The sequence below is a fragment of the Amblyomma maculatum genome, chromosome 6 (genome assembly GCF_055883805.1).
Source record: "Amblyomma maculatum isolate TAMU_Amacu chromosome 6, ASM5588380v1, whole genome shotgun sequence".
Lineage (NCBI taxonomy): Eukaryota > Metazoa > Arthropoda > Arachnida > Ixodida > Ixodidae > Amblyomma > Amblyomma maculatum.
The window spans coordinates 32310539-32382627 of record NC_139349.1 but is presented as its reverse complement, the minus strand read 5'-3'; positions in this window follow the sequence as shown (position 1 = coordinate 32382627).

Here is a 72089-nt window from a genome sequence, read left to right as displayed (position 1 = left end):
GGTAGATTGTATACGCGTCAAACATGCAGATACGTGCACCTAAACAGGTGAACTAGAACACTGCACGGGCCTGATTTTGCAGCCGGTGCCCGGTCCGGGCCCATCACTTAAAGCTCGAGCCCAGTCCTTGCCCGTGACTCTAAGCCCGGGCATGGCCCGGGCCCTACCTGACATAAAACAGGCCCGAACTGGGCCCGCGCTACGAAAACTCGGCCCGACCTAGGTCTGGCAGTCAGTCCGTGCGGACTCCTTAAAAATGCACAGCTAAGGCGAAAAAAAAAACAAAAACGCGTAACGATTTTTATTCAATCATAAATCACCTAGTCCTGATTGACATGCAATGCTATATAACAGAGTCCACATCCGGAATAACGCGAAACAAAAATTTTAAGCACATAGAAAAAAGATTTTCAAAAGACTGCATGAAGTACTTCACGAGTATAGAAAACTGGGCGAGTTGGATTGGACTCAGCTTAAAGCAGCGCGAAACACAAGACAAAAGCACTTGTGTCTTCTCCTGTTCTTTTGTTTTGTGTTTCGCGCTGCTTTAAGATGAAGTACTTTACCGAAAGAGCGCTAGACTGCACTAACAAGGCTTTTATTTGGGCATTTTATTTGCTAGGATTGGACGTAGGGGCTATCGCATGAGGAGGTGTCCAACTACCTTCCATATGTGTCTTCAACGTGTGCTAGCCACTATGTCCGAAAAGAGATTATAACAAATTTACCAATAATATTTTATATGCTAAGAGCCGTGATTAAATCTCTCTGATGTCTCAATTGCTGCATTAGCGATGGTAGGTACGCGTTTCACATCTTGTTTCCTTTGATCATGACTGCATTTCATGTGCCATGTGTTTTTAATTTTGCACTATGAGTGTACTTTTGATCTAAGCAAAGCATTCCTATCTTAGTCCTGCATAGGACTTATAGTACAGATGGGTAAATAAATATCACTGCTTAAATGGTACATAACAACAAATCAAGATGGGAGAAAAATGTGAAATTATTCTTCTGAGTAGTACCCCAGAAGCAAGTACTTGATCAAGAAATTTCTGGCATGCCACTTTAGTTAAACTGTTGTGCTCATGCACGTTTAGAGCTATGGAATACAGGGATTTTAAATATGCCTCATTATTTATTAATTAGCTCTTGAGGAAAGTTTTTTGATTATTCATGGACAAAGAGACTGTCTCTGGCAACTATGCCACAGGAACCTGTGTAATCAAGGGCAGGAAAAAAAATCTACGGAGTCTTGTGCAGCAATATTCTATTGAAAAGCTCTATTGAAAGCTATTGAAGCTGCTCTCCGCATCTTTATGGAGACGAAAAGAAACGTCCGTTTATTTTGCATAAATATCATCATCATCATCATCACCATCATCATCATCATCATCATCATAAGCCTGATTATATCCACTGCAGGGCGAAGGCCTCTCCCATATTTCTCCATTTCACCCGGTTCTGTCTTAGCTGCACCCACTTGACCCCTGCGAAACATATGTTTTGAGTAACTGAAGATTCCTAAGCAATACGCTCTTACTCAATGGCGTTTGTCATAGCGTAGATAGCTTTTTTTTTTTTTTCGAAATGGGGGAGAGGGGGGGGGAGGGGGGCTATGTGAAGACGGCCGACTGCTGAGAAGTCGATTAAGGGTCCTTCTCGAGTGGAGCTTATGAGGCTTGTTGGCGGTAAAACGAAATGATAAAAGAGTGCTTTCTGCTAGATACGACGAAGTGTGCTCACTGATGGCTGAACAATCCCAAGATAGCCGTGTTGTGTACTTCAGTAGAGGCGTTCTCATGGAAACGCAAGGCACGCTGCGAGATTTTGCGTGTTTTCTTTCTAACGTATTCGTTTGTGTTGTTGAATGCGGAGAGGCGTGCGCAGTCAGTTACTTGGACAAACCACCGAGTGCAGCTGATTAAACTCGGCATACAAATAAGCTTTCTGTCATTCGCCATTAACAAATGTGCTATTAAGGGTTTATTCATAAACCACTTCAATGATTTTAGGGCCGGAATTCCTTCATTTCCGAAAGAAGCAGTGCACAGTTTGCCAAGGCCCGGCCTGGACCCGCACATTCAAGCCCGTACCCGGCCCAGGCCTACAATTTCAAGCCCGAGCCCGGCACGGGCCTAGCAAAGCAGCAAATTTTAGGCCCGGCCCGGCGTGCGTACTGGGCCGGGACCGGGCTTTCGGGCCGGCCCGGACCCGTGCAGTGCTCTAACGTGAACTCACTGAAAAATGCGTCAGACTAAAATAAGCTCCTTCGTCACTGCAGAGGATGCGAAAACCGTGTTCCTGATTTCGACAATATTTCTGTTATCGGAAAAGGAAAATAGCAGACGGAAAGGGAGATTGTGGAGGTCTAACAACATTAGGATGCAAGACAGGGACAAGTGCATTAGTGCACCGTCACTATTAATCACCAATAAATAAGTTAGATTATTAAGCAACAGTGTGCGCACGTAGTTAGTAAGCGACATAAGTGAGGCTTTGCGTGTCTATGATTGCCAGCATCTTCGCAATACTGTGTTGACTCGACAATTACTGGTCTTCTTGTGAGCGTTTGATACGTATGTGTCATTTGGTTACTTAGCCGACCATTTCTTCGAGTAAATCCAGTTGTTAGTTCAACGTTGTCCCGTGTACTTCTTTTCTTGTGTTTCTATGTCTTTCGCTGGTTCTATATGCTAGATTCGCACCAACCAGCCCAAATGGTCACCATGTTAAATAACATAGAGATTGGGCTCAGAATCAGCAGAAAAGGTCAGAAGCATCCTGCCCCATGTCATGCCAAGTTTTTGCTAAGGTCGAGTAAATGTGCCTTTTTTTTTTTTTTTTTTCACTTGCTCGATGTGAGCAGGAGCGACACTGAACTGAATGAAAAAGAGCTGTTCGCAGAACATGAACAAAATTGAGTTCTTTTAACCACTATAGCAGGTGAAGAATGCCTGCCTCTGAAACAGGAAGAACACCCCTAGAAGGAAAGTAAGAAGCTAAGCGCTCAGAGAAGACACGAGCAAACTCAGCCGCGCATCCGATTCCGCGTTTAAAAAGGATAAAAAGTCGTCTGAGAAAGTAATTATGCCTCTAAGACTGCAGTCTTTTTTGTTCATTTTGCAGCAATATGTCAAGTACGCTTAGCATTTCAGCTGCCTTTATTCGCGAAAAAAAGAGACTTGCCAGATAGCTTTTTCGAAACGATGAGATCGACAGAGAGCAGCAAGACGAGGGCGTACCTCTTTCGATGAAGCTTTCAGCTCAGGAAAGAGCGAAAGAGAGGGGCAAAAATCTGAGGCGCATGGTAATGGGAGTGAGACAGGAACAGCGCGCGTTCGGTTGCCAGTGAGAAAGCCACAGATGTCGCCGAGCTGTTTCTCCGGCCGCGCCCGTGCTCTCGCCTTCTTTCTACGCCACTGGATTTCTTTCTGTCTCCCTCTTTCCTGTTCGTTTTTGCTTTTGCATCGTCGTCTTTCGTTGCTGTTTAGGTCCCGTTTCTCTCCCGTCCGCATGAGATTGCGGGCTTGCTGAATTGGGAAAGGAGTGGGCGAGGCGAGAGGGGGTGCGATAGAGACGCACCTCTCCAACTCAACTCCCCTGTAAGAGCTCCCTCACGTGCCCTCCGCCTCTCCTTCCGAACCTCCAAGCCGCGCCGGGTGCAATCACATGGAGCGAGTGACTGGCTCACGCGAGAATCCACCGCCCGACGGCATGTTGGGGACGCAGGATGGGGAGGAAAGGTAGAGCGGCGCGGTGCTGCTCCCGCGCAACGTGCGCCGCGACGTCGCGCGAAACAAAACCAGGCCAGAGCGGGGATGAAAAGAAGGAAAAGAGAAAAGCCTATCGCCCTTGTTCTCTCTCTCTCTCTCCCGTCTTCCTTTTCCCCCAGCAGTTTTCAAAGCACATGCAGGGGCATGGAACACGCGGCGCACCGGGGCGATCGTTTTGATTCAGAAGCTCCCTTCTTTTCCTCTAATGCCCTTTTGTCTCGCTTTGATCGCGTGCGGATCGGGATGCGATGAAGATAGAGGGAAAGAGGGAGAAAGAAATATATGGCAGAGATTGAGCCGGAGTGAGAACGGAAGAAAGCAAACTGCGTGGGTAACGGAGGGAATAATGTCGATGGAGAAGCGAGTGCCGTGGCATGTTGTGCAAGAAGGAGCCGGTGGATGAATTTATTTACTTTTTTTTTTTATTTCTCCATTCGTGTTCTGTACTACCCGCCGTCTTGTACGAGCGCCACTCAGTCGGTTCGCGGCGTGTCACGAAACTCTCGCTGCTGCCTAGTGGCGGCGACCGCTTGCTGTGCCTTTAGTTCAACGCAACGACTGTGACGAGTGCTGCTGCTGCTGTTGCTGCTGCTGTTACTGGTTCCGCGACCGTGTGTGCCGACCTCTGTTTCCTTTTTTTTTTCTTCCTCCTATTTACGCGACACCTCGCATTGCTGCCGCTCTAACTTGTACGGTTTTGTTTCGGTTTACCTACCGAATCTACTCCCCTTCTTCTCCCTCGCATACTGCGTGACGATTCATTCGAGCCGTGATGATTCTTCGAAAAGCTCATCTCGGATTTCTTCCAGTGCTTTCTTCCATTGAAAACGTAGCTCAGTGTTTCGCTTACGCCGCCTCTATTGTCAGCGCTTTTGCTGTTTTCTGTACTTCGGGCTAAGTGTTTTGTCCTCAGTTTTGTGCCGGTCGGTTTTATTGAAAGTTAATAAAGAAAGAAGAACCACACGAAATCCGCTTTTGTTTCTAAGGCTGCTCTCTGAATGGAGAAATTATTGCTGCGGCTGCTTGTCTCCCCTTCTACCCGACTTTGTTCCTTTGGAACACGAATCTCTTTCGCCGCCGAAACAATGGAAACCATGCGGCATTCTCTCTTCCTTCGTGCTCTCTCTCTCTCTCTCTCTCTCTCTCTCTCCCCCCCCCCCCCCCTTTCTCTCTCTGAGAGTATCGCTTGAGTTTGTCTTCCATCGGTTAAGTTTTCTTTTCATTTAGGTTTGCGCAGCATCGAAGCAAGGATATCTCTTCCGCGCGATTTTGTTCGCATCCCCGAGCTGTGGAATGCGTTTAGGCGCCTCTTACGCTGAAAGCAGAGGATAATTAATGCCCGACATTTAGGCGGTTTGTTCGGAGCGCTATCGCGGCGAGGAGCCGGTTACCATTACGGATGTAAAGCATCGACAGATGTCGCCTTTGAAATTACCCCCTATTCCGTCCTGTTAAGCACTTTCTCCGCCTCCTGAGTGAGCTTGTTTTGGTGCGCGTCTGAAGGAAATTTGTGGTGTCGCTGGGCGTGTTTTCCGGAGAAAACATTTACGAGTCTGCTTAAATGGAAGAGGAAATTGAAAAGCCGGGAAACATTTGCTTCTTGAACATTTTTTTAAAAACAGGAAGGGCTTTTTCAAATTAAATGGCGGAACGACTGTAGCACTGGTTATTCTCGCAAAAACCTTTTACTTTGCAACAAATTATAAGGCAATATGACGCGGAAAGCCTGTAGCGCATCGAAGCGAGTTTTAAATCATTGGAGGTCCAAAAAGAAGAAAGATTTTGGATGCAAGGGGGAAAATGTTTATGAAAAAAAAAATGCACTAGGGATGTCTCATTATTTAAACGAAGGAAGTTTAGGAAGCCCATTGTGGAAGCAGCCCCACGCGTAAGATTTGTTGAGAAATCTGTTGCTGTGTTGAGAGGGTGGTTCGGGATCATTCAGTACAAAATTGGGGGCAAAGAAAACATTCGTTGCCTTATTTTTCTTCGCTGAGCTCAACTTGTTTATATTGGGTACTTCTCTGAAGTTGTTAACAGTTGCTTTAGAAGTCTGTCTGTCTCAAAAAGCTGCACGACTATACATAGCGAAAATGGTAGAACTTCCGGTGGAGATATCTGACAAGGCACGAACAATTTCTGCCAAATTTAATCGTGATATCAGGCCGTATTTGTTTTACTCTTTGTAGTAAGGAAATCTGGAAGCGCTTTATGGCGTAAGCGGCAGTGATGTCACATGCAACGTGTGGTTTTTTTTGAAAAAGTGTAAGGGCTGCATACTTTATCGGAATGCACCACACAGAAACTATGGAAATGCGTGAAATGGCAATCGCACTTTTCTGACATGTATGTTTTGCAAAAAGAAAATAAATTCGCTTTATAAAGCGGCTGAGTGAGTAGAAAACTATTTTGACAAAAAAAAAAAAAAAAAAAAAATTCTCCCAGGTGGGTGGTGCCCTCAGTCCTGGGCTACAGTGGCCCTTGCCGTCTTAATCAGCTTGAGCTGGTCATCAGACGTCAAACAAGACAACATAGCACATGAGAACACAATTCTTTTATTGAGGAAGTCTTTAACGTAGTTGCACATTCTCTGCCCGCAATCTAGGTTGTTGAGCCCTTCTAACACTGCCCTACTCCTCCTTGATCTGCAGGAGTCTCCTTTGTATTTTTAACTGTGCAGGTGTTATTCCTTTCACGAACGCTAAGCCAGGACAAGAATCTCGGTTGATGCTCATCCCTACTCTCGTCGGCTGAGTGTTGTCTGTGATGACGCTGAGCCTTCGGCGACCGGCTTCACTCTCTAGGTCCTTACTTTTGTGGTGTCTGTAACACAGCCCCAGCTTTTGTGCCAAGCATTGAAGTCCGCGAAGATGACAAGACCCTTCTTGCCGGCTGATTCTACTGCCTTGTGTGTCAAATGCTTATGTGGCAAATATGCCATCCTTTTGTAACCTTCTGCAGTCAACAGAACCTCAGCACTCATCCCTACAAACAACGAGAGCCGCAGCGAACTTGAATTATGTCAGTCGCGCACGATCAGATGCCCTTAATGAAAGCTATCTAAGTGCGCGTCGAGCTACAATTCGATCTCAACTTGGATTAAGAAGTAGCCATTGCCGCAGCAATAAGTACAGAAGTAAATCAATACAATTTGACATTCACCCAGCACGACGTTATCCTGTAACCGCGGCGGCCTGTATAGCGTTTTGATAACTTGGGGGAACTGCAGCTTGGTTCTGCTAATGCCCGCGAAGAAACACCGCCCCATGATCTTTAGGCGAATATTAATCTCGCATTCGTGAATTGAACCTAGACGTAGCAAATATATGCATATGAATGCGGAAATAAAAGAAAATATGTAATAAAATGTCTGTCATGGTTTCATTCCATTCAATACGCACGTATATGAGATCGCAATCAAGAAGGTGCACCTTAAATATAATAAAAAAATTTCACCTCGTATCTTCTCGTGTTGTAATGAAGTTTATCGCAGGGAGGGTTCTTTGCTGCTCGTGCCGCTCTTACCGTGCCTTACAGTGCATGCGCAGAAGTTTAGAAGTGTGTGTGCAATATCAGGCCGACGCCATGTACAGTATTTCGTTATTGATTGGAGGTTGCCAATGTACACCTTTACAGTAAGATATTGATGTTAATTCCCCCGGCTTTCTGGATACAACAAGGCTACTAAAATAGCCGTTCTGCAAACTTCCCATGGCCATATATCGCTATTTTGGTTTGGTTTGTGGGGTTTAACGTCCCAAAGAGACTCAGCTTATGCGGACCGGACGCCGTAGTGGAGGGCTCCGGAAAATGCGACCACCCGGGTTTCTTGAACGTACATTGACATCGCACAGTACATGGCGCCTTGCTTTTCATCCCCATCGAAAAGCGGCAGCCGCTGCCGGGATTCATCCCACATCCTTGGACACAGCAGCCGAGCCCCTTAACCACTGAACCACCGCGGCGGGAGCCATCTATAATTGGTGATTTGAATAATACCATAGCTCTCTATTTGTATTATAGGCAATAAGACGATGACATTGCCTGGAGGAATAATGCCACTGAGTCTTCCGTTAAACCGTCACTTCAACTACGCAGACTAGTCCTGCTGCTGGTACTTTGTCTTTGCTACTTGGTATTTTGCTGCTGATACCTTTGTCTTGCAATTACTACTTCCTTTATAACGACTATGATGACTGCATGACTTCAGGAAATCGTGCCTTGTACAACCTTCACGGTAAAGTTAATCAATAGGAGAGTAACGAGCGGGACATTCGATCGCGTAACCGGGTGATGTATGCCGTGCGCGAGTTGTCTTCCTTGGGCCGGGAAACAATTTCCTACCCTGCGCGCTTGACAAGCTGTTCCCCATCTCACATCCCGAGTGCTTTTTGCATAGTCCCGCGGCTCTTTGAAATAAAATTATTAATTTATTAATTTATTATGTATATTAATTTGCGGTTAATCTTGGAGTTACGCGAGAGCAATCTGCATGGCTACCATCCATACCATCAATCAGGTGGTAGAAAAATGCTCGGAATATAACCAGCCTCTATACATAGCATTCATTGATTACGAAAAAGCATTTGATTCTGTTGAAACTTTGGCGGTGATGCAGGCATCGCGAAATCAGGGAGTAGACGAGCCGTACGTGAAAGTGCTGGAAGATATATATATAGTGGCTGCACAGCAACCATAGTTCTGCATAAAGAAAGTAACAAAATTCCCATAAAGAAAGGTGTTAGGCAAGGAGACACAATCTCCCCAGTACTATTCACAGCTTGCTTAGAGGAAGTATTCAGATACTTGGAATGGGAGCAGTTAGGAATAAGGGTAGATGGAGAATACCTCAGTAATCTTCGATTTGCTGATGACATTGCCTTGCTAAGCAACTCGGGGGATGAACTGCAAATAATGATTGATGACCTAGACAGGAAAAGTAGAAAGGTAGGCTTGAAAATAAATATGCAGAAGACTAAGGTAATGTTCAACAGCCTCGGGAAGGAACAGCAGTTTACATTAGGTAGCGAAGTACTTGAAGTAGTAGGCGAATATGTCTACTTAGGACAGGTAGTATCCGCAGATCCGGACCATGAAAAGGAAATAACAAGAAGAATAAGACTGGGATGGAGCGCATTTGGCAAGCACTGGCAGATTATGACTAGCAGCTTCCCGGTATCGCTCAAGAGGAAAGTATACAACAGTTGCATCTTACCTGTACTCACCTATGGGGCTGAAACGTGGCGGCTAACCAAGGGAGTTCTACTTAAGTTGAGGACAACCCAGAGGGCTATGGAACGAAAAATGGTAGGGGTACGTAACATTAAGAGATAGGAAGCGTGCAGACTGGGTCAGAGAAATAACTCAAGTTACCGACATTCTAGTGGAAATTAAGAAGAAGAAATGGGCATGGGCAGGACATGTAGTGCGAAGAGAGGATAACCGATGGTCGCTTAGGATAACAAACTGGATTCCAAGGGAAGGAAAGCGTAGCAGGGGGCGGCAGAAAGTTAGGTGGGCGGATGAGGTTAATAAGTTCGCAGGGGTCAAGTGGATGCAGCTAGCACAGAACCGGGTTAAGTGGAGAAATATGGGAGAGGCCTTCGCCCTGCAGTGGGTACAGTCAGGCTGATGATGATGATGATGATGATGAATCTGGATGGCTACGATTAGGTTCGGCTTGAAAATAAGGTCATTTGTTTTGTACACAGTAGCTTGATCTATGGTTTCAGCTTTTTTATGTCATCACGTCATGTATGAGCACCCCTTCCCTCACTCATTCGGGTGTAGAAGACTTCTTATGGTATGACATCGTCTCTATGTTGAACTTCGAGGCACACTTCCTTCACAACGTTCGAACGAACCTTCTGTCCTAGCAACTCGCTGTTGTCGTTCGCCTCTACCAACTACCGAGTTATTGGTCTTCTTCTTCTTTTTCTTCTTCTTTCTCTTCTTCTCCTTCTTTTCCTCCTCCTCCTCCTTCTTCTTCTTCTTCTTACGGACAGGCACGCACAGGCATGGGCAGGTACGGTGAAATGGCGAGACTGTGGCCAATGTAGCTCTCGGTAGAAAAAACCAACTTTTTGTGTGGTTTATTTTCTACGAACAACTGGGCCACAAACAGCTATAAATGAGTGCCAAACTCCGATGCCTCTTGCGTAGAGGCACGCAACTGACAGCATGCTCACTGCGGGGCTGATTGTTTTCCATACTTTATTTATTTCTTCAGTTCTGCAGTTCTTTTTCTATCGATTAGATTTTTTGAAATTCCAGCAAGAGCCACGTCGAGGTCGTTTGAGAGAGGGATGCTGCTACTTACCTGCTAGGCAGATGTGCTGGACGAAGAAGCCATCCTTGGAGGGTATTATATTACACGTGTGAGGAGCAAAGTTGTTTGCGCAACATTCACAGAAAGAAGCTACAAGCTACAGCGCTACAATTGTTGGAAGAAAGAGTGCTCTCAGATGCCTGTTATGCCCGCTTTAAAGGGCAGCTGAAGGGGTTTCAGATTTTGACAAACTTGCCGATAACGAATGCCAAGCCTTTTTGTACTAGGATTTGAATTGCCGATGTAATCGCCGAATAAAAATAGCGTAGGCGTTCAGACTTTTCCGCAGTGCAGCGCGCCGGTCTGTGGCCGCAGCAATGAAGTTTCAAGCGAAGAAATGGCTGTAAAGCGAGAAAACCAACGCCTCTGAATTGTTAACTCATGAAGAGCATAGGACGACGCACGACAGCACGTGGGCAAAGCGAGGGTAAATCTGAAAATTGGGCAATAATGACGTCATTGCGAGTTTTTCTGCACTACTCCGGTGCATTAAGTAGGACAATTAACTAACAAACATTTAATCTGTGATTACATCATAATTTTAAATGCTGGCGCAAAACCAGTTGACATGCTCTACCTACAAACTTAGTGCACTTTAATTGCTGCATCTCCTGTAGTTGTAAAAAAATCACTGTAGCTTTTTTTTTCTGTAAGCACTATAAGAAGAGTGTGCGTAGAATTAATGTATTATGTGCCTGAGGTGTTCACAGTAAAAATGAAAAAAAAAACACAAAATAAAAAACCCTGAAGTTTTCTTCTCAGCGCGACCTACGATCCTCTCGGCATTCATGCCAAAAGGCAGGTCTACAGTAACGGTGATGAAGGGCGAAAGCGCCCTGCTCTTGTTCGGGAGCACCCGCAACGCGTTTACTCCGTGCGCGCATGGGTCGTACGCGGAAGTGCTGTTGTAATTTTGCCACATGCTATTCTCGCCCGCTGTGACAAAGAGTACGGCATGTGGGAGAAAAAAATGAAGTTTATTTATAGTGGCCAAGTGGAAGTAAAGAAGGATGGTTATGATGTGATGGCGGGACTTTCCATACAACTCTGCATACAAGATCTACAGCATTGTACTTGGGAACACTGTCTCACACACGGTTTCAGGATATTTTATACTTACATTTGTATGGCTATATTTTGTTTACTTTTCTTGTTTGCGTACTTGAAGTTATCGGTCGCACTCATCTGTGGGGAAGCGCTAAGCGCTTGTGTTTCTGCTTTCGCTGAGAAATGAGGCAATTGTAGTCATTGCTGTTACAATCACCAATGTTATTTTCGCCTTGCACTTACAACTATATTCTTACTATAGCAGCCAAAAATGTATAACCAGGAACATGACGCTTGTATTTTTCATTTTTGTTCTTTAACCTCTGTTCTATTATTTTTGTAACCACTCCCCTCTGAAATGCCCCTGGTCTTGAGGGTAATAAATAAATAAATAAATAAATAAATAAATAAATAAATAAATAAATAAATAAATAAATAAATAAATAAATAAATAAATAAATAAATAAATAAATAAATAAATAAATAAATAAATAAATAAATAAATAAATAAATAAATAAATAAATAAATAAATAAATAAATAAATAAATAAATAAGTAAATAAATAAATAAATAAATAAGTAAATAAATAAATAAATAAATAAATAAATAAATAAATAAATAAATAAATAAATAAATAAATAAATAAATAAATAAATAAATAAATAAATAAATAAATAAATAAATAAATAAATAAACAAATAAATAAATAAATAAATAAATAAAATGAGGAAATGAGGAAAGGAACACGAGCTGCAGCAAAGCGGCGGCGCACGCGCACTCCACGCGATATTCTTTTTTTTTTTTTTGTTTCCGGTCAGCCCCATGTAGACCACAGCAGCTATTGTTACCAGAATCAGTACAGCTACAGAACCGCTCTACTTGCTTCATCCTTCCAAGCTACTCACAGTACTCCAGCATATCCACCTTAAAGCTTCAACTGTGGACGCGTTTTAAAAAAGCTGTTAGCCTCCTGAAATGATACCCATGGCGCAGCAGATTCCTTTGGAATAAAAGATAAATGAATGAGGGTTTCATTTACTCGCTTCTTGTCACTGATAGTTAAGTATCAGCCTTTACTGCAGGCATTTTCACCGTTCACCCCGTGATCATTCAACCAGCACATCGAATATCTCGCGCAGGCCATTCTAAGAGCGCCATCCCGCATCGCGGCCGCACTGCTACATTCCAGAAGTCGTTTTTTGTGTACATAGCTCACGAATGGAATTACCTTCCCAGCACTTTTGAGCTAATCCCTGATCCTTACTTCATTGCTAATCGCTGTTCAAGCCCCACACCTCATGTAATGCCCCACCCGGGGACACTTGAGGTTCAAATAAATAATAATAAATAAACAAATGGGTGAAACAGTTAGACATTGCGAAGTGCTTTTGTAATAAGAAGTGCGTTGTGATGCCTGCTTTCACTCGAATCTCGATTACGATACGACAATGTTATGCGGGGTCATGGACAAGTGGCACTGACGATCGCCATCAACGGGGCGATTGTTTTAATTTCCTGGCTTGAGTGGCTTCGACGTCGTCATCGGCGCAGCCGGATTCGGTGGGCAGAATTAGGGCGACAGTAGCACCTGGCCGACCTAGGCCGCAAAATTCTACTCGGCCTGGGCTAATCTTCCGTGGTAACACGGAACACTGACGTCTCGCACAATTTGATGAACGGCAGCGTAGGGACCCTGATTCTCTTCTCACGCTACCGTGTGAGAGAAGCTTAAAATTGAAGCTTACGTCAACCCCAAATTTTGTTGCACGTTGAGAAAACTATCCGGTAGGGTCACGAAAATAAAGAGACAAGGAAAAAGCCTGAACGAGCGGAACTGAACTAACGCTTTTCTCATTCGAAAACGTAGTGCTAACATACTGTGCGACACTACAGTCGGGTTAATGCGTTTAACTGCACTCTCATTCGCTTTCATAAAATTCTTCTGATTTACCGCTAGCTGTCTTTTGCATATTCCAGAAGCTGAAGTAATTTCGCTATGATTCGTATTTAGGAAGTTTATCCGACGGCTGCAGGTGATGCTTTGCAGGAAGCACTGCGGCTGGGCTGTTGACAGAACGGATGCACGCTTCTCGCTCACACGTGAGGTTTTCTGCGACATAAAGAGCTAGTTTTAAAATACGCATTACCAACTATTGTAATCGTCTGAGTCAGTTGCTTTTAGTTTTAAAACCAATTCAAAGCTTTGAAGCCACCACCGATTGAAGATACGGACATGCCGTGGCGCCATCTCTGTGCAGCGTCCGCGTGATGATGGAATGGGGATGATGTATCTCGCTCTTCTACTTTCCTGCACGTCACAGGCCGTTAACTTTCAGCGTTTAATGGCTTACTGGTACAGCTTACAGTTAATATAAATCTTGGCTTTATCGCAACAAAACTTCTTACCGAATGAAGTAGCTGCCTCATAATAACAGGAAAAATTTTATCGGCCTCTAAAACGGTGCAGCGAATAAAATACCCCGTAGCTGCTGTTGCGCCATTATGGACAACATTGAAGCTGCTACAGTCAGAGGTGAATGGCTACTAGGTCCCAGAATAAAAAAAAAAAGTAATTTTTACGTTGATGTGTGAACGTATGCAGAGCTCCCGTCATACGAGTGGAGAACAAACTACAAGCGGGCTATTTAGTTTCCGTTTCTGGAAACAGTTTCACTGAACTGTGAGGAAGACGATACCGGGTCTTGGACAATACAGAGCAACATTTAAATTCTTAAACTGTGCAGTTGTGTTTCAGCCAGCTCCTCTGCATCGGCTGCTACTTAATGACCACAACCATAACCAGCTTGTCGAAGGCTGCATGACCGTACTCATGCTCTTTGGAATGCGCGTTGCATATACGACGTTACAGACTCGCTTTTTTTTTATCATTCAGAAGAACACAGTACAAGTGGCTCGCTTTCGATTTGTGCGGCAGCTTTTATAATGCCTGCCTGGGCTTACTATTTCATGTATGAGTTCTGGGTTATCTTTAGGGAAGGTTCATCGGAAGAAGTAAAATATTTTTACGCGCTGAAACCACTATTTGTTACAGGTGGGGAATGTCAGCGCCACATACTGACCTTAAAACGTGTTGTACCGGCGACGACTTAGTTATGATTTGATAAATCTATGTGCAGCAGATAGTTACGTGTTTGATGTGGTAAAATAGAATAAACGATGGCAAATATTGAGCGTTTCATTAAACTAAGCAAATCATACTTTTGCAGGACAACAAAAAATGGGACACGTTGATAATAGTTCATGCCATTAAAAAGAACGCTTCACAATGAGACAGTGAGACAGTGAAGGAGGCAAACAGAACAGGACAAGCCTGTGTCCTGTGTGCCTCCCATATGTGTCTTTCTATTTTTTCTTATCTCCTGTGCCGAACATAAATCATACTGTTATTCATGGCTTTCATAATAATTAGGAAAATCGGTGCGGGATCATCAAAGGCAATGTCTTGCATTGTCATGAGTTAGGGACACACCTATGCATGCTGGTATATTAGGACGTTGTGCTATTGCCCGGAACCATGTTCTATAGCGAGTCAAGATGCTTGCTGCACTCCCTGTGTTGAGTTTAAAACAATGATTTCGAATCATACAGTGCATAACTTTACTGTAAAAGAGATGCACGCAGGTTTAGAACGTATTTCATACATTACTTCGGCAACTGAAACAGCTTCAGTGTGGAAGGACTGCAATAAGAGCTATACCTCAACTTTAAGAATACATCCAGTAATAACATGCGTTGTGGGTCCAGTTAAACCATACTGAGAGTTCTTTTAGTGCAAAGAAGAATGGCTAAGAAACAGACAAGAACAGGGAATCGCACTGTACTGTATTTCTTGTCCGTTCTGTGGCGTCTTTTTTTTTTTACACTAAAGAAAGTGTTTTAGCAAGAGGTAAAATTAAGGTGATAGTAATATCAAATTTGTAAGCCAGCATATTTCTTAAATCCATAAATATAGAAGTAGGTAGCCGGCCGTGTACTATTTATTGTACCATAGACGTCAGAATGTCTAAACGATTGTTGTTGTTTTTTTCTCAAGTTTTTAGTATCCAGTCAATGCCGGAGTTCTACATAAACTCTTTGAAATCTTGGTGAGCTTGAATACATAAACGACTACTGATTCCTTCACAGAGGGACCTCCATACAAAATGTTAGCTTTAGCGGGAATGTCAGAAAAGGTAAAACACAAACAAGAAAGTCTGGCTGCTACAGGAGGGCACCAGGCAATTAGTGGCAGACATTGGGAACTGAGTGGGTCCTCCCATCTAGAAAGCAACATGGAATAGGGGCGAAGTGCACGATACTTCGCTGGCTTATCCCAAAAGCTAAAGAAGCGGAGTTCTAAATCCATAACTTCCTGATTACACGAAAGTGAACTTAGTGAAATAGGGTTTTAGCCGCACGCCACCTAATACACACACCAGGAAGATGCTGCGTATAAGAGTGGGCTGAACAGTAAGCAGTCCCAAACAGCAAAATGCGAAGCCGGGCACCCTTCTCAGGCACACGTCGGACGCCAATGGCATGTTTGGCGACCTCTGTTCCTATGATTGACCGTGCATACTATGGCGAGGCGTGTAACGTTACGCCGCGCCTGTTGACCCTCTCTCTTCGACCCTCGGCCGAGGCCGTTGTACGCGCTTCCAGTAAGGAAGAGCGTATAAGCCATCTGCTTTGTCTCTTCAAGAGGAACGCAATTAGTGTCCTGCTGTGGACAACGACTGGCGTCGGCTGCTGACAATATCGGGCTGGCCAATTGCCCCCATCTGCTCCTGTCTGTCGGCCCACTAGTTCGGCTGCTGAAGAAGAGCCTGCGTTTTGGCGAGGCCCTGAACAGGCTACCTAAGTACGCCGGTATACGATGATATGTTTGTCGGAAGTTGAAAATGGTGATTGAAAAACACAATTACAGATGATCAATGCGATTCACGCGGCTGTGTACGCGTCAGGATTAAAATATCCGCAAAGATTTTTTGCAGTCTCAATTCGCGTTCACTACTGGCCTGTGGTATCGACAGGCTTCTGGACAAGTCTGGGTGGGCGGAGCATAACGGAGGTTGGACGAAGGAGGGTGGTCGTTCTACCTACGGTGTCTTATTTTCTTCTTGGTTTTCATTATTAACCATTCTGTCTTCTTCCGGCATTTTGACTGTAACATGGGTTAAGTATTCGTCTTACTCCTTTGGTTCAACATGCGCTGATTCCATCTTTCATCAAGGTTTTCGCTAAATGTGACTTTTACCTTATATCCGTGTCTTCGGTCTCCTCGCTTCATTAAAGAAGGGTGAATCGGTAGATTTCGACTCTCTCCGTTTGCCCCTGTCAAGCGAGGCAGGTGACTATTCCAAGTGTTAAACCGTGTGTCAAACCGTTTCCGCATGTCAGGTGGGTGGTCACATCTAATAGACGGCGGTCGTTTTCTCTAGAGTCGTCTAATGCTCGCGCATAACAATTAAATCCACTTAGTTAAAAAATGCAGCGGAATTACATGGAGAGGAGGGACGGAGGCTGCAGCGAAAATGAAACTGGCTGTTTCTCTGGCATGTCCCAAATTCATTCTTGATGCATACCGTTGATGGCTGCTCTAGAAGCTGCATCTACAAGAAGGATCTATACCAATACAAAACTATTTTGAATATATATTCTTCCGCGTATGAGTTATAGGAGAAGCTGCATCTACAAGAAGAATCTATACCAATACAAAACTATATTGAATATATATTCTTCCGCATATAAGTTGTAGGAGAAAGGAGAAGCGGAAGACGTGAGGAAGGACTATTGAATACATATTGCGACATGTGAGGAAGGAGGAGGCACCTTTTAATGTTCACTGGGTACGATATCCTGGAAGCGGCTAATATCGTTTGCTATTAAAGCCCACGAATTGTACCGAGCGCCACTTCTTCATTGCCGTTTTTTTCTTCTTCTCTTTTTTTTATCCTTTTCTGCAAGGCTACCCTAAATAAAATTCAGTTCTAATGCGACAGTACTGACTATCAGATAAGTGCCCAGGCTTGCTTTAAAAATAGTTCGGATTTCACATGGGAAGCTTCGACGAGCTTCGTTTTTCTGTATGTTTGCAATACACCTGTATACTGGGTGTTTTGAAATTATTCAGTACAAGCTTACTTCTCGACAGCTGCGAAATATGTGTCTGTATGGCCTCTTTAAGCGGATTGTGCGGCAAGGCGGACATTATACACGTCACAGAGCCTAACGATTAGACTATTGTTTACTAAAATTACCTTTTATTTTTAAAGACACAGTGTTATACTTGGAATCTGAAGGCTGTAAACATCAAATGTGAGTTTTTCATATTTTATTTTTTTTTTCCTGATTGGTCATGTGGCTTCAAATGTCGAACATCAGAAATGCGCATCTGAAAGCGCGTTGAGGTGGCTTTCACGCTTCGCACATTTACAAAACGGAGCCACTGTTCGTAGTATATTGTAGATAAAATGATATAAGCTTCTACATCATCGAATACACAAACAGTGTCTGTCTCATGCTAAAATTGCAAAAGACGCCTTTTTATATGTGCGACCCGTGAAAAAGAGCCGGCTGAATGCATTTTTGAATGCGTACATTTGGCGCACGACATTTTTAGCCACACCGCCAATTAACGGAATATTAAAAAAGAGCTCATCTTTGGTGGACGCACTCTTAAAATCTGCAATTTATTATTATTTTTTTTTGTTTAACAAGCATACAATAGTTGATTAGCTAATTTTGCCAAAAATCGTAGGAAGACGAATAGACTGAAGTGCGTAGAGGATCCTAGGCTGCCTAACTGATTATTACTGCTTCTCTATTTTTAGCCGTGACAATATTAATCAGAGAAATAACTGATTCGACTTATTAAAAGTCTGTTCAGGCTCTATAATGTTCATATTGTCCGCCTTGCTTTAGAACGCGCCTTAGCGGACTGCACTGACTTATCTCGTATAGTTTAGAAGAGACAGATTTGAATTGAATAATTTGAAACATCCATTATTTCAAGCAACCTCACTCTTTCTCCTCAAATATCCTCCCACGGGGCCCTTAAGTAACTGCGAACTGATAAAGATGTAGTCTTTTCCTCTTCTTGAGAATTCGTCAATGAAACATAGCGATCTTTTTTTGTGACTCTCGATTCTGAGAGTGACATTGTCGGATTGACGAGTCGTCAAAATGAAAAAGAAATTTCTTTTCAATTTCATGAGTATTTGCGACAGACTGTCATGTGAAAAGCGCGATAACTGAAATTAAACGTCCCCATGCACTTCCATTTTCACTAGAAAGCTAACCTAAAAACCGAGGTATTATTTAGTCAAGGGTAACTGACTTGTAACTAATGAATGAAAAAAGTAACCCAGACTTACTAGGTGCTGATGTCACAAATATTCCTTCTTTCCCTGAAACTACAGCAGAAAGTAGATTATATTTTGTTCCGAGCTCTGAGCGCTGCTCTTTGAGCTGCCTAGAGTGTATGGGGTACACGTTATCTGTATAACTATCTCTCCATTTCTCAACCCTGGGATGCAGGCTGAAGCAAATAACAAATTTGCACCTTGAGAAGTGCGCGTTCTCATCTCTCCTGCGGCTCTCTTCATAGTGTTTAGCCGTGTTTATTTTCGCTCTTTCTTATAAATGGCCCAGGCCTGATCTTGAGCAGTGAAAAATTGACCCCGGAGCAGGTGGTTCTGAAGTGCGCTTGAAAAAGTGGGTCTTGATGCACGCGCGGCTCCTCATCCTGCTCCTTCGTATTTCTGTTTTTTCCCCTCTGCGTGCGGCGACGCTTCTTGTAGTTTTTTTTTCTTTATTTCTCTGCGGGTTGTACTTTGGGCTTGTTTTAGAAACCGGGGGCGCCTGTGGCTTAGTGGCTGCTATAAAAGTACGCAGACATGGACGAAGCAGTCTCAATATTAGTTCCTTTGGACACTGAAAAAGTGGCGAGCTTGTCGCCCATCGGTCATTAATGCGCCATGACGTCACCCAGTACAATACCCCCGTCAAAAAGGTTATAGTGTCGCGAAAACTTCAAAATTGTATTTTTTTTTTTAAACAGCCGCCGGCGTGCAGCCTTATCACTGTGATTCTGGCACGCGTATCAATTCTGTGTTCTTTGTTTGTTAATGTCTATGGCCTTGTCACCACTACGTGACAATAGATTTTTTTTTTTTTTTCCCGGAAAAGGATCTTCATCGAAGGTCATCAGAGCCAACCGCGATTGGCTGTGTTCAGCGTGAAAGGAAAAGGATTGAATATTTAAAGGGGCTTGAAGACGATGACTTGGTAGGCTCGTTGTTTTCAATTATTAACTAGAAACAAGGGATTAAGTTGATATTTAGCTCTGGTAACTTAAAACGCGGCCAGGTAATGAAGCTTACGCGCACCAAAGAAGGTGAAATTACAATAAATTAATAAATAAATCGTAACGTCGGTACTTAACCGTATAAGAATATATTTTTCTGCTGGTGGCCAAGTACGTTCTGAATTTTTCATTGCTTGAAGGAATTCGCGGGCACGGCGACGCCATAATATAGCACAATTCCAGACATTTTCGTACAATGATAAGTGAAATATCCCTGAGTAGTCAACACATGATTTCCAACTCATTAATAAATCTAAATTCATTTACTAAAGTACATTTTCTGATATCTCATAATTATCATCATTTTCAGCAGTACCCGCTTTTTCTTGTTGTGTTGAGTTTCCAGAGGGCAACTTAGCCTCTGTGATGATGGTAGTTCATTATTTAAAAACGAGAAACTGATTCGTCCTTGCACGCACCAATACGATGCATACTTCTGAGTGACTGCTATCAGCTCCTCTGCAGAGAAAGGATAAAGCGCAACTAGGATCGGCTGACATACGTGTTGTGGCTAATGCGTTTTGAGCGTGAACGAAGTCGCTCGTGGAAGCTTCGGTCCCGTATTGTTCATTTTAGAAGGGCCAACATTACTCCAGTATTGCAGCACCTCTTCAGCATCCTCTCTGGCAGTGTACAACTTCTTTTTGATTTACGGTACGCACTTTGCACCTTTTGGTGCAGGTATCTGGTGCCATACATATGACATCGTGATGCGTGGTTCAGAACGCTGGTCATGGTTTAGGACGTCCGAGGAGGCGAGCCGCAGGGCGATGACAGCGGATGCCGATGGCAGTCAGAGCGAGAGAGTGTGTGTGTGAGAGAGAGAGAGAGAGAGAGAGAGAGAGAGAGAGAGAGAGAGAGAGAGAGAGAGAGAGAGAGAGAGAGAGAGAGAGAGAAAACCTTTTAAATAAAAGCAGAGAATATAACCGGCGTTTAGAACTCGCTGATATGCTACTCTGATTGAAAAGGGAATTAGGGAAAGGGAGGCGGAAATACAGCAGTGGGGAAAATAACAGAAATGATGAAGGGGAAGATAAAATGGGGGCCATTAAATGCGTAATGAGCACTTCGGGGAGTAATGTTATAACATGGAAGGATGAAATGCATAGTCCACAGATGGACTGACGAGGTTCACAGCGTAAAAAAAAGTGCCTAAGGATGATATGCAAGAGAAATTAGACCTTGTCGAGGTGCCCAATGTCATTTAAATGCCCAGATAAAAAGTTGTTTGCATGTCTCTGTTGGCTAGGGCGTGCTAAGCATCCGCTGGCTTGAAAGTTCTGCATTTCTCAACCGAGGCCTCGGAACGCCGCCGCTCGCGGTTCTAGGAGATCGACGACGACAATTTGAATGTGTCATTACCGCTATTATTCCCCCCTCCTCCGTCAGAAGAAATTAAGCACCGTCTTGATGCTTGAAGTAAGAGAACTGGTTGGCAGCACTGAACGGGATTGCCGAAGAACTCTATACCTCTCGTGATAACACTTCAGGCAGACCACACGGGGAACCTCAGAGTGAGAAGATCGCCAGGACTTCTGGAAATATCGGGAATGACCTCGTAGTGAAGTTCGCCCATTGCCTGGTCGCTCGGTTCGGTCCGAAGTAGCGGTGCAAGAGTTTTTCGTTTAGTCTTAGATGCCGAATGGATAAGCGCACCCACACTGGGTCTGCAGGTGCTTAATGTGCGTCATGATGGGGGCGACTTTATAGCGATCGGTTGTTGGTCCTGAATTAGCAAGTTGGCCAGGGGGCGATCCACTTGGCCGTTCCAGGAATACGTAGGCTTCAGGGTGTATAGGGTGGAGTCGTGCAGATGTGGAAACACTGCGCCGAGTGCATGGTCGTCATTTCTTGGCCGTAAACGACCTGGAACAGGGCAATGCTTGTTGTTTCTTGTTCGGCCGTATTGTAGGTGAAGTCGACATGCCGCGTTTTGCGCTGAAAATCGATCCAAATTGAGAGCAAGTCGAAGAAGCGCCCTGTTCAATTTTTTTTTTTTGTCGAACCGTTATTTTGAGGTCTGCGTGATGTTATTCGGCGGTGGTCTGTATGGCTGTGAACTAGGATCTGTTGCAGCAGCTCAGCTGGGAATGCAGTGCACCTGTCGATGTTTAGATTCTGAGCCGCACAAAGGTGGAGCATATTTCCGCGCGCCAAGACCATGACGAGCAGATAGTGTCAAAATTATGTAAATATCATGGCTTGTCGCGTCGGTTTAGTTCTAAAAGATGCTTTTCAGCTTAGCACGTTGCCTAATTCTATGCTTTATTGCACTATACTTTGTCATTATTTCTAAGATAGTAAACTAATTAAAAGTGTAAAAACCTGTATAATTCAATAATTGAGACCGGAGAAAAGGAAAGGCAAATTTTCGGATGCTGTACTTATAATCTGAGGAGCGCATTGCTTTAATTACTGAAGAAATACCTTGACGAAGAAATATATGCAGTCTTGTGACTTCAGATTGAAAATTTTCTTTTACCCAGTATTCAACTTTCCTCTCGTCATTCATGCGAGAATAGTTTTAGGATTCCACGATGGGAGCGAAATATTTTTTCTTGTCTCCAGAATTACCGAGAACATGGCGTGCATCGTTAGTTCGCTTTTAGCAGACATCTGTACTGAGTTCGCGACGTCGGCCTCCCTTTTTGCCACTTTTTCCGGTTGCGTGAAAGACCTCCGAAAGATGTAGACGTCTGTGGCTCAATTTCTTCACAGCGAAGCCGGCTGTCGAAACGTACGAATATGAAAAGGAACACCATCGTTTACAGGCCCTGTAAATAAAACTAAACGGAGGAAAGAAAAGTAAGCAAAATATGCAAAGTGCTAAACCTGCGAGAGAAACCAACGTAACGGAAACGTCATTAAGTCACGTGCCATGGGCGGGGCTTCTTAATGGCTTGGGGGCGGCGTCTACGGTTCAGAACGCGCGTTTTTCTTTCACACACATGGCGTGTGCCGTCGCGAAATGACTGTTGGTCCTCACAAACTCTGTGCTTCAGCGGAAAGGCAGCTGCATCGAACGAGACGCACATACATGAAGCATCAGGCAACGATAGGAATAAAAAAAAAATCGGAAACCAGTAAGAACATTACAAACAGGTGAGTAGATTGCAAGTAAAGGAGTCGTACGTAAAGCAAAGCTTGTTTTACGCGACTTGTACAACTCGTGCGCCGAACAGACGGAGGAAGAAGAGGAGGAACGTCTCTCTCCGCTTCATTTTCCCGTGTGCCGCTCGTGCCGATTTCTCTCCCCGCATACGCACTCTCTTTCCCCTGGTCCCTAAAAAAGTCAACGGGATAAATGTAGCCCAGGCAGCGGAGTAAAGCATACACGGCGGGCTCCCGCCCTCAGGTGTACCGCAATAGGCGCCCTGCGAAGCTGACTCCACCTCAAGGCACTCAGGTGATGTCATCCGGACGGCCAATCAGAGGAGAGGCATCTTTTTTCCCCTCTCCCAAGTCGTTAAAGGTAATGTTTCACGAAACAGCTTACGGCCGCCGCGGCCGGAGGGTTATGCCATATAAATACACCGGGAGCTGGCTCTTGCACGGCTCGCGCGCGCTACACCGCTACACGGACGCGTTCGCCCTGAGGCTGTTGCTGCTGCCGCTCGCGCCGTGAAGGGAGCCGTCTAGCGAACGAGAGCCGAGAAAGAGCGGGTGAGGAGGGTGTAGTGAAGAAAAGGGAGAAAGAAAAAGCGAATGACGGCTGCAAATGCGGGGTTACTGCGCGCAGAGATTGTGCGGTGAGATTTCAAAGCGAGAGCTGGTGCCGACAACAGTTTTTTCAGTCGGCGATGTCGAATTGTGGCCCAACGCCTCTCTTCCGTATCTACCGCCAGATGCTTGTACAGATTATGTTCTTTCTTCTGGCGCGGAGGGGAGAGAAAATTAAAGGAGAAGAGTCGAGGAAATATCGTCACTTCGACAATAATGTCAAGTCGAAGTTCCTTGCAGCTTTATTTTCTTCTTTCGAGCTCCTCAGGTCTTTGTGCCCGTTACGCCGGCAATGATGCTTTACAGCTAGCTTTGGGGGGGAAGGTGCGTTCACTCTTATTTAAAGCACCAGCAGGGTTGAAAATTTAGAAATTTTAACAAACTTGTAGTGACCCAGACATATGTGAACATACAGATTTCAGCAGACTTGGTGTTTATTAGTTTCAAACATGGCTACTTTACAAAAACACCACTCACGGGGATTTATAATGTGAAGGGGACATGCTAGGGCTAATGTTAGCTGCATGATCAGATCTGATTCTGAAACTCGTATAGGCAGCTCAGAAAAATTACTGATTTTCTGGTATTAGTCGAAAAGGTTCCATAGTGAACTTCGGATTTTACACTGAACAGAAAATGGACTTCAGATAACTATAATATTGGCTACTGATGTTATGCAAACTATATTGACGGGATAACGCTGATCGGCTCATGTAAGGAATTTCATTCACGAAAGAAAGTTTAACGGAGACCAGAGAGAAGGAGTTCAAGAAATGGATTCAGAGCAAGAAACTGTGATTTTCTGTGCACTTCTACTCTTGATTGCTACATATATAGTTTCCTGAAATAACCCGCGGTTGTTCGCTACATTTCGTTTACAAACATTGAATCTTTGCCCGAGCAGAAATTTTCTTTTGTGTATGTATGTATGTATGTATGTATGTATGTATGTATGTATGTATGTATGTATGTATGTATGTATGTATGTATGTATGTATGTATGTATGTATGTATGTATGTATGTATGTATGTATGTATGTATGTATGTATGTATGTATGTATGTATGTATGTATGTATGTATGTATGTATGTATGTATGTATGTATGTATGTATGTATGTATGTATGTATGCATGTATGTATGTATGTATGTATGTATGTATGTATGTATGTATGTATGTATGTATGTGATTCAGTCGCAGGAATTGGGAAGAAAGTATGAGGGACCTTAACCTCACTTGATGAGCTTGCGCTTATTTGTGTAGCAGAGGAGAAAAGGGAGAACGGGGAAGAAATTGGAAGTCACAAAGAAAATGAAATATGGGGAGAAACACACAGACCGCGTTAATGAAAAAAAATTGTGCAGAATTGGCACAACGTATTTTGCGCAAGTTGACGACCAGAAGGGACGGAGAGCGTCCAAGAGGCTCTTTAATAAAGAAGGCCACCGGGTCTATCGTTGTAAGAATTCTGCACAGCCACAGAGCAGGGGCTGACAAAAGGAATTGTGCTCGTAAAGTACGCTGCACGTTCTATGTCTTAACTTGGAAACCCGTTCACTATTGTGATCTAATAACCAAATTTCTGCCGGTCGTATGTTTCAGCAGTCTGATCTATTGGCTGTTTTTGTTCATTTTTGACTCTAATTTACATTTAAAGGATGAAATGTTCCGTTAAGAATGACTTTGGTTCGTCATCTAGGTGTAGCATATATATTAAGCATGTGCGCATCCCTATTTTATAATCACTACCAAGCTATTTCTCTATGCCACTTATGGGCCGCACAATTTATTCCTCTTGGGTTGCGTATCTGCGTAGTACACACGGAGTGAACCTTGGTGTTGCACAGCGGCAGCTTGGCCCACTAACAGTATTCATATCACCGCTTCGAACGAGAGTGCGCGTCGACACTCAGCCCAGAGAACCCCTGGGGATAGAGGAGGGGACGTGGCGGACTCATCGGGCCTGCTCGAGCGGCTGAAAGCGATGTAGCTCTCGGCGGCGTGCCGCGTTTAGTCGCGTTCCCGTACCCACTGTCCATGCACGGCTGGCTCGCCGCGGATGGCGTCCGGTCGGCAGTTCTGGAGAGGCGGCAGCGGCGGTCCCCGGCTGGCCGGTGTTAGTTCTCTCGTCGCCACCTCGGACTCGGAACACAATTAGGAGCCTCTGTTGACAAACACCCTTGTTGGACAGCGGAGGCGGGGGTTGCTTGCAGCGGTGGCGCACTTCGCTCAGGTCGTTGGCGGGGAAAACCGGCCCGAGAGCCATTCCGAGTCGTGGCCCCCAATTTATCGGGCAGCGGTGGTGACTGCCCAAGATGCTTCTTCTTGCGAAGGGAACCGGGACGAGTGCAAAGGCACGACAGGAAGGCGAGTGCGAGAGCGGGTTAAACAGGAGGTCGGGGGGAGAGGGGGTTTTTGGGACCACGCAAGGTTAGAAGAGTGCTGGAGGTCGGTGGCGGGTAGTGGCTGGCAGTAAGGGGTGGCAAATTCAATTAAAGTGCCCAAGCCCCGGGCGGCATTACCATAACGCCGCCTCAAACCACGCGCGTCGCGTTCTGTCTTTCGCGCGGATTCTTTCGAGGGGCTGTGTTCCTTTGCTCGAAACGACATCTGCTATCCCATAGTATAGAAAAAGGCAAATGGGAAAAGAGAATGCTTTGGAATTATTATTGCGAAAGCAATACTACGCTAGGTCTATAAGCGCTCGTCGTTGCTTGCCGTGCCCGTGTCTTGATTTAAGAAGAAGAAGAAGAAGAAGAAGAAGAAGAAGGAGAAGAAGAAGAAGAAGAAGAAGAAGAAGAAGAAGAAGAAGAAGAAGAAGAAGAAGAAGAAGAAGAAGAAGAAGAAGGAGAAGAAGAAGAAGAAGAAGAAGAAGAAGAAGAAGAAGAAGAAGAAGAAGAAGAAGAACGCTTGGTCATCAGTCGCTAATGCTTTCGCTCCATATTCGGTTCAGCTGCGTTGAACCCTTCTCATTTTTGTTTCTCGAGACTGGCCGAGTTTTTCTTTCTTTGTAAAAAAACTAAATAAGCAGAAGCGCTATATAGATGCGACGCATTCTTTAGTTCTTTGTAAAGGGGGAGGAAGGCGTTGAGCGATCCGCCCTCTAATTTGCGCGCTTAGGAATTGCAAGAAATGTAAAAGGATTTTTATTACAGATGCGCATACACATGACACATGAACACAATATACAGTCGATTCACTTACATTTATGCGTTCTATGCTATTGGGTAGAGAAGCGCAGACGCGCAACTCAGCTGTCAAAAAATGTTTGCTTTGTAACCTTATCGTCGTGTATTGATTTTCAGTATAGGATGGCTGAAAAATATAAAAGTGGTAATAGAAACGTTCTTTGAGTGCGTGGGATGAGTTGTATAGATACCTCACCAAATAAAAGCGTAATAAAATGCCTGGAATTGAGCGACATGCGCAAGCTGCAGCCGTAGTAAAGGAATGGAGTCAAGGAATCGGCCCTGGTATTCCCTGTTGCGCAGTGGTTTGGACCATATCCTATTCCCCGCAGTACCCTCTTCCCCCAGCACTGATTCAAAAAAAAAAAAAAAAAAAAAAAAAAAAAAAAAAAAAAAGGGGAGTACAGAGGACACAAGCGTACAAGGCTGGACTCGGAGTATTGACGAGATCAGCGGTAGCTCCGTACAGCGACGAACACATTAACTAAAAACGATGCGAAACGCTTCACTTTTTTCTTTTGGTGTTCATCTTCTTTTGGTGTTCGATTGCGGTATAGTAGCTACGCAGAAGTTAATGGTAAATTGCCATTTTAGATCAGATGGTGGAATCTAGTATGTGCACGCAGAATATCAGCGGATATACGCGTGGTAATTCTGCACCAACACCAAACAAAAAGCCTGTGCATTGGACGGCCCGAGTTGCAAAAGATTCTGCGTGTTCCTTCACTCTGAGCACTAGGTAGTACACATCTGTGGGAATATAAAAGTGAACAATTATGGGGGATATTCAAGATTCACTCTTAAGGGTATGCCGCTATCGCGTTAATGTCACCTGTCTGCCCCTTGCGATTTCGCTTTCGCACACGTGTAGTTTGGTTCGGTTAACGGGGTTTAACGTACCAAAGCGATTGACGGCACGCATGCAGTGTCTGCTCGCTTAATTACCAATACTTCAACTTGTGCCTCTGACGTCTCGCGCATTCTTATTAGCATACACTCCTAAGCTACCACTTTATTCAGCTGCCGGTTGTATAGGTTGCTGGACGAGCACCCAGCATAGATATGAAAACCCGTTTTAACTAACTTGACGAACATGCCTGCAAATCCTTGAAATAGCTTGCCTGACTCGGAATCCAAGAGCCCTGACATGAAGATTACCATCCCACCCTCCCACCACAGGTGAGCAACTCAAATTGACCGCTCCTCCTAACATTGTGACGTCATGTTCTATCGTTACGTCACGCAGCCCATCAGCGAATCAGGGCTCGGCCATGTCATCAGCCAACTACCACCTGGTAGAGAGAGCCATGCCCGTGATATTTCGCTCCCAATGTCGACGCCGGAATTTCTGCAGAACGGAGCTTTTAACCTTATCACATTCAAAAAGTTTCTACATGCTGCACATCGTTCTTAAATGTTATTTCACTTAAACTCGTTACGATAAAGTCGTAGGTTAGCGCATATAGTAGATGTACATAATAGACGTAAATGCCCGCTTTAACCAAGCCGTACGAAGATGCCTGCATGACCTACCGGGAGTATAGTCCTAGAGTGTTGGATTCCAATCTCACCGTTCCTTTTCAAAGGCGTAACCCCAGTTAGCAGCGCCTGCCAACTCACCCATGTCATGTGATCTCGTGACGTCACACGACGCGACTGACGGTGTGCGCTCGTCCATGCCACCTGGCAGCTATCGTTTTCCGGAGCCAATTTTGTGATATTTCGCTCACAACACCGCGATATTATTGAACAGGGGTTTATTTAAAGCTGTCACGTTAAAACAAAGGTATTCAGGTTTCGGGGGTGATTTCCTAGTTCATCTCGCGCAGGTGGTTTGAGGCGACGTTATGCGGCTTCTTGCAAAGGTTGACGAATATAAACTTATCCACCTGGGCATAGAACCATCACAGAACGACTCGTAGTTATCGAGCATGAGTGCACGCGATATTTCTAATTTAGGGACATCAAGAGGAAATGCAATTAGTTTTAAGAATAAATTTATGAAGCAGCGTTTGTTTTTAAATTCGGGGCTATTTAAGGGAAAATAGAAAAATGCAGTGCCATGTGGCTGGTAGGAACCGATCCTATGATGACTACGTTATACTTGCAACGCTCCACCGCCTGAGCTGTACTGGGGTTGTGGTCGCGCCATCTACTTTCGAAAGCACCTATGTCAGCGGTTGCGTAGTGCTGAGTGCATTCATCGGCACCATTTCGCGTGGCCGGAAGCTTCACGGCACTCATGCATGCGTTACGTCAACAGCTACCCAGGAGCGCGTCTTAAGTCGACTGGCGGGACAGCTTGAGAGCTCTATGTTCCTAAAATGACGGATCCGCTCAACTTTAATTCCCCTGCTAGCTCATTTTCTTTCTTACTCCGTCGTTACATACTTTCCCATCCTTCCTTCGACTTCCTTCTTTCCTCGGGCCTTCACCAGTCTTCATCGCAGCGTGCTTTTCAGTCCGGTGGCGGAGAACCCGCGACGATTCCTTGCGGCCGCCGTTTCGAGAGTGAGGCACGACATGTCGACGAGTTTGCGCTTACACGTATTCGACGCGGCTAATTAAAACTACCGTCATTAATCATCGGCTCGAGCAGAGCGGCACCGAGGGAAACCGGCGGCTTCCCGAATAGGGCTGAGCTGTCCCCGCCGCCGCCGCGAAGCGCTGCCGCTCGCGTAATCCCGCTTCCCTCGTGGGTTGCTGAGTCCCATCTCGCGGCCGTCCGGAGGGCGTACTTTAAGCTCCCGTGGGGAAAGTCTTCCCCAGCAGCAACCCCTTTCATCCCCTCGTCTCTCCCTACACTCCTCCACTGTGAGGCGACACTCTCGCCTGTGTTCTGGCACGGAATCTTCGCATTTTTACATCTACGGCTTTTTGTCACTTTGAATGCGTTCTCGAAGATGGCTTTCGCCCCTTCTTCGCCGAAGTCGTAACGCTTACTGGCGCGCTTGTGAAAACTATACGTTATAGGAAAAGGATCCTTAGAGGTTGTACTTACCGGATTTCACTTCCGTCTTCCTCCTCCCTCAGTGTGTGGAGTAGCAGGCCTGGCTAACAGCCGGCTGGCCACTCCCCCTTGCGTTTGATTAATTTACTTCCTCACGCTCGCGAGAGAGACGAGATTAGTCTTACATATATGCTATAGACTGAAACTTGTAGTAATTGTTTTGTTGACAGACTTTTAAGTTGCTGTAATTCAACCAACATAAAAACAGTTTTACTGCATTTTTGATGAATTATTCAATACATATAATAGAGAAAGTGTCTACTTGAATTGGAATATGCCTGCTCACACGATGAACTTCAGATTAGGGTGAGGTGGCTCTAAAAGATGTTAACAATCAGTGCAATCGTTTGCATGGGACTTCAGTCAAATATATTACGCGAGAAGGAAGCAAACAAGAGGAATGATCGGCACAATGAAGCAGTAGGAATAGAGAAAAGTAAAGCGCTGGAACACGGTTACTTAGCGCGTCTACACAGAGTAATGCTTGTAATGTTCTTTCCCAAACTTTTTAATGTTGAATGGAATTCGCGAATTTCTCTAATCATTTCCAACTGGAAGAACTTTTCCAAGAAACTCGATCACACTTAGGACAGGGGACCTGACTTCTCCAGCTATCTGAGTATTCCTGCACGAGCGGAAAAAATCTTGAATGCAATTTTCAACTTTGCTCAGATAATACGCGCTTTTTGGATTCTGTGTGCGAAGTTTTTCTCTGACTACACGGGTGGCAGCTCACCTGGTAGCTGAACGTCATCAGGTGCGCTTTGATTAGTCTGCAAAGTGTCCCACGATGATGTCCAACAGCCTAACATCATACTGCAGGCAGATAGCGTCTAACGGGATAAAATTATAGCGGTAAAGATATGGGATTCATTAGGCTTTATGTCCACCAAGTACACTGCCCGGTGCCACGCGTGCAGACGGCCTCCACTGTTTCGGAAGTTTCGTCCACTTTCTTCAGGAGTAAGCGAGTTTCATCCGATTTGAGACGAGGAGGCCGAAAATCAAATGGGGAACGACAGGTTGGGAAGGGAAGCAAGTCTCCACCAAAAATCGTGCAGAGCTCTGTAAATGCCTTCATTTCGCCACTCCCCGACACAACGACGACGTGGCTGCACAAGCGCGGTACCGAAGTTTCGTCAACCGTAGGTGCTAACGCGTTTCTTAATAACCTGCGAGGAGGGATTCGGGCGCAGCGAAAATGCGGTCGGAGCCGATGCTCGGCAGCCCTGCTTATCCCCTTCTTCCTCGCGACTTTTCCTGTTCCCCAGCACGGGAGCACGCTGGCTGTAATTACCGACGCTCTTCCCATCGCTTTCCCTCGACGTCGTCCGGCGGCGACCGCATGTACCGCGACCGCGTTTCTTTATTGAGACTCAGAGTAATGAATCGTGATTAAATTTGATGAAAAAAACTGCTGCCCCATGCAAACATGGCGCGGCTGCCGAAAATTGCCTCTTTCCTGGCGCGGTCGTGTTTAAGAGTGGCCGAGGGAAGAGAAATGAATGGCGGCTGTCGTAGGGCGGCGAAGCGGCTGTTTTGGAGAGCGCCTGAACGTCAACCCCCCCCCCCCCCCCCCTCCCCTCCTTCTCCTCGTTGGTGCTCTCTGGTCTCGGCGCGTGAAGTATTGTAACAATTGCGAAGCGCAAGTGGCCGACCCGGCCGAAAGAGAGGTGCCACCGAGGGAGCGTAGGGATGGGTAATAGCCCGATGCGTCTGAAAGGAAGTATTCCTAAATGAGCGAGCCATTCGTTCGGAGATGTCTGCTGGTGGTGCTGTACCGCAGTCCGCGAAAGGCGAGAAATGCTTGCCAGAATATCCAGGAAAGTGTTTACCGAGATGCTGAATTAAATGATCATTATGCAGAAGCTGTAGCTTCAAGTCTCTTCCTCTTCCTTGTAAACGTACGTTCTCGGGCAGCGTACTTTGTGCACCAGTACCTCATATATGGGCACGATGTACTCAATATTGAGACGCTATATATGAGCACATATTTCCAAAAAAATTCAAAAGTTGCTCCAAGGCTCGGCCCGAGCCAAAGCCAAAGACTATATTATTTTAGGTAGATCGTTAAAACAATAATTCGACATTTTATTGTATTTTATTCACGTTTGTGACGGGTTATCAAGAAGCACGTGTATTAGGCGACTTTGCCTTTTGACCCGCTACCTCTCCTTAACATTTCCTATCAATTAATAATTTATGCTGTCGGGTACTCATTCAAAAGGATGATATACCGCCAAGTACTGTTTAACATCAATGTCACAGCCCTCACGAGACCCACTAAGATTTTGTGCTTTATGGAAACAAAAATTATTGTTTATTTTTGCACACAAAACAACATTGTTTTCTCAAGGTACGGAAAGCTTACCGTCGATTTTTTTCTTTAAATAGGGATGAACGAGAGGGGGGGCTACAGTGTCGTACGAAATAAAAATAGCTGTGGTTTAGCTTGTGGTTAAACCTGGGTTTACGCGAGAGCAATCTGCATGGCTACGCTTAGGTTCGACTTGAAAGTAAAGACATGGCTTTTGTGCATAGTAGTTTACTTTGTGATTCCAGCTTTATTTATGCCAATGGGGGATCACTTGACGTATGAGCACCCCTTGCCTCTCGTCGTTGACCATTCTCATTCGGGTGTAGAAGACTTCTAGTGGTATGACATCGTCCCTACGTCGAACTCTGGGACACACCACCCTCACAACGATCGAACGAACGTTCTGTCCTAGCAACTCGCTGTTGTCGTTCGCCTCTACCAACTAGAGAGTTATCTGTCTTCTTCTTCGCTCTTCGGACAGGCACGGCTAAAATGCGAGATTGCGACCAATGTAGCTCTCGCTGCGAAAATAGAATATTGCTTAATTAGGACTCTTTAATGAAATTATTACCTCTCTCTCTCTCTCTCTCTCTCTCTCTCAGTAATATTGAGTGATTACGGGAGGGTGAATTTGGGCCAACTTCAGCACAAATGTGGGCACAGCTAATAGATGTTGAAACGACAGGGAATGAGAATGACTTTAGTGACTAGGGCCACCAGACTGATTTTAGTGACTAAAACAAGCAGCTTTTCATTTTGGCATAGACGACCTCATGGGCCAATGAAAAAGCTAGGCCAGTAGCGGTGGTGCCCCCACAGCGTCGCTGTAGTTCAATTTCGTAGAAATACAAAATCCATTAAGCGGCTTCTGTGCGCTGTCAACGGACGCAGGTAGCGAACTCAAGTCACCCACAGTGGTACCTTTTTAGCCCAAAAGCCGCTTTGGCACACAAAATTCATTACGCCTGCCCGGTGTTTATTTTGTTTTATTGCATGCATATGCTGTTTGTTTTTTGTTTTTAAAATGGCGTTTGCTTATATATGCTAATACGTAGCGTGTCCTGCCCGCGTGGCAGGCGCTAAGCGTCCAGAAATAAAAATAATTTAACAAGCGGCTAAATTTCTCCTTCCGTTGAACTAATTTTGGACAAAACCAAATTTGATTCTATCAGGCACGTTCTCGCTGTTGCTTATAGCGCGTGAACCGTTTCAGAAAAACGACATGACTTATTGTTTCATTGTAGGTTTATAAAAGCGAGTGTATTCATACCAGATTGATCGACCAAGCTTGGTGCATCAGGAAATCTTCAGCTGCACTCTACCGCTGTATTGACTTCCTTGCATTTCGTGGATTCATATTTAAGTAGAACTAGCGTGCGGGCAAGTTGGTTAGATAAATCTGATTACTTCTGGCGCTGCATTGACCATCACATTTACACATACACAAAAGATTACAAGATGACCACACCGATGATACGCACATTACTAACATGGCTATTTATTTGTGGTATGAAGAAGAAGAAAACATGACAAATAAAAAGAAAAGGAAGTGTACAATAAGAAGAGGAAGAAAACATGGAGAAATTCAGAGGAAAAATGTCGAAGGAAAAATAAAACGAAAGCTATAATTAAACAAAGAAAAAATGTGCCCTCTATCTTCTTGTCCTATTGTCCAGACGAAGCATTAGCAATTCCTTCTTTCTGAGCGCTTCTGACGGTGCACTCACGAATTCCCCACCTGACCCGAAATCATTTTGAAGGCTTCAGTAACCTCTCGCTTCAAAGTATCTTGGGCCTGAGCCAGCACCTTGTTTTCCGTGAACCTGGCCACATAATGTTTCACACTTGGATCATGTTCAGTGCCATCCATTCCATACCGAGAGCAGTGGGTTGCTAAGTTCCCCGCAGCCGACAATGATTCCCACGCATTCCGGTGCTCCATTAAGATCTCACTGAGGCAGCGGCTAGTCTGCCCTACATACGCCTTTCCACATGTCAGATTAAACTTACGTATACCGCTCCTTCGCAGCAATTGACAAAGCGCTCCTTAAGCAGCACGCTGAAGTCTTCCTTGGACTCACTCATTCCGTTCACCTTCCTGCACATACTCTTTAACTTGTTCGGTTCAGATAGCACAACCCTCATATCAAACCGGTTCGCGATCTTCTTAAGACGATGTGAAATGCCGTCTAAATAGGGCAGAGCACCAAACCTGTCTCCTCTACCAGCTCTCTTTACGCTCTCTTGCCCGAGGTCGCATGACCACACAGCTTTCAGCTTCAGATACCAAAATGGCTATTAGGGCATCCACTCCTATTCAACCTCTCCATCAGTAGATTGACAGGGTCTTCCATCAAGTGCGGAAACGGCTTGATCACGCATGCCGTAAACACGAGATAGCAAACCCCCTCTTGGCCAACTTTGCATGGTCTGAGTCGTAAGGAAGAAGGCCTTTTACCCCCTTGTGATCTGTAAAACCAGCACGTATGATCTTCATTAAGCACTGGCCTTATATTTAAATACAGAACGCACACATGCAGTATTTGTGTGTTATGTGTTGGCAGACCTTATTTTGTAAACGAAGTGATTGACGCATAGTGGCCATGAAATTTGCGGTTATATATATGGATTCCATCGATTTATTGCATTAAAAGAGAACACACAATTCAGAAATGCTTTTATATGCATACGATGCGAAAACGTCACAGATGACAGTTCTTAATTATGCGCATCCAGATGGAATGAAGGGGGGGGGGGGGGGGGGGGGGTCGGTATTCCAGTTTGAAGTTACCAGGCAGATGTACCGTACCAGACGTGTGTTGTTCGATTTGCCAGAACCTGTGACCACTGCGGAGGTGGTACGAACAGTAAAAAAGAAATCGGCGCCAAACGACATGCTTCCCATCAATTCGCCGCCCCTTATTGTCTCACAGCTCCTTACTTGCATAGGAGATAACGCTTGGATGGGAGCCACCAAAACGCATCAAAATTTTGTCAATTAAATTTGCAAACTACAAACTAAGTGCTACTAAGGAGGCTAGCAGGAGTAACGTCTTATTAACAACACAAGAACACAAAAAATATAGCTTACAGCTGAAAAAAAAAAAAGATTTCGTTGAACCTTCCGTCAAGTGTGGAACAGTCGTTGCCATTCCGTTTGTCGAAAATGCACCTTTATCAAATATTCGAACCTGGTACACGTACCAAAGGGCAGATAAATTAAAGGAGCTAGGTTCTAGAACGACCACTGATGCCGCGCTTTGGCTGTTTTGGCTTGTTGCACGGAGCTGCCCCGTTTTACACCAGTTATCAAAGTGTTATTGCTCAATGGTCGTGCAGCTTCCATAAAATGGCTTCTCCTTCACATGGCCAGAGACGCGGCTTCAGCCGGCCTCACTTGTTAATTAATCTATCCATTAATTGGCTCGTGACTGAAAGATTCTGCCTTGACCTTTTTAATTCCTTTAAGTTCGAAAGGGGCGTGCCTAAACTTACGCATGACCCTCATGACCCCTTGACAACTGACGCTAAAACTCGTGTTTCAGCACTTCTTCTCTTTCACCTTTGGTTTCTGTAGTAATACCCGCGACAAAAAATAGCCGCGCCTTAGCTCTGCTAAGCCTGGTTATGCGTGCGAAAGCTTTATGATGCTTGGTTATGTTGTCTTACTAAGCACGGCTAGATCCTTTGCATGTGGCGCATGCGTTCGGAACGCAGAGTCTTGGGTACCCACTCGGGGAAATCTGTCTCTAGCGTGGGATACATCGAAGCACTCACCGCCGTCAAGCCATTCTTGTGCCGCAACCGTTTACACACGCTGGACACAAATCCAAACGGTTTGCGCGTAAAGTGAATCTCGAAGCATAGTTTGCCAGCCGAACGTTGTGGCTGTCTGTCATGCGTTCCGCGCTCCGCGTACTTGCCGTTTCATTCACGCTGGATACCTCTTCGTCCGCCGCCGAAGCCGAAGTCGCGATGGAGATATAAGCAGCAGCAGCTGCCTGAAAAGCTCTTCGCTGCCGCCTTTAGGCATCCTTCACCCGCTGTTGAGCCAGTCGACGCTCACGTTCTTCGTCGGTCACTGCCGCTAGCTTCGCACGTTTACCGTCCCTACCTATTGCTAAATATTTAACATGGCTAGCGATGTCAGCCGGAAGGCCAGACTGAGCCTGTCGTCTACGGGGCCATCCCGACGGCTTAGACGGTCCCGATTTACTCGTTTCATCGATAATGAGAAACTACGAAGCGCTAATGTCAACGTGCGCTCTTATATATTGCGTTATGTGAAGTGATTTACTTCAGGCGTTAATACATACTTGAGGGGTGGCGGGGAAGGCTAGTAAGCTTGACGAGGCCTGTCTCCTTGGTACAGAAATATGGCGTATGACAAATGTAGAAAGTGATTTAACATGTGCAAATGGGACATACAAATATTACATTTTCAAATTTCCATATATTCTCCAGGATGTAAAAAAGTTATGCAAAGGTTTATACCGGCTAAACCTAAGTAGCCAAAGTGAAAGCTGGTTTTGCTTAACCCGCCTCTCCGTCTCTGTGCGACAGCCTCTCGGCGAGCTACGTTCACTGGATCGTGACTGCTGCTGTTAACACGGCAACAAAGTCACTTTATACCTATCGGCGAGGCAATGTCGAGAGCTGTTGTAATGTGGCGGCACTTGCGGACAGGAGACGGCTTCGGCAGAGCTGTTACCAGTGATGTCATGGCTATCACGTGAGTAGGCAGAGACGAGCGCGCGGCTCCGGCGGTGAGGGCTGAGTGACGTCATGCCTGTCAAATGTTTCTCCTTGGTTCAAAGTCAACATTACTCGGTCCGCGAAGAAGCAAAGGAAAGCTGTAGTAAAGCTTTCGCTTGCAAAAAACAAAAACAAAACAAACAATTCAACGCCGCTGAACCAAATGTGGACCGAAAGCTTTCGCTGTGTGTGACCGATCGTTACTTCGAATACAACCAGCGTTCCGTCGACGGTAGCAAAGGGCACAGCCATTGTATGCAAAACCAACTTTGATGCACTACGATTGCCTTGCCGGCATACGCTTTTCCGTGCCACTCGCTCAGCTCTCCGAGGCTGCCCGCGCATTTATGCGCAGAGCAGAAGCTACACTCCTTCTTTCGCCGGCGCGTGCATCTGCTGGGATGCCGCTACCTTCCCCCGCCTCTCTAATGCGGAAAGAAGGAAACGGAGTACCCTATTACCTTCAAAAAAATTCACGCGTCGCATAATTTAAACTGGCCCTCATGGCATGTGCGAACTGGTAGCAGAGGCCAGGACCCTTTTGCATGGGCAAAAATTGTTTTCTTATCCCCGGTGCAGGAAGCGGAACATTATTCGAAATTACTTAGCAGCCCTCCACTATGGCTCCTCTTTCCTCTTTCCACTTTTACTCCCACCTTCCTCTCTTCACTTGCGGTGCGGTACAGGTGTGCGCAGAAAAAAGCGTGACAGATACAGCACCTTTACTTTCTTGCAAACCAATTTTGGTTTGTCGGGTTTAATATTCAAAGCGACTCAGACTACAAGAGACGTCGTAGTGGAGGCCTCCATAAATGTCGACCACCTGGGGGGGGGGGGGGGGGGGGGGGTTCCTTAACTTGTACTGACATCACACAGCACACGGGCGCCACAGACACAGCTAAAGCACGCCAATGCAGGTAGGTCTGGCGCAGTTAAACGTTTTTCTATCTAACCAATTCTTCAAGAACAGCCATCCAATGCGGCTGCTCTGTTTGTGATCGATATACCTTTGCAACGTAAGTTACACTTTCAATAAAACTTTCACTGGCAGAACGAGCAACCCTGTCGGCATGTCTCACTGCCATTCTTGTCCTCCGCAGACTGTGGAGGCCCAGGAGCATGAACATATTAATACAGTGTGCCATCTTCGCTCACCGCAGGTAAAAAAATCTGATTCCTGAAGGGGTAATTGGTAGTTACATTTAAAGTCTTCGCTGTAAAATGTCCATTCCATGCTAAGACGGGTGGGGTGTCCCACAGGGGTGGCGTAGTAAAGCCTGATTTCATTGTTACTGCGCCACCCCGGCGGGACACCCTGCCCATCTTGGCATGGAATGTCTAGTTAGGCACTAAGAAGCGGGCGCAATAGACGCCCATGAATGATCATGTTTGGCGGCGTGGTCACATGCGGTTCATACGGAAGCAAAATCAAGAAATTAAAAAACGACAAAAAGAAAATAATGCCCCATGCGGTTAAGCTTGTGCCGCTATGCATCCAACATTTCTTCTCGAGGTGTTCAGCAGCAGTTTTTGGAGGCATTCGGCAAATGACGAAGCTATCTTCTTTTGTGAGATTGGCCTTTAGTCCACTGAAAAAGCTCTTTCATCAGGCGGGACCTTCATGTCAGTCACGGTACTTTGCCAAGCGGTGCCGTAAGCATTCGTCGGCAAAAATCTGACTCAGAATTCGCCAACCTTGTGCACAACTCGAGTGCGCTTCGCCGCTGATTCGACGCGCTTGTTAACTGGTGCGACGGGGAGCAGGGTAAAGGAACCAATAGGCAGCCGAAGTGGCTCCCGCAATGAGCGAAGTATTGGTACTGTTTCTGAGTGCTGTGTCGGTTGCTGCAAATTTCCTCCGAGGTTCAGGCCGAATATTCACCAACTGGCATTCCTCCTCAACGCGAGCTCTGTCGCAGTGCTACAAATCTAAGCTTCAAGCTGCCAGCCACTACAGGATGTTCCGTGAGTAGGAACCGGCGCGCACGTCACTACTTGGATGACTCTGTTACGCTCTTAAGGCCTCGTACATTCCTCGATGATGATGTTGTAAAGTCAAGATTGATGTCTCTTTTTGTGCACTCTACGCCTCTTTGTTCGCGGAGCTAACGCATACTGCGCCCTTTTCAGCGAGGTGACTCGAAGCATGCGTACGTAATTAACCAACACTGAGAAGGTTTCGCGAAACGAAAGAAAGGGCGCCAGGAAGACAGTCAGCCCAATTCGCATTTGTATTTTTGACAGGCAAATTTTTGGTTGAGTGTGCTGACAGAGCAAGAGCTAATAAACATTTGCTTTTTTTGCAGCCTACAGTTAATCAGGGATGTTGCTCCCCTAGGTAAGATCTGCAAAGAGAACTTGGGCTAAGAAAGCCGCTGGGAAATCAAGCACTGTGAACCAGGTTCCCTTTTAGTTTCACATATATTTTTTCTAGCTTGAATATCTGTGTCCACTGTGTCTCTTCCTTTCCAACGTCTTATTATGCTATGCTCACCAGAAGAACTTTGTGCTTGCACGCGTTATTTGAAATTGCAAGCGTACTGAGAACAGTGAATGTACGAGAACGAAAAACAGATTTTATTTGATGCAGCTCAAGGGTTCTTCATGCTGGAGGAACGATGCATCCGTCTAGGGAGCATAGTATCGAAGGGCAAATTTTTTATTCACAATAGAAAAAGGTAAATTGCGCTTTATGATTGAAGTGGGTATGGGAGACAGTGCGGCAAAGTAACCATGTTCACCCTCTAAAACTAGCAGATAATTATAACTTTATTACGAGTGCTACCGCCTACGTCTTTTGTTACCGACATAAGCAATCGTTGATCATAAGTACAGAGGGTGTATTTTTTAACTGGTTTTTTTAACTCGTTATTTTAAAATCGGCGAGAGATACGTCGGTACTGTTTATACACGTGGATTGTATTTTAAGGCGGACATTATGTACAGGGTGGTCCAGTCCACTCTTGAACCGAAAGCGTGAGCAGGTGGTCGTTCTCTTCCAAGGGCTATTGCGTCCGACACTATCGTGGATTGAAGCGATACGGTAGGCCTGGCAAAGCACCACCTGTATGCCTGCGCAACTTTTCATCGAAGCGTGGCCGTGTCGGACGCCGTGGCGCTGTGAAGACAGCGACCACCTGCTCACACGCTCCCTTTATGAGCGCACCACCGTTTACACGATAAACCTCAGTGATGAAACAAATAATTATCTAAAATTAACTTTTTTACCCTGTGGGCGATTCCTCTGCCCGAGGCATGCGCACGACAAACACACAGTGGGCCGTATAGCAAACATCCTTTATCTCACGTTAAGCACGGGCGTCGTCGAAGCTGTCCGGGGTCGTCGTCCGGGTGGCTGCGGGTCGTTTCTGTGGAGAGAGCCAGGAGCGAAGCAGGAGCGACGAGCCAGGGACCCAGAAGGACGAGACGGCGGCACGAGCCTTCCTTTATAGACCCCTCGCGCGGGACCGGTTATCCCCGAACGAGCGGGGAGAGGGAAACCGGCAGCGCGCGAGGAGCCTTGGGATAGTGGCGCGGCCGTTGAAAGCGCGGCGCGTCACGGGCCACGGGCGCTAAAGATATGTGGCGTAGGGCCCCACAACCCTTAGCTTTAATAGTTTTACAAAAAAAAAAAAAACTGAAGAAAAATTGAAATAAACTATAGAAGAAAAAATTGAAAAAAAAAGAATGAACGGAAAAGCCGAGTCCAGGTTTTAAATTTTTTTAAGCCTTAATACACTTCGAAATGACCTAACGTCAAGTCAAGAAATGTGCATTTTATCTCGCAAATTTAAAGTGTCGCTTGAATTCATAATAAATAAAAAATTACAGGAGTAATTTGATTATTTTATGCCATAGAAGAAGTTAACATCCACGACAATACTATGCCCAGCGATGCCATTTTAAAAATCACTGCAGGAAGCCAACTTTTACGGGAGAAAATGCGTATTTTTGTACATTCAGTATTCAGAAATGCATTGCCAATAAAAAAAAAAAATGTTATGAACTCGACGCAGCTTATATGTTGACAACCTTGTTATAATGTTGACAATTGAAACCAAAAGTAAAACGGTGATTAGCTATGTTTTTATAATTGATCATTTTATCACTGATCTCCATCGCATATGTCTACTGACTATCTTTCGCAGGGATTAAAACAACAATGTGCATGCAGTTAAAACAAAACATCAGGTGGTGAACCAATAGACATATTGCTATTAATTTGTCCAGGCTGGCTTCCTTGTTTCAAAAACGGCGCGGATAACTGATTAATTCAAGGATATTTCTTAAATTGAGCATCAGCTATGGACACCTTTTGTGTAAAACTGTACATCCGAGCAGCAATTGCGTCGCTAATAGAGCACTGCAAAAATGTGAGAAAGAATTTCCCTCATTTCATAAAAATAAAGGAAAGTTGGGGCCAACTTGCAACCGAGAGAACGACCTTAAAGTGACGATTTTTGCTTCAGTGGTAGCAAGAGGAGAAAACTAATGCAGCAGTTCCTGCTTTTTTTCTGTCGAATTGCGTTTGTCCGAAAAAGACGATTAAAATTAGAAAAAGAAATGAGGCATAAATATTAAGTGTCTTATTTCATCAGCCAATACATGTTAGTACAATTGAAATACATCTTTCAGTTTTTATTGCTTGAACGGAGCGCATGCTAAAGCAGAAGGCTCATTGTTCTGAGGTCAGGGCCGTGATAAGAATTTGGTTAAGAAAAATTTTCCAGGAATACGTTTTCTTCTTTTTTTTTTTACAGCGTAATAACGGTCGCAGCTAAAGACTCTACGCGATTCCTTTTTATTCAAGTGATTATATAACATTTAGTGCAACCTTACTGCTGAGCATATTAGGCGTCCTACTGAGTAGAGCGGACAAAAGAAGGGTTCATCCGGTTCTCTTCAACACTTTTCGCACTCTTAACGCTCTCATTGCGTTCCATTCTGCAGCATTCAGAATTCAGGTGCCTGGTAAAGTTTTCAGGAGACATTAAATACATTTATTTCATTCCTGCTTGAAGGCTACAGTTTGCAGATGATGCCAGGAGGTCGGAACCCTTCCCTTCGTGGCGACAAGCCTAGATTGCAAGGGAGTTATGATTTTTTGTGGATTCCATCTTTCCAGAGATGTGCGAAAGCTTTAAAACGCTATTCTGAATCTCTCTCTCTCTCTCTCTCCCTCTCTCTATCACACACACACACACACACACACACACACACACACACACACACACACACACACACACACACACACACACACACACACACACACACACACACACACACACACACACACACACACACACACACACACACACACACACACACACACACACACACACACACACACACACACACACACACGCGCGCGCGCGCGCGCGCGCACGCACACGCACGCACACACACAAACACAGGCACACACACACACGCGCACAAACACACAGAAACACACACACACACGCACGCACACACAACACACTAACACACACACGCACATACACAAACACAGGCCCACACACATACGCGCACGCACACGCACACACGCGCACAAACTCACAGAAACACACACGCACACACACACACACACACACACACACACACACACACACACACACACACACACACACACACACACACACACACACACACACACACACACACACACACACACACACACACACACACACACACACACACACACACACACACACACACACACACACACACACACACACACACACACACACACACACATACACACACACACACACACACACACATACACACACACACACGCACGCACACACACACACACTCGCTCGCGCTCGCGCAAATTTAGTAAGAGCAGTAGATGTAAATGGCTTCGCCGCGCTACAGCAGTGCACACAGTGGTGCACCCTTTACAGTGGCTACTTGGAAACCGGAGAGAATGAAAAGGGCTGCTCGAAACTCTCATGTAAATCCAGCGGGAAAAATCTCTTCAAGACCACAAAAAAAGCTTATTTGCCGGAAAAAACTGAAATGATGACATGCTGGAGACAGGCGTTGATATTTCATGTCCGCATACCGTGTTTTATTTCCTTGAAACCCTTGCATTCGGGTTTCTCCTTTTTCTTTCAAAAAACGAGATACGTAGGTAAGAAGGTCTTTTTAGGGTAACCCTACGGTAGAAATATATTAGTAATACAAAAATTGAACTAAAATTATGAACGGTACCAATATCTTTAATCAGCTTTCTAATTCCTGATTTTAGATTTCAAGATTAATTTGCGCAATCAAAGGTCTTTGACATGAAAAGCAAGGCTGGTGTATAAAATTTATGAATCAATATCGTGCTTTCTGAATTCAAATGTGGAAAATATGATTTTAAAAGCTCATTAAGCGATTGCTCCCGCGTTTCGCATAAATAAATTGATGTCCATGCACGTGGTAGCGTGATGACAATAACGAAAGTGTACCCGACATCATAAACGATGTAAATTACCTGCGTGTTTGAATTGGGGATGCCATTTTAACTATGTGCAACAGGAGGAAGCCGACCAACACAAGATTCAAAATAGACTTTTTTCTTCGTTATCTTTTATAGTATAATATGTTTTATAAATGAAATAATGAAATAATTGTAATTAAGTGAATATTGAATGAAAAAAAAAAAGAAATGAAAAAATGAGCACACTGAAAAAAAAAAAGAGCTCTAAAGGTGTCAAATGCTCACAATTCAAAGCCGATTCTTGATTATGCTAATTAAGAAACTGTACAGTGTGTAACAGGTCAATTAATGAATTCAAATAATTAAAATGACAAATGTATTCAAGGGTGTCAAACTGCTCAGAATGGAAAGCCAAAGTTTGCTGATGCTAAATATTGGCGTATGAAAATTGTAGAGAAAAGAAACGAGAAAAGTAGGAAATTAAATAGTGAAAAAGCATCGTCTCTGTTTGGGAAACGCTATCGCGTCATACTCTTTACGGTGGAGCTTAAGTGCCTCCCTAATCTTCTTATTTACCTTCAGATTGGTGGCATTGAAGAAATTTCCGAGAGCACTGTGGAATCTATACAGCAGAAATGCGAAAGCCTGAGCGATGCTGGTGCACATGGTGCGTCACGCTTGCTCTCATCATCATTATCAACTAAATAGACCGTCATTATCATTGCTAATGAAATTGTTGTCGTTATCACTAATTGCAGCTCCATTGTCATCGCTGCTGTCAACCTCACTGTACACAAGGAGAATTATGATGTGTGTTTCAATGATCCCGGGCGCGGCCTAGTTTGTTAAAGTTCTCTGCTGAGGATCCAAGGGATGAAGGTTCAATTCCCGACGGAGACCGGATTTTTATTTTTCTGATGACGTTAGTATCGGTTTCATACGATGACGTCATTTGATTGACACCTATGGTGTTAACGAAAGGACGACAGAACGTTGAGAGTATGAGTCATTAAAGGTTTTCGCCTTAATATGTTGTGGATAGATAGCTGACTGAGAGTAATATTTGTTGACAAGTGGTGTTTTACTGCGTAGCGTTTGCGATACCTGTTAGGGCAGCGTTCACTTCTTTTATTACTTTACGGTTTAGTAACCACGCGGCTGTGCCAGCTATACTTTGTAGTAACAGGTATCACAAAATGTCGCATTTATGTCATTTTGTTTTCTCAATGTCACAAGCTTCAGAAAGTTTCCTTTTGTTCTTTATTTTTGCCACCATGTGCATGAAATTCTAGTAGAGCAAGGACGTTTTAACCTTTCCCCAAAAATGATTTAAATAGGGCAACCCGGTATAATATTTAGTTAGAGCCATTGTTTAGCTTTAATTCAGATACGATCCAGCGTTTACAGATTTAGGGCTTTATATATATATATATATATATATATATATATATATATATATATATATATATATATATATATATATATATATATATATATATATATATATATATATATATATATATATATATATATATATATATATATATATATATATATATATATATATATATATATATATATATATATATATATATATATATATATATATATATATATATATATATATATATATATATATATATATATATATATATATATATATATATATATATATATATATATATATATATATATATATATATATATATATATATATATATATATATATATATATATATATATATATATATATATATATATATATATATATATATATATATATATATATATATATATATATATATATATATATATATATATATATATATATATATATATATATATATATATATATATATATATATATATATATATATATATATATATATATATATATATATATATATATATATATATATATATATATATATATATATATATATATATATATATATATATTTTTTTTTTTCAATTTTTATTTTGAAGTTAGCCTGCAGGCCATGGGAGCCGCCAGAAATACTGGTGCTCGTACACCGATGAGGACTAATTACTTATATAATAATTAGGTTTTAATGATTTACTTTACAATGAGTTTGGAAGTAGTGAAATTGAGGGCACCTTACGAGTGCATTAGATGCGTGGTGAAATGTAGGCAAAAGACTGTAGCTTCTGCAGGCGAAACTGTTTCACCTCTCTGGTTGTCTTCGATTCCAAACTGCTCGAAAAGCGAGCGGAATAAGTGACGCCGATGTTTCTGCCTTCACTAGTGGCGCAGCGTGACGTCACCCGTGATGCAGGCATCATCGCAGGCGCTATCAGCATTTATTTCTCCTCTCTACATTCTTTTTATGTATTTCATCTTTCTTTTTTTTTTTGGCTGGAACTTTCAATCTTGGTGTCTTCATACAGAGCCTCAGTAAAGGGACGTTTCATGCTGATAAACGGTATCATCTAGGGCGCCTTTTTCAAAACGCACAGTTTCATACAAATTCATTGGGAGGACTTAAAGGCTGCTAAAAGCGCATATCAGAAGAGACAATAATTTTCCTGGCCGTTTAAGGAGCACGCCTGGATGGTATCCCGGATTGAGAACAATTCGTCAATGTGATTAAACACTCTGCATGTGCATGTGTGCTTGTGTGCTTGTGTGCGATGAGTGTGTGTGTGCAATTGTGTGCACATTGTTTGCCTGCGTGCGTGTCGCGAGAGCATATAAGGTGTGCCTGCGTGTAAATATGAAGGGTACACGGAAAGATCCGTTTTTTTTTTAGAACGTGCTAGCCGGAGTCCGGCGTCTGACATTTAAGTGACTCACATGTATATCCAGAGCACCGTTGCAGGTCGGGCTAAAGGTGCCACCTTAGAGACGCCCGTTCACACATTACATAACAGGTTTTCACGTGTGCGTGTTGACGCAATTAGCATATATAGGTAAGGTCCACCTGAATGAATTCACACATTTCTCGCTCTCCACCAAAGTGAACAAGGGACGCTGGTACCTGTCCCAACCGGTTTTTCTGCAAGCTTTCAGCAGCCAATTTCGATCAGTGCGACGTCTTAAAATTTGTTGTAAGCATGACGATTCCTTGCGATTGCAAGGGACCTTACTACCAGTCGGATGTCTTCAATGTAAACGTGTCCAAGCTTGCTTCATAAGAGTGTTGTGTGTTATCGTATCTCCACCTGTCATCCCTGCAATAACTAACAACGCTCCTGGGTTTCCATCAAAAAGAGGCCCGCCGCTTTCCTCGCCAGAAATATGTCACGATCGACTGACATTCCTACCACGCCGTTGGGAAAGGAGAGAACTGAGCTGGGAGCCTCCGTAGCATCTGCCGGGCGGGTCGAGATCGGCGCACCTGTTGGCGGCATGCCCCCGGCCTCTCGGAGCTCAGAGTGAAATCTCGCTGCTCCTCCGCCCCCGTCCGAACTCCCGGCAAGCGAGCGGTGCCGATGCCTGTCACCAATACCGCCGTCACCTTCGCCGACGCGAAACGAGATTCTCTCGAGCTAGGTCGGTAGCCGCGCCACTCTGAACGCTTCAATTCTTGCCGGCGCTTGCTCACGGCGGTAGCGGCTCCCCTCCGGCCCGGGGCCGCGATTGACTGCTGGACGTGCATCGACTGCCCAAGGGGTTTTCGGCAGCTGGGACGCATGCAAACTGCTTCCGTCTCTCTTCTCTCTTCGGGCGCGTCGTGGTGTTGTCAGATGCAGGGGTAAACGTTGCTCCAACAACGTGCGAGGCCTCGGTGTCCTAGTTGGTACCTCGCGAGTGCAAAAGGAAAAAGAAAAAGCAGTGATAAAGAGCGTTTGGCGATGAAAAAAAAAAAAAAAATCAACAAAAGGGAACAGTAGATAAACGAATGCAAAAGAGGCCTCTTCAACTATTCGTCCTTTTGCGACTAGAATGCCTCGCCTGACTCGGTAGTGAGGGCAAAGAGAAAGAGTTGGAGCAGGGGAGGGATGTCAGCGTGGAAGTGTACGGGTGGCGGCGAAGGATGGGAGCATATGAACGAACCGATAGATAGAGAGAAACGAGCGGACTGTGCACGGAGGACGACCGCTCAGAGACGAGTTAGATTGTGCTCACAAATGCAGGGAGCGTGCGGCGGCCGCCTCGCTCGAATCGACGGCAGGATGAGGGAGAGGAATAAAATGAAGGCGAGACATGGGCGGCAACGATGACGACGCCGGGTTCTGAGACCCTTGCCGTGGCGTGCGCGCCCTTTAAAGAAACGAGGAGAGGAAATAGCGTTCACTTTGCCCGTTTCGTAAACCGGTGCTTTGGATGGCTTCTCGCGGATGGAATGGAGACGCCTTGCATTCGTGCCCTATTCGTCGGATCGCGTGTTACCGTGAGCCTAGGAACATCATGCGAACGCATGTTTGTCTTTCTGCTCGCGCTTTGAAGGTGACCGTTCTTATGTTTACTTTTTTTGTGTGCGTGTGTGGGCAACATGGGTTTGAAGCGAATCGGATCCGCATCATCGACGGATGCTTCTCCGTGAAGCTTAAAAAAACGAAAAGAAGGAAAACATACGAATAAAATAGGCAGCTGTTCCATTTTCTGGAAAGGACTCTGAGGGAACAAATGAGACGAGAGTTCTTTGCTTGGAAGCGTGAGTAGATGTCTTTAGCAAGCGATGGATTACCTTTCCATGAATGTGGGCCAGTGAGCTTGCATGTGCGCGCTTATCTTTTGGCACGAACTTCGGTGCAAGGTATGCGCTACAGTTCAGTTCCATTGAGTTGCTGATAAATCTTTACGTGCTCGAGGGACACTGCGAGCCGCTACTCATTACTCCGGATTTCAGTAAGCAGGTCTTTAACGTGAGTCAAAATTTCGGAACAAGGGGGTCGCTTTAATCGAATGCAAGTATCGTGCTCTGAAATGAACTGGTAAACTCGGTCTGAAAAGCCGGATACCGTAGCTGCCGGAATCGCATGCTGGATAGAGCGCCGTTAGAATACATATATCGGACCAGAGAGAATGTTTTGCTATGTAGAGAATTTTACAACAAATGGAGTGTTTCCAAAATTTCGTTTCAGCCAGCTAGATTCTTTCTACATTATTTTGATTAGCACTCCAGTTGGGGAATAACTTTGTTATTTATACGTGACGTTATATACATCCGGACTCTCCCTTAAAAACAGCAATGAAAACTTCATCTATTATCTTATGGTAGTGTTCTATCATGTTTTATTGTTCTACTTTCTTGGAAATACTGCCGAAAGGAATAATATTTCTGGCGAATTTATTGCATAGAGTGAATTTCCATGATTTGAAGTAGCTCTACAGCGACATTCTCGGGGAGTCAGATTTGTTTGTCCTCCCTGATTCTTATTAATTTTTATATTTCTTCTTTGTTTATCTGAGTCTTAGCACAAGTTATAACTACTTACGATGGTGTACAGAGAGACCACAGTATTTGCAAATATCTAAAGGATGTGATTGTAAAAATACAGACTAGTGAACTCTATGGCAAAGAAAGGTTTGGCTATTTCAATTTCTGACACTTTTTATTTTCTGTGAAAGTAATTGTTGTGAATACGTCGCTGCTTACCAGTGTTTACAGATTTAAAATTTCCCTAAAGACTATTGGAGGTTAAACAGCTAGCAGGAAAATTGTGATCTCGAGTCCCGATATCTATTTTTTTTTTCTTTTGGAGCGTGGTACCTTGGCAAATAATTACCAGTGGTTCAACCTGGTTATAACAGAAGGTGGACTGCAGTTCTTCGTGCTGGTGCTATAGGTTTTGCTATTGTGACATTGCGAGCTTCACAATCCGACTTGCTCGGATCCTGATCCATGTCTGGCAACAGAGGCTTGGCAGCCTCTTTGTACCAAGGAATCACTCGATCTCTTGACTTCCTGAATCACGTGATTCTTTGACGACGTCGCTTAAAGTCAGAGTCGAAGGCCGAGGTAAAATGTCAAAGTCACAAGTATGGCTCGACACTGAAGGTTTGAGGCCGGCTGGCAGTCGATTTAGCGTACCGAAATAAAACTCGTTTTTTTTTTATTATTAGAGTTATCGTTCTAAAAACTTTCAGTTTATGTTGTCTGGTTTCTCCTTGAGGATTTTCGAGAGAAGTGTGCTCTCCTCTTACTACATCGGCTTACAGCTTGAGGTGTGGCACAAGTGCTCTGCGGCGTTACTGAAGAAAGAAAACGTTGTTACGCAAATATCTATGGGGTCACAACTTTTGTACTCACCTCAGTGTTACAGCGATGTCTTTTTGCTTGTTTATTTCATCGAAACGTAGTAGCACCTGCGACAGCCTGCAGCCATAAACGCAGAACTAGAAGTTTTCAGCCATAACACAAACCACAGTTCACTCCTAATGAAATAGCAAAAGTCGGTGATTAAATTTTGTGAAGTATTGTAATCCACGCAAGAACGGATCTTTCAATGCGTTAGCGTTAGAAGTGTCGTCAAGGCAAAAGCTAAACGCAGTGGCCTGAATCTGTGCTACCTGCAGTCCGGCCACCTACCACGTTTTAAACACCAGAAAGCCATCTGTCATGGCTGCCAAGTTGAAAATCAGAGTTAAAGAGGAAAATCTCTTTTCTTGTGCAGAAGAGAGGCGGGATATCCGATCGAAGCACGAAAACCTCGAATATAATAAATACCTGGCGTATAAGAAAAGCCTTCAATGAGCTCCTCTTCTGCAAACAAGGCGAGTCGAAAAGGCGGGCGCTTTCTAAATTTCTCTTCGTTAACCATATTGATCGAACTGCATTCTTATAAACTTCATTTAGGTTTGACACTACCGCAGCATTTGCGACAGGCGGGATATGCTGTGTGCACACTCACCTGAACGAGGTCCTGCAATGTACGATGTGTTAATGAGTTGTAAGGACTAGCAGGTAGATATTCGAGTGCAACTGTGGTGAATGAATTAATTTGTGTCACATATGACACATGAACGATTTAATTGTCAAACAAGCATGCTTTCATACATGCTTCTGGTGCATCGAAGTAAAAGTTGCTCAACAGCAGCTTGACAAATCTCTCATATCCCCTATATACTTGACATCGCAGGGATAGAGACACAAATTACACAATTTAGTTAATGGATATATACAGTAGGACAAGAAAAGTAATTAATAGCGGTACAGGGCTGTAACAATAATGTAAATACCAAGACAAGAATAGTGGCTATTGAATATAAGTACACCACAAAATGGCACTCACACAAGCAGAACTATAAGTGCACCAGAAAAAGAAAATTATGCTTTTAAAAGAAAAGATGCGGTCACATTTTGTTGCACAACTTGAATTTTATTTAATGTATATGGCAAAGCGTGGTTAATTGCTTAAAATCAATAACTTGTGCGCGGTTGAGGAATGTGCCAGTGTTTTAGGGCGTCGTGTTTTGTAGTTGGTGCGATTTTCATGCAAGTTAGCGATATGTCGAAGCAACATATAATTTTGTCTCACCTGAGCTGTATAGGACTTGAGAATGCGAGATTCGTAAAGTTCGTTGGCTTGAATGATGTGGAATGTTGAAAAGTGGGAGCTAACGTGTGATGCACGACATACACGCAGGAGAGTATGCATCCTCACCGAATCACAACAAGGCGGTCCATTCAGTGGCGCGAGCGCTTACTTTAACGAGAATGACCGTTCCGAGTGGTGGTTCGAAACAAAGGACCGAATGATCAGTTACGAGGAAGTGACTAAGTGTTACCGCTTAGCTCGATGGAAAATGCCGCCTCCTCACCTGGCACTTAGTCGGGAGCAGGCAATCATCCTAAGGCAAATACAAACTGGGTCACTCCTCGACCAGGCAGTGCTACACGTCCTTCACCCAGACATCTACACGAGCGATATGGGCAGTGTATGTCAAGTGGGCCCGGCGGATCTACGGCACATCATGTGGAACTGTGCCAGGTTCCCGACCGAAGCTGCTTCCAAGACATACTCGCCCGAACTTCAAAGTGCTGTGCAAAGCACAGACAAGGACATTCAACTATGGGCCGTCCATCAGGCCCGGGGTTCGCTCGAAAAGCACAAGCTTCACGGCCCCCCACAAACGAGCCAAAATGAGGTAATGCAGAGTAGGGCATAACCAAGGTTCGACGCTTGGCCAGCGTCACGACGCATTAAACCGTCGTTTCCCTGCATCTCATTAAAGTTATACATACATACATACATACATACATACATACATACATACATACATACATACATACATACATACATACATACATACATACATACATACATACATACATACATACATACATACATACATACATACATACATACATACATACATACATACATACATACATACATACATACATACATACATACATACATACATACATACATACATACATACATACATACATACATACATACATACATACATACATACATACATACATACATACATATGGCTCTCATCAAAGCTTTCTTCAATCTTAGAAGTTTATTTATACAAAGAATTGTTGTATTTCCCCACATCAAGCGAGAATAATTGATAAGCGATGGAAAAGGGAAGTGAAATGTAGACACCTTGGTTTTAGTGTGTAAAGTATATTGAAATTATCTTAATACTCTTTCAGCACGAGCTAATTTAGTGGCTATCAGTTCCACAAGTCTGTTCTACAGCATGAATTCGTTAAAGAAGACACCTAAAATGTTTTGCAGTACTCACCATTGCTATGGAGCTTCTACCAAGGGCTAAGTTGAGATCTGAAGGGAGGTGGATATTCTTCGCTCTGAATATCACGGCTTTACATTTCTCATTTATACCAACGCATTTCTTCTGGAGCATGGATGCAGCTTATCCAGCATATTATTCCCTCTTTGGATTAAATAATCTGCATTTGTTGTTGAAATAAATATGCTTATGTCGTCGGCAAAAATGATATAATTCACTGCGTTGTCTATTTGCACGAAATCTTTTATGTACATGTTAAACGGTAGGAGCCCCAGTAAGCTTCCGTGGGGGAACCCGTGACTTACCGATTTACATTTTGAGTGGTAATTTCTTAGATGAACCGACTGCATGGGGTCAGTCAAGTAGTTAGAAAGCAACGTCTAGTGCACATTAGGCACATTATTTCTCATCTTTGAGACAATCAAACCCTCCGCCTTTTAAAAGAGTTGCCTTTTTAACGCGATGAAGATAAAGGCCCCGTTGCGCAGAAAATCCGGCGTTGTTGCGTTGTTGTGAACAATCGCCGGCATGGCTCTGCCAAGTGGTAGTTGGCAGGTGAAATGGCCAAGCACTAGTTCTTGGATGGGTTGTGTGACAAAGAGAGACCACATGATACGAGAAAGTTGGGAAGAGGTGCCAACTTAAGGTGGGAAGGTGGAATGGGGATCAACCTTTCAAGTCTCTTCGGTGTCGAGTCAGGCACGCTAGGCCAACCAAGCACGTTGCTACGGTTTGGTTAAAACAGGGTACTTCTATGTACGGTGGTCGCTTACGAACATTATAGCTGGATAAAGAGGTAGCTTAAGACTTTAGGCTGACAAGAATGCGCGAGATATTAGACGCAGAAATTAAGGAATAGGTAATTGAATGAACAGAGACGACCTGTCCGTGAGCGAGGAATCGCAATGAGATCCGACAGGCGGGAACCATTAGGAGCGCCTTAATTGTCCGTTTATTTTACTATACTGGAGCTAATTTTTATCTTCGTTATGTGTGCTAGGTAGGTTTACCTCAGTGTTTGCCTCTACAATGCAGAGCTCTGCCTCATGCAACAATTTAAATGCTCACTCACTCACTCATTCCCTCACTCACTCACTCACTCACTCACTCACTCACTCACTCACTCACTCACTCACTCACTCACTCACTCACTCACTCACTCACTCACTCACTCACTCACTCACTCACTCACTCACTCACTCACTCACTCACTCACTCACTCACTCACTCACTCACTCACTCACTCACTCACTCACTCACTCACTCACTCAGAGTGACTAGTAATTTACTAGTAACCTCATGCACGCCCTGTATGATTCCTTCAGTTGCGCTCACTGGCTCGCTACTCACCCTATTTAGCGATTCATTACCTGATCCATGTAAGATACCTTTTATAAGCAGCTCTATGTAGACTCGCCATTGGCCATTATCCCTCCTGGAAGCGACCAAAATTTGCAAACTGTCTAGAAGCGTCCGCAGCTTACCAGGCTGTGCGCGACAAGTGTAACCCTTTGTGCCGCCGTTTAGGTGATGAATCGGGTGCAGGAAAGCAACAGCGCGCGCCAAGAGACAAGACGTTAACGAACGAAAGAAGTGAGAGGAAAAAGGAAAGATAGGGAGAGAGTGGAAGATGAGCGGGAGCCATGTCTTTGCGCGCCTTGCTGAGATCGTCCGCCGCTAGACCCCTCAGTTGCGGACGAGCTCAGAAACCCCCGGCTCGTCGCAAATTTGTCACTGTCCTTGCATCGTAATCCTGACAAAGCGCCCTCAAGCGACGCGCCTTTTGCTCCCACTCTTCCAACTCTTGTCGCTTGCTACTTTTTGCCAAGTCGAAGGACGCGGCACTGATCTCTCTCCAGTGCTTACACGGCTTTTTTTTCTTTCTTGCTATCCTCATTCCTCTCATCCTGTTATGGCCAGCGCCCGCTTACCCGCACCCATCTCGCTGGGGCACTAAACGAAGCTAGAAACGCTGGTGGATAAGTAGTCAGGCTCAAAAATGCGAAGGCCATGGGATGTAATTGAGAACATTCTCGGGGAATTTAAAATGAGCACGGTTGCACTTTTTTTTTCCTTCTCAACCGTTTTCATATTATCGCGGTAAAGTAAAAGACCATCTAAGAGCAAGCAATCCACCTTTTTTTTATGGATTTTTTTTTTTGCGGATTTCTGACGGCTACGTCGGCTTAGTACAACGATAATAAGGATGTTCAGAAACTGCTAAATGAAAATTTCCACAGGAGCTCCTTAGTGTATGCATTTAAAACGCTCTGTGAGAATTAAAAAAAAAAAGGAAAAACGAATATTTTGTAGCGTTGGGACAGCACTTATCACGCGGGAAATAAGAAAGCGCGTCAAGAAGCTTGGGAGAGAATGCATCAAGAACACTATTCTAATTCACGTTGCCCTGTGACCGTTTTGGGCAAATAGGCGGAAGCTGGTAATATGCGGCGAGAATTTATGCCGACGAACATTCCGGGGCATGCAGAAAAAGCAACACACACACACACACACACACACACACACACACACACACACACACACACACACACACACACACACACACACACACACACACACACACACACACACACACACACACACACACACACACACACACACACACACACACACACACACACACACACACACACACACACACACACACACACACACACACACGCACACACACACACACACACACACGCACACACACGCACACACACACACACACACGCACGCACACACACACACACACACACACGCACGCACGCACGCACGCACGCACGCACGCACACACACACACACACACACACACACACACACACACACACACGCACGCACGCACACACACACGCACGCACGCACGCAGACACGCACGGAGAGGACTAAATCCTTGCCTTCCAGGACGGGATCTCCTATAAGGCTGACGTCAGAAGCTCCCCATGACCTTTTTTGCAATTATCACAAAGAGCGCCATCTAGTCATTCTCCAGCTCGGTTTGATTCTCTTATGCAAGCCGTGGTTTTCGTATCTGAAAAAGCGGTCATAATAAAAGGGCCATGGAAAGTTGTTTACTAGAGCTAGAAAATGCTCAAGAGCAATAGGTATCCATCAGCCATCTCCGCAATGCAAACATATTTATAGCTACTTTCATTAGCACAAACATATGGGCGATCAAAATGGTGCCCGTTTTCTCCTCCGTCAACTCAGCCCAAGTCTGCGTGTAAGAAAAAAAAAAGAAGAAACAGTTCGCGATGGTGCCCCAGCATTCCCTGTCCCGCCCGCGTGACTTGGTAGAGTCCAATAACCTAGGAAGCCCCAGCGACGCCATAAGGGAGCTTTGCTTATGTAGCACAAAGGAATCTATGTCACCCAAATCGGCTACGAGCGGTCGCCAGGAAAGTGCTCAAAAAAAAAAAAAGTACGCTGTAAATTCTAGGCTCCATGCAAAGGTTTCAAATTTGGCTTGAATGCTTGCAAAGACCACCTCTATAGTTTTTTTTTACAGTAGAATATTACGGAAAACCGCATTTCAAAGGCCCTTTAAAGGAATGAAAAGAACAAAGTCAAAGTAGGATGTTATTCAAATGTTGAAGGCACCGCCCCTGAACGCCTGACAACATTTGGCGAGTTTGCCGACGGTAACGCATGTAGCACTAAGCATTGGTGCTGCGCCGAATGCGAGCCAGATGAAATGAGGTATTACTGATCCTAAATGTTTTTTCTTGGATCCTCACGTTGAGTTTTTATTTCAGTTTTCTTTCCTTGCTTTCAACTTTGAAGAAAAAAAAAATACTTGGAGGAACTTGATGACTCTTAGACACTGATACCTCTCTGTACCCGTTTGCCGCATTTGAACTCATGTAGGTCTGCTTTAAGTATTTAACTAATTCTTTTGAGATCTCACATTGATTCCACGTCTTTTTGTAGGATGGGCTGTCACCATCAAATTTCTTCGTTTTTGACCCAAATGGGCGCCAATTATTGGCCCTCCGGTGATATTAGCTATTAATTATGCTTTATTAGGCGTTTTAATATAATTTGACACAAATTCTTTGTTTTTATCATTTTGTGGAGATTCACACTACGTTTTTCGGCGGGATGTGACGTAATCATCTAAGTTCTTTGTTTGAACCAAACTATAGGTCTTGACGGAATGATTAGGGGAATCCTCCAAGTGTAGTAAATAGGCGGTGGTCCCTGGTTCGCTCCCCGGACCGGGAAGAATTTTGCTTTAATTAACGGAGTTTCTGAGAAAGCTGTATAGCTTTCCTTTGTAGCCGTGTGGCTGAGCTTGGGAGGACGACAATGTGTAGTTACTCCCTTATTACAAATTTTAGGTCCGTCGGCGATCTTAATTTGTAACTACTCTAAATACATGTTCTTAATTTTTTCGGCAGAAATTTGCAGTTTCGAACCCAATTTTGACGTCTACTATTTTGACGCCTGAGCTGTTTTCACGTCCGATCACTATAACGACATCCGGCGCTATTTCGATGCAAATTTGACATTTGTGGCTCTAATTATTTATCTTATACAGTCATCCAACGTGGCTTCTAGGTAAATTTTTTTCTCCTCTATCTCATTCCATTGTTTTTCCTCCTATCTTACTCGTCCAAGCGATAGCAGGGGTAGAAACCTAATTAACTGATCCTAATGTAACGTTATACTATAATCTCTATTGATACAACCCACCCCACTGCGTTAAAAATTTAATCATTGACTTTAGATAATTTTCTAGTAATTATAGTTTTTATTGTGCATTTACACATGGCCATTGATGATAGTTTGCTAAAGTTAATGATTATTTTTATTGAAGATTCCTATTCTGACAAATGCATACACTATGGCGATTAGGCAATATATACAATCAGTATATATTGTATAATCGTCATTTTATCATTTTTCTTCCCTTGATTTTTCTCACCCCAAGGTTTTTTTGGAACTCTCTCATTTTGTTTGTAAATCGGGCTGACGATAGCTTTTTCAGAGCAGACGCAGGGGGCAAGGTTCACGCACTTGCGCTGGAGCTCACGCTCGCCTTGTGGAATTATGGGTAGTTTGCGAACTCAGTTTAAAACCCTGGACCCTGACCTGAAACTTCGGCTTCCACCCGGTCTATCCCGACGTGAACCAACTTTGCTGTGCCGCCTGTCGGTTGGTGTAGCGTTCACAAACTCTTATTAGTTTGTAATAGACATGGCTAATAGGCCTGAATATACAACCTGCGGGTGCGACGAGACTATAGGCCACATTGGTTGTGAGTGCCCCATATTCAGTGCGAAAATACAAGTGTATCTGCCGTGCGTTAGAGCATCTAGATGGACTTCCACTGACTGAAATCAAAATTCGACACTGGCCGCGGCGATCGTCGGAAGTGATGGCCTTCCAGGCACTGCTCCGCTTCATGAAAACCACGGGCCTGATAGATAGGCTGTGATTTACTGTGATGTGATGTCAGAAAAAGGAAAAGTAGAAAGGTAGGCTTGAAAATCATTATGCAGAAGACTAAGGTAATGTTCACCAGCCTCGGGAAGGAACAGCAGTTTACATTAGGTAGCTAAGCACTAGAAGTAGTAGGCGAATATGTCTACTTAGGGCAGGTAGTAACCGCAGATCCGGACCATGAAAAGGAAATAACAAGAAGGATAAGATTGGGATGCAGCGCATTTGGCAAGCACTCGCAGATTACGACTAGCAGCTTACCGGTATCGGCCAAGAGGAAAGATACTTTGTTGGGCGAGTTGGTACTTATTCATTATTGATATAAACAGCGCGAACACGAAAACAAGGGACAAGAAACACGAAAGCCACAGTACATGCGCTGACTCACAACTAAGCCTAAGCCGTTTACTGCAAGGCCCAGAAAAACAAACATGAAGAAAACGAAACAGTCACGTGAAAAACCCCTGGGTTCACCTGCTGCATAAAAATTACTTTAAAAAATCACTTAAAAAATACACTTCTTTCCTTGAAAGAGCAAGAGACGTCTTGCTGATACACTTATTGTCCGTTGAAATAAAATACGCTTCCACTATCTCTCTCGTTATCTTCTCTTTGTGGCGATATAAAATCTTAACACTGTCAAACTTAGGAGTGCATTTCTTCTTCTCCTTCTTCATTATTTCACATGACTGGCAATGGGATACTAGAAACGTTTTGTCCTTTCCAATTTCCAAGTTGTTACAGTGTTCCTGTAGTCTCTTATTTATACACCGTCCGGTTTGTCCTATATAACTGGCTCCACAAGAGAGTGGAAGCCTATACACAACACCTGTCTTGCATCCAACATAGGGGTTTCTATGTTTCACCCCACATTCTTGCTTCTTCTCTTCTCTTTCCCTTTGAACAGCCGGGCAGATCCTCTTCATCTTGAGCGGGGCGGTCAGTGCGACGTCCACATTATACCTCTTGCCTACATTTTTGAGGCCATGCGAAATCCTGTGCACATACGGTACCACGGCAACCTTCCTCTTCCTCTCACCCATGCTAGGCAGGGATTTCAGTCTGTGCGTTTTTTTAAGGTTCTTCAGTACCCGGCAGGTGTTGTGTATAGGCTTCCACTCTCTTGTGGAGCCAGTTATATAGGACAAACCGGACGGTGTATAAATAAGAGACTACAGGAACACTGTAACAACTTGGAAATTGGAAAGGACAAAACGTTTCTAGTATCCCATTGCCAGTCATGTGAAATAATGAAGAAGGAGAAGAAGAAATGCACTCCTAAGTTTGACAGTGTTAAGATTTTATATCGCCACAAAGAGAAGATAACGAGAGAGATAGTGGAAGCGTATTTTATTTCAACGGACAATAAGTGTATCAGCAAGACGTCTCTTGCTCTTTCAAGGAAAGAAGTGTATTTTTTAAGTGATTTTTTAAAGTAATTTTTATGCAGCAGGTGAACCCAGGGGTTTTTCACGTGACTGTTTCGTTTTCTTCATGTTTGTTTTTCTGGGCCTTGCAGTAAACGGCTTAGGCTTAGTTGTGAGTCAGCGCATGTACTGTGGCTTTCGTGTTTCTTGTCCCTTGTTTTCGTGTTCGCGCTGTTTATATCAATAATCAAGAGGAAAGTATACAACAGTTGCATCTTACCTGTACTCACCTATGGAGCTGAAACGTGGAGGCTAACCAAGAGGGTTCTACTTAAGTTGAGGACAACTCAGAGGGCTATGGAACGAAAAATGGTAGGGGTAACATTAGGAGATAGGAAGCGTGTAGAGTGGGCCAGAGAAATAACTCGTTACTGACATTCTAGTGGAAATTAAGAAGAAGAAATGGGCATGGGCAGGACATGTAGTGCGAAGAGAGGATAACCGATGGTTGCTCAGGGTAATAAACTGGATTCCAAGGGAAGGAAAGCGTAGCAGGGGGCGGCAGAAAGTTAGATGGGCGGATGAGGTTAAGAAGTCCGCAGGGGCCAAGTGGATGCAGCTAGCACAGAACAGGGTTAATTAGAGAAATATGGGAGAGGCCTTCGCCCTGCAGTGGGTATAGTCAGGCTGATGATGATGATGTCAGATGAGTGTGAAGTAATTTAATGTGAGGTGATATGGCTGTGATGTGGCTATGCTCACTTCACCCATCCATCCCTTACCCATCACTTTTATTTCCCCTCACCCCATTCCCTCAATGCAGGTTAGCAAACCGGTTCCTTCTTCCGGTTAACCTCCCTACTTTTTCTCTTCCTCCTCTTCTCTTCACCTTTCCTCTGACGATAGCCATTTTGCGACAATGTGGCTGCAGCTTTCTTGCGCGCCCAATCCCACTTTTTTGTACGCTTTTATATTTCAGTGTATATTTTGCTTGCAGCAACTATTTTTGTAGGACCAGCTGAAAAACCAAGCGATTGTTTTTCGATTGCAAAAACAATGACTTGGGCGCGCTAACATGAACTTCCAAAACCAGCATACGATTTGACCGAAGCGAAATAGTTACATAACACTGAATCCTTTGAATGAGAACTGAATAAGAAGAAAACTTTTTTCTTTGAATTCAAATGTTTTTATTGTAAATCCTACAAACAGCTTGTCTTACATACTTTATGAAATGAACTGGGAGGATTAATCAGGGTATTTTAAATAAATAGTGAAACGGAAAATAAATCTTCGCACTGTGTAATTGTTTGCGAGAACAGATACTATACATTCTACGAGACTACAGGGTAGAAAACGTAATGTGTTCGTCCCGTATCCTGTTATGGTGTGTGTTGCTTCGGCGCAACTTTGCAGCATTTGAAGAATAACACCACCAGTTCCTACAAGATATAATAAATAAATAAATAAATAAATAAATAAATAAATAAATAAATAAATAAATAAATAAATAAATAAATAAATAAATAAATAAATAAATAAATAAATAAATAAATAAATAAATAAATAAATAAATAAATAAATAAATAAATAAATAAATAAATAAATAAATAAATAAATAAATAAATAAATAAATAAATAAATAAATAAATAAATAAATAAACAGTTTTATGAAGTAACCAAAAAAAACTTGGAAATTAATATTACGGTAAGCAACCAAATAAATAAAACAGTAAAACAAATGAATATACACAAAATGACAAATGTTTGAAGGACGTGACTGCGTTTATAATATCTACCACAACGTTCTTTCAAAGCATTTTGCTTTCTGTTTTTGCTCGTTGAAACGCCTAGTGTGTGAGAAGCTTCGTGCCTTATCCCGAAATGTATATCACCGACCACAGTGCATTCCTACGTGACCTGTTACATTCAATGATCTTGGGCCAGAGATTTGGTATTCTTCTGCCAGCTTCATTATTTTCATTTTAAACCTCTTAATTTAAAACAAAATAGCTCTCGTCTCTGAGAGTAACTGGACACCACAGAAAGATCAAGGCTTGAGGATACCACGGACGGACGTTCGCTGTTTTAATTTGGTTCGCACGTAATGGAACGGCAAGCGTACCGTGTTCTTTGTCATATTCGGGGTGCCGTTTCGTGCCCTCCCGAGCACCCCCCACTGTGAACGCAGTTCCGGCAACACTGGACAGAAAGCAGCTAGAGAGAAAAGTTGTGGCACGGCGGTAGAAATAGGACACCCTTCACTCGACTGGCGACACATTCGCTCGCCGCTACCACTAATTACCCCATTCATCAAGAAACGAGAAAAGTTCACGATGTGGGCGCGCGAGAATTTGCAAGCCCGGCAGTGCACGCTTCATTTGCCGCCGGATTTCGCCGGCACCCGAAACATTCGTCACATCAGATTCGATCCGAGCTGCGTTTCACCATCGAGCGCCCGCTTTTAAGATTGCGGTGGGCGTGCGCTCATTTCCTGCAGACTTTTCCTGCGCTTGTACAGCTTTTGTTTACATTCTTATTTTTTTTTTCTACAAATAGGTGGAGGATTCGAAACTTCGAAAAATCTTGAAATGACATATTATTAGACATAGTTGAAGTATGGCACAGAAAGACCAAGGATTTCTTCTCGTCGGGAGCTCTGAGGTTGGATCGGGCTGTAAGATAGGTTCGGGCACACAGGTGGCATACGAAAGTACGAAAATTAAAACAAAAATACAAAAAAAAACAATGGCGAAAGATTGGACTACGCATAGCTTTGATGCCGCCTGTTTCTTAGGTTGCTTAACGCTCCTTATATTCTTTATTTATGTTAGGAGGCATTAGTCCTTTTATTTCTTCTTTTAGGAGCTTTTTTCGCGCTCTTGTAGGCAACTGAAAAAAAAAAAGAGCAAAATAAACAAAACGTTCAAATCCCAGGTCTAACAGGGAAGTAAGAATGGAGCCCTTCAGTGGCGGAATTCTGTGAAGTTCGTTTTTGAGGTATTGACGAAGTGCAGAAAAATCTCGTCATATGATTAATTAGGCTTTTCATGCCGCTGCAGTCGTCCGGAACTTACACTGCGAGCTGAAATGATCCGAGGTAATCGGGTATGGTTTAACCATACCGAACGTTTTTACGAGGAGGCAATGTACTCGAAGCTAACATTCAGTTGTCCTTAAGAATTCAAATCAACACCTGTTCTAAAGTAGGTAAGAAGCTTCCTTCCTTCCTTGTAACCATTCTAGCTGAGATGTAAGGCGTTGGTCATTGTCATCCTAATCACTATGACTACAGCCAGTGGAGGGAAAAGACCTCTCCCATAACCTTTCAATTAAGTCGGTCACGTACCAGCGACGGCCAGTTTATCCATGCCAACTTTTTAATCTCACCCGCTCACCTGACTTCCTGCCGCCCCCTGCTACGCTTGTCTTCACTGTTATCATCTGCGATCATTAGTCACCATTCCTTCGCCTTACTGTCTAGGGCCGTACCATCTTGATTTAGCGTAAAATCACAAACTGGATTTCGCTATTTGGCCAACTGTACTATCTTCCTCTCTTTTAACTTTACGCTTACAGTCTTAGAGCGCTGCTCTTTGGCGCCTGTTCCTTGGTTTCGCGGCGTTACCGTTGTCCCTCGTAACCAGCTTCACTTTCACTCCCACCTTCCTTCCTTCCCTTACGGCGCGATTCAGGTGTCCACAGAAACAAGTGCGGCAGATACTGCGCCTTTCTATTATACCCAGCTCCACTTTCACTCCCACCTTCCTCCTTTCCCTTACAGCATGACTAAGGCGTCCACAGAAGCAAGTGTGACAGATACTGCACCTTTCAATTCCTGTGAACTAATTATAAAAGGCACGCTTCAGAGCTCAAGTGGAAGACGTGACCACGCATGGTACACACTGCTAAGATAATAATTCATGAATAATGCGAGCGCCCACACCGACCTGCAGGGGAACATGGGAGTAACCGAGAATTCGCACACTTACCGAGAAACCCATCATACTTTGATATAGTTTGCTTAGATACAGCTAGTTTGATAATCCAGATCTCTAGCCGATCGTTCTTTGGCTTTCGAGGAAGTCTTTGCCCGGATCTAGCCCAGCCTGATTTTCCTTTAAAACATATATTGCTAAAAATTCGATGAGACACTTGCTAGCTTTGGCTACAGCATTTTCAAGTCAGTTTAAGATATTTGCGAAGGTTCTCGTCTGCGGCTTGTGGCATTAGTCTCTTCACCGCGCAACTTTCCTATGGGCCTCAACATTCATCTTGTTTAGCGCAAAAGGAGAGGGCATACAGTACGAAGACACGTACACCACAGGCGCTACACACAACTGATTTATTGAAGCCTAAAATACGCATATATATATATATATATATATATATATATATATATATATATATATACACACTCACTGGCCTGCGCGCACAGCCTTGCAAAGTGATCTGAGTATAGCACGCAGAAAGTGGTTACACGTGGGGCGAAAGAAATTCCATCTCTACTTTGTACAGATCAGCTGCGGTGTCACTAAAACGATCTTGACCCGCTTTTGTGACAAAAAACGCCTCCAAAGTTTTACGGGCGGGTTTTTGCATACTTCGGCCTAAAACCTTATCCCTGCGGAAACAGGGTCTACATTTGGTGCAAGCGAGGCAATGGCCAACAAGATGCGTGGCCTCCCTGTTATTTAGATCTTTTGCATACCCCCTGAGTCGGTCGCTCACGCAACGCCCCGTCTGGCCGATCTACGATTCACCACAGGATAAGGGGTACTCGTACACAATGTTCGTGGCACACCGAACAAAACGCTGTTCATGCTTCTTTTTACAGCCCTGCTTTTTGTCTTCGCAAATAATCTGGCGGCTAAGCTGAGCAAGCTTCTTGGGGGCAGAAAAAAACCATTTGCACGTTGAACCGTTGACCCACCTTCTTAAGGCTGTGGGTGCCTTTATGCATATAAGGTACAACTTCAGGCCTCTGGTTGCCCTCCAAAGTTTTTGCAGCTTTACTGCATGTCCCGGGCTCCATTTTCTTCAACAGCGTTTCAGCCACAGAAACAACAACCGATCCAGGGTAGCCGGCGGCAAAGAAAGAGCCTCTCCAATTGGTAACCAAACTCGCCTGCACCTCATGCAGACACTATCGCCGGAGCGCAGACTCTAGGCAGAGTGAAGCAATGCCTCTCTTTACTACTTTTTAATGAGCTGAGCTGTATGGCAAGATCTCTTTTTGTGCACGAAGGGAGTACGACCAGCACACGTGATTTTCCTTGAACTTCAGGCGAAAATCAAGAAACTGTAGCATGTCTTTCTCAGGAAGTCCTTAAGTATAAGGTTAAGCCTTTTCCATGCAGTTTAAAATCATTCAGAACACTCATTAGTGTAGCCTCATTCGAAATGGAGCAATGCTTGTTAAGAACAATAAAAAGTCGTCCATATACCGAAACACTTTAAGAACTTTGTCACTGTTAAAATGATTAAAACGATCGTGTAAAGAGCGATCTACGTAAGATAAAAATATATTGCACACTACCGGGACAATACATGACCCGACACAAAGTCCTTTCTTTTGCAGAAAAAAAAAAAAAAACTGGTCGTCAAATTTAATAAAAGTACTACGAAGGTAAAATTATAAAATAGCTAAAAGAGTATCTACTGTTGCACCAGCTGCATTTTGGAAAGCGACGCAACCATTTTCGTCTATACAGTCTTTCACGGAAGCAAAAAGCTCAGAAAGAGGCACTGAATAAAAGAGCTCTTCCACATCAACTGAAAATGCGAAATCTATGTCGCAGGTGGCATCAAGGAAACTAACATCAGCTGAACTTTTCGCTAGGAAAGGGTCACTTATCTTGAGGCCATTCTAGACTCTTAGCAGAAACTTGCTGACACAATGTTGCCACGTGCCACCTTCGCTCACAATCGTACGAAACGGAGCATCCGGCTAATGCGTTTTAAGGTTAAAGAAAACATGCAACGCGCCACACTCGCTATTTGTGATTTCTCGTGCTAGTTTCTGCAAATCCAACTGCTTACAAAAAAAAAAAAAAAACTGCTTTGGTCTTGATTCTAGTTTGACCTTTTTTCACCTTTTGCTAATACACGAAAGCTAGTGTTTTGACTCCTTTCACGGACAGGATTTTTTTTTAACTTAATGACTTACAGTAGGATGTGGACATGCTCTGACCACACATCTTGTCCACAGCACTGTCTACAAGTCATGCTGACATGCTCTGATGACCCACCTGTTCTTCTTTGTCACGTAAGAAAGGCAGGACGGCTCCTCTTCTACGTGGGGCCTTATTAATTCAGAACTATGCTAGTCTGTTTACAAGATAAACGCCATGGCACAGAAATACTGGATGATCTTTTTCTTCATTAGTGTGCACGAAAGTCGACTCGGTGACGTAAATTGTAAAGGGCAGTAGGAGACGGGAGCCTTTAACGTGATCAAGACGAAGCTCAAGAAAGGCCAAATTATCCACGGGCGAATATGTGTGTGTGCTTGTACAGAAGAAAAATGCGCTCCCAGGCAGCGCTCGAGGCGAGGCTGTCGAAACGTGGCAGCGACGCTGGCAGGTGTCAATAAAGAGCCTCCTTTATAAAAATCAAGAACTTGGAAAAGATTGTGTAACAGGGGAAGGATGATTTCTGGAAGATAATATAGAGCAGGTTCAAATTGCATGCATATGAAAACGTGTCTCTCAAGTCCCTTACCTCAGCATATTGCAGAGCTAATATACCTGGATGACTGCGGCCAAATTTCGCATTTCTCATTTTCTTAATCTTTGATCAAATTTTAATGTTGTGGAGAATTACATGGCATCCTGATTCGAACTACGGCCCTCTTGCACGCGAGGCGGCGGTTGTATTTGTGCGTCACCGTTGATACCATTACAGTTATTTACGCTCACCTTAGCTGCATTACAATTAATTTGCTAAATTAGATGGTCGTTGAATATTTAAGAACAGTAAAGCAGTTCTCAAAAAATACACTTTTGTGTACTTGAAATAAAGACAAAAATGTAAAGATGCTCCATCACCTACAAATACTGGAATACGACCTTATAGAAGATTTTCTGTTTTGTTGATCGTGTGGACTTTTCCATGAATATATTTTTTAGCTGACTTCCTGCATCTGACATTTTGACCATGAAATGATAAATATTTAGAAAAACACTGTTTACGCGGAAATGTTGGCAATGGGCGCAGTTATGAAATAAAGTAAAAATTAATATTTTTATTGTTTGGAAGTACAGCTTATACGCTAGCTTTACAGATAGAAGCGAGTAACAGCCCACTGACACCCACGCAAGCTTAGCCGCACGGGTGCCAAGGAAATTGCACAACTTTCACAGAAGCTTTGATTCCGAAGAAACATTTTTTGTGGTCCGACAAACATGATTTTGTTAAAGCTGTATTTATTTCTTCCTGTGGCGGTATGATTGAGCAGATGTTAAAGCCAGTGAGTAATTACTCGCCTATTACGAATATACTCTACCTTGTGAGGTTCCCATAAAAAGGAATAAAGTGGTTACGTTTCTTGGGGTTAACTGCTAACTGCCAAACTTTCCTCCCTCCTTTCCTTAATATGGCAAAATATAATGCCAGGTTTACGTTGATGTATTGTTACACTGAAATGTATGCATTCCCTTAAATTTCATGCCAAGAGTTCGCCCAGTAACGCTTCGCGCTATAGCATTCGTCTTAGACAAGGCCGCTTCGGGACGCGACACTAAATAAGCCGAACCAGACCTTTCATCTCATAAGGAAAATCAAAGCGGCGTCAAGGAAGGCCTCCTTGATATTACTCGACGCTGTTAGTACACGAAGGAAAAGCTGACCTTTCCCCCAAATGAGGAATTTGTGTGCCTTTTTTGGATTTTTATTTCTTGCAGCATCTTAACTGGGGATTTGTTGGAGGAAGCGGTAAGGTGAAGTAGCGCTTCAAAGCCCCCCCTCCCTGCTACTGTTGAGCAGAGTTCACATTGTAAAATGTTAATAAGCAACTACAACAGTGTGCCTATTATCATTATCAACTTGTCACAATTACAGGGCAGGCATGCGATTGTTGAGCGCCAGTGAAATATTTCGTAAGGCATACAACAAAATATGTAAAAAAAAAAAAAAAAGAATGCAACACTCTAAAATACTGAACGTTTTTCAGGCTTTTTTTTTTTTTTTTTTTTTTCACACCGACAAATCATATGATGCTGAACAAGAGATGATATGGAGGCTGTATTCCATGAAGAAATTGAGTGTGTATCAGATAATGAAATATTTCCTGATTTTTTTAGGATGCTTCTCCGAGCACGCGTAGAGTTCTTTGGATAGCTGGAAAGGCGAAAATGGAACATGGCATCTGCCGCAGTTGCACTTGCCCGCCGAAGGCACTGGGCGAAGTTACAGATATCCTGCTGTGTCAAGCAGCAATTCCGGCTGCCGGGATGGGTTCTGCCGGGGTTGGCGAACCTCCAGGAGATTTTGCAACGCGCTCTCTGCAGGATTGTGAGCGTGTTGCAGCAAGAAATGCACGTTGCCAAATGAGGGGCCAGGTCTGGAAGGGCAGCCTAGGCACGTGCAACCCGGCTTGGTTTCAGAAGCCGGAATAATATTTTTTTTTTGTCATTATACCTTTGCCTATTCTAAGCAATGTTTTCGTTCAATAAATAATTAACTAATTATTATATATATATATAGAGTTTCATCGTGGTCCAGCCGCAGAAAACAAAAATGTATTTGTGGAGATGAATCTCCACAAATACATTGAATAATTGACTAAATGAGTAATTAACAGTCCCAGTGATTCATAAAATGACTGAGCAATTGTTACGTAACTGTTAAGTTTAAGTGATAATATATTTCAATTATTTGAAACAAACGATTTATGTATGCTAATTACACAATTGTTTAATCACATACTTTAGTAATTACCCATGTAATGAATTATTGGCAGTTTTTGCACACACTCTGATGACGGGCTCTGTCCGCCCACGCTGCCAACACACTCTGGTGATGACACTCATGAGACGACGTTGGTTACGCGAAAGCGGTGCCAATGCTGTCTCATGAGTCGCGCACACGTCACTACACTGCAGCCACTTAGTTTATAAAAATGCAGCTCAAGAAGGGGTAATATTTATGGTTTTACGCACACGTTTGCGTGGAATCATCTAAAGAACATACATACATACATACATACATACATACATACATACATACATACATACATACATACATACATACATACATACATACATACATACATACATACATACATACATACATACATACATACATACATACATACATACATACATACATACATACATACATACATACATACATACATACATACATACATACATACATACATACATACATACATACATACATACATACATACATACATACATACATACATATATACATACATACATACACGCGCACACACAGAAGTGAAGGTCACCTCCGCTTAGTGACAATCAGCGTTGAGAAGGCTGCCTGATTGGAGGCAGCCTTGTACCTCGGTCTACTTAATTTGCACTGCTCTACAAACTAAGCAGGCAGTTGTGTAACCACCCATTCCGCGTGCACAGAGAACAAGCTCAGCAAACCCGCGCAGAGAGCTCTGAACAGGCTTGTACTACCTCGTGTTGGAGCCGCCTCCGCTTTCATTAACGCCTCTTTCCTCCCCTGGGAAAGTCATGGGCTCCAAGCATCTAACATGGGGGCCAGGATTACACGGTGTTTCCAACTTGTAGTAGGGCCTAACGCAGCAGTGCTAAGTTTCGTACGAGGTGGCCTAAAGTTATGAGGACACGTACATAAGCCGAGCCTGCGCTAGCGTCCACACGTCATCGCAAGCGGCTGCAAACCACGGCAAGATTTAGGGGCTGGTTTACATAGCTGGGAAGGGAAGAGGAGGAAGAACAAGAAGGGGAGAAAGTGGTTCCTGCTGTCAAGCAGGTAGGAATAATAACTCTGCTCTAAGCGCGTGGCGAAGGCCTTTCAGTGCGGAGACGCGACGGTCGCCCCCTTCCCCGCAGCCAGCGAGGCCGGCCGCTTTTAATAAGCCCGGAGACGTATGGCCCGAGTCTTTTAATACGCGTCCATGTAATTAGTTGGATCGAGACGACGGGAAAGAAAAACGCGAGTGCGGCGCGACGCGAACCCTAAACGAGCGAACGGCTTTCTGCTTGTGCTCCAGATCTCGACTTGTGTCGACTGGTTTATTCGGCAGCCCCGCCGCAGCAGCCGCCGCCACGCGGAATTAAGAGCGGTAATCAAGTGGCCACGTGGTGTCGACCGAAGGAACAGGGCGTAATGATTTCGCCTGCCGAGGACTGCGGTTCAGCGGTTGGAAGCACGAGTTACCTAGTTTTTTCAATACTGCGACAAGAACTGATTGAACAGATGGGAGCATCCGTACTGAGCAGTTCAAGAGCAGCAAAAAAGCAAAAACAAAAACAAAGTAAAGCAAGTAGTTACGCCTATGATCATGCTGGTGGTCACAGACGTCATAACCAAATCGTATATAGAACTGTTGGAAGGAGATGATAATTATTTGGTTTACCATACGCTAACGCATAAACGGGTCAAAGAGAATACAAAACCACGAGTGGTTGCCCCTTTTTTCTTTTTTCTTTTTCTGATATTTAACATCTGCAATGCTTGCGGGCGGCCTTATGTACGTTCTGCGCAGTTGTTTTAGTACGAATGCTCATAGTAAGCGCAATTTGCTCATTTTAAGCGGATGTACTCAAAACGCGCAGCATAAAAAGCACGATCAAGGTGTGACGAAAATTTGCCGAAGGAATAATCGCGATCCAAGGCGCCTGCAAACGCATCCTCACAGACACATGGCCGATGCATTATGTTGCGCGTTTAGGAACGCGAAATTTCGCACAGTCATGAATACGCTGCAAGATATTAAAAAAAAAGAGGTTAAACTGTTGGTTACCTGGACATCTGCGTCAATACGGGCTCGGCAGTAGTAATGACGAAACGCAGAAAAATGTGCCCCGTGGTGGCGGTCAGTGGTTAGGGCGCTCGACTTCTGTATTCTAGAGAATGCGGGAGGGAATCCCGGCCGCGGCAGCACACGGGCGGCTTGCTTTATGACTTCTTTATGCCACTGGCAGGTGGCAGTAAGGAGGTGATATGGCTGGGATGTGATTGGTCGGTAGCCAATGTGCCGACCAATCAGGGCTAGGCGGGTTGTTTGACGTCACAAGACCGCACGACGTGGCCAACTTGGTAGGAGCTGCTAATGTGGGCCGCTCCTGCGAGGTGTAAATGTGGGACACTTGGATCCCGAATCGATCTGCTACCCCTAAATGGACCATGGGGCCCAATATTTATGTCGGATGGCCATTGACAATGTGGCAGCGTACTACGGTATCCTAATGAGTATGCGTGACGTAACGGATGCACAAAATAAGGGATTAGTAACCGAGTGAGTAGCAATTAGCTCATTTACGCCAACGAGGATCCGCAAGGGGACCCTGGACAGAGTCATAAACGCTGTAGAGTCATGCACATAAAATCTGAGCATAAGTATTCCCCCCCCCCCCCCCCCACCCCCCTAACAATTTTTTGCGATGTGTAAAAGCTTCGTTACTACATAATACCATAATACATATTATTAAGGGTACTGCTTTTTTTTTTGTTAAAATTGATTTAAGACAGTTTTCCTCATTCCGTTCAGTTTAGATTAAAAGAAAGTACATCAGGTAAAGATATGCATGCAGTTGCGAAATATCGTGTATGCTTTGCGCTTCAAGAATCAAAGCAGCGCTTTATTCAAACCATGCGCTTTTGGGAAGCAGCGATCAAGAGTCCTTCTCAAAGCTTAAATTCTGTCCTCCCATGCAGGATGCTTAACACGCCAATTCCCAAACATTTCCAGGGCATGAGCACCCGGGCTCAAAGTTTTTTCGAAATGTCAACGTACGCAGCGCGTCCCTAGCGACCTCCATGGGTAGCCTGCGGATAAGTTCTGCGTGTGCGATATATGTCGAGCAAGCCTTCCGGAATTAAGACGCAGATGTTAAGGCGCAAGGAAAGCCAGTCGGAAAGAAATAAAGGGTAGGGAAAGGGGGAAGTGAAAATGCAGGGACTACGTAATTATGCTTATTTAATATCGGCCGCTCCTAGCGCGCGACCAAATGAACGGCCGCGAGTACGCACGCGTCTCTGCCTTCGCGCGCTTCACGTTCGTCCGTGACCGGAGCTGCGGTGGCTTTCCCCCGCGAGAAGACGGACGCGGCCATTTTGTGTCGGCGCGTAATTAATATTCCGGGCACGTCTCTTCACCTCGGGCCAAGGCACGAGACGAAATGAAGCCACCCGCCCCTGGCGGCTGCTCACTGCCCGCCGCACCTCCCCTTCCAGTCAGCGTGGAACAGAGACTCGCTTACGGGGGGTGGCACGAGACGTGGCCGCTGGCCGGCTTCATTACGCGCGCTCTCGGCGGTGGTCGCTCATGGCGTGCGAGCGCGCGCTTTTCTCTTCTTGCGCACGCTCGGGATAAGGGGAGAGAGCGGCTTCATTTCGGTCTTCCAGATCGGAGAATCGCAGAGATGCTCCGCGACACATCCGCGTAATGCGAAGCGGTGCTTCCGAGAAAATGTATCAGGAGCGCAGTGGGATATAGCCCGTGCCGGCCTCATCCCTTCTTTGTAGCCTTCTCAAGGCTATGTATGGGGATCGGGCTTGTCGGGCATTATTTTGGGCCGTGCTGTCAGCCTGCGCCGCGTTTGTTCGAGTTGTAACCGAGGATGCGCTTCTGCGGAGGCGTTGCGGCGCATTTATTATTATCCTACTCGGAAGGCAGGGATGATAACTTCTGAGGGAAAAGAAAAGGCTTGCCCCTAAACAAAATTACTTGATGTGTCATTTTCATGCAAGACCAATTGTAGTAGAATAATTGAAAAAAAAAAAATCTGCTAGTAGCTCATCTGTTGGCTCAGGATTATTCAAATCCAGAAAAAAAAAAAAAAACTGATTCGATCTGTCACTTGAATAGGGGAGATATATACTGAGGTGTAACAGACAACGAAATCACGGCGCCGATATACTTTCATCGGTATTGAGATAAGGTTGACTTTTATAAAGTATAATTCGGCAATAGGTTACATTTGTATCATAGGCGTTGTTAAGAAGTCATGAAAACATCGCTATTTACAGTAAAGAGTTACGCAAGGGCTTTTGAACTGTTGGAAAGATCAGAATAAACTACGGCATTGAGAAATGAGAGTTGAAAAAACTGAAAAGGTCTGTCAAGTAGCCGCAGGCCTCCAGAAGAGAAATAAAATATAGCATTAGAAGAGGGTTTTGGTAGTCATGCACGGCATGTTTTCTTCGCTCAGGGCTGATCATAAATATTAAGCAGGAATTATTCAGTACGTAACGTCCTCGAATTTCAGATGTCATTCCTTCTCAGAATGCGCTAGGAATGAATTCCCTGGGCGTTCCGAAGTCACGAATAATGTTTGCTCAGAACATTTGTACATAGCCAATTTATCTACTGGTATCCATTTACGAGGGCGAACTGCTTAAGGGAGTTTAAAATGCGCACCGAGAGTGCTGAAAAATAAATTGCGAGAGGTTAATGTTCAGGTGATTAAAGGGAGTACAAAGCGGTAG